At 36.0% G+C, this 72,089-nt stretch overlaps 2 pseudogenes; both read left to right on the forward strand.

Annotated features, from left to right (window-relative positions):
- Positions 1-15,132: 15,132 nt before the first annotated feature.
- Positions 15,133-16,970, forward strand: LOC112662503 (aldehyde dehydrogenase, mitochondrial-like; annotated as a pseudogene).
- A 6,222-nt stretch (positions 16,971-23,192) lies between these two features.
- Positions 23,193-24,768, forward strand: LOC112662395 (28S ribosomal protein S7, mitochondrial-like; annotated as a pseudogene).
- The last annotated feature ends 47,321 nt before the right edge of the window (positions 24,769-72,089 follow it).

The following is a 72,089-nucleotide window of genomic DNA, read 5'->3' on the forward strand; positions in this document are numbered from 1 at the left end:
CTGGTATATCCATTAACAAATTACTGTAGTTATAGTTGTTTTTACTACTTTTTTCTTTTACCCCTTATAATAGATTTATAAATGATTAACTGGCCACCATTTACAACTGTAATGTATTCTGAATTTTACTACATATGTTACCTTTATTATTGAGATGTATACTTTAATAAGTTTTCCAGTTACTAATTAGTGCTCTTTTACTTCAGCTTAAAGAGATCCCTTTACCATTTTTTTGTAAGGCTGGTTTATGATGATAAACTCTTTTAGCTTTTGCTTTTCTAGAAAAGTATCTCTCTCTCAATTCTTTTTGTTTTTTCTCCCTCAATTCTTAATGACAATTTTTATTCTTTCTTTTTATAAATACTTAGATATAAGTCTCTTTTAGTTCCATTTCTTTTAAATAGTAAATAAAACTTGGGATAGAAAATTACTTATTACATTTGTCATTCTATATGTTTTGGCATACAGTATTTTCATTACTCTAAATTATTGTTTTAGATGTTCTTTTTGTTATTATGGGTAGATAATTGATTTTTAGTTTCTGTGGTTGGGATATGTTTTGTTTCAGACTGTTTTAATGTTTAAACTTTTTACATTTTGGAGAATTATAGATTTTAAGTTTATTATTTGAAGTTAAGGAAGTGGCATCCTCTAATATGTAACTGCAGGACTCTAATTTTAGCCCAAGGACTATGTAGGAATTACTGAATAGATTTACCACTCTAAGTCATGAGGACCTGAGAATTTTGAGATGACAATCACTTTGATATATGAATCTGACCAAAGTTCCATTTGAATCTTCATAATTATCTTAAGTGATTAAATAGTATTTTCCCATTTAAAAAAATTTATTAACAAGGTTAAGGAAGTGATTGATTTCAGTTAAATGTCCCTGGACAAAATATGAAAATGTTTCTTTCCTTTGCAGTATGGGAAACTAGTCATATCTCTTCATTTAACTTTATTTAAGTAAAAACCGTATTCCTTTCTCTCTTTTGTGTGTTGACCTGTCAAAATGGAAATTATCTGTTAAAATCACCCACTATTATGTTTTCAGCAATTTTTATTTGTCCTTATGCTTGTGTATCTTTATGTGTATAAATGTCTGTCTGAACCTCAGAGAAAAAATTTTGACTGAATCACATACCTCAATACCCAGTGCAGAATTATTGATGGTCCTGCAATGCCCCTCTTTTCTTTTGATTTGCATTTATTCCTTTTCATCTTCATTCTCTGTTCCACCTAACACTCCCACTCCCCAAAACACATTCAGATAAGCTTTTCTAACTGGTTTGACAGATGTCTTACTGTTTGTATGTACATTTATGAGATATACATTGCATAATGTGCATGTGTTATTTAATTATCCTAAATGGTGCTGTACTCTATATCTTCACCTGTTTTTCACTTTTTCCCCCAAAGTTCTATGTTGGTATGACTATCAATTTTCTGTGTATGTTGTTTTTCAAATCTGCTTGGTAGTCCAAACTAGTATGTATGTATTCATCATATTTATCCATTTATTGTCTCAATAATGGGCACCCAAATTACATTCAACTGTATACAGCAAACCTGAACAAATTATCTTATATACTTGCCCTAATGCATGTCTTTGGTATACAAAGACAAGAGAGATTTTCAGAAGGAAAGGTATCGATCTAGATGGTAATCAGATGATAATTTAAATATATAGTACCAGATTACTCAGAAGGATTGCAATCTGCATTTCCACCAGCAAGGCATGAAGATCCCTATCCCTTTTTTCCAGCCAACACTTGGCATTATTCAGCTTTCTACTTTTTTTTTTTTTTTTAGATTTCATTTATTACAGAGAGAGAGAGAGAGACAGACAGACAGACAGACAGAGGGAGAAGCAGACTCCATGCAGAGAGCCCAAGGGGAACTCAATCCCAGGTCTCCAGGATCACACCATGGGCTGAAGGCGGTGCTAAACCGCTGGGCCACCGGGGCTGCCCCAGCTTTCTAATTTTTGACAGTCTGAAAGCTATAAAATTGTACCTCATTTAAATTTGCATTTCTGATTATTAGTTTGAGCATGTATTCAAATGTTGAAGTCTTTTAAATGTCATTTTCTGTATTTTGTTTGCTTTTAGTCTGCCTCTTTGGTATTGTTATTCTTCCATTGTCTTGTTTGTTTGAAAAGTTTCCTTTACAGTCTGGCCCACAGATCAGCAGAGTTTGGTCTGCAGGCCAAACTTGATATGCTGCCTGTTCTCATACAGCCAAAAGGCTAAACATGATGTTCATATTTTTTTAAATGATGGGGAGAGGGGAACTGAAGAGAAGAATATTTAATGACACAAGAATATTATATGAAATCAAATTTTGGTGTCCATAAATAAAGTTGTATTGAGCATAGCCTCATTTACTTATGTATTATGTATTGCTGGCTTTATGCTATGATGCAGTTAAATAGTTCAAACAACATATGACACACAAAGCCTAAAATATTTACCAGCTGTCCCTTTAAAGAAAAAGTTTTCGGACCTCTAATCTGAAAGAAAGTTTGATTGATTTCAGACATTGTAAATTTCTTTTTTTTTTTTTTTCAGACATTGTAAATTTCATCTGTCAATCTATACTCATTAATTTAGCCTTTATGTTCTCCAATCAATAGCCATGATTTTGTTATATTAAATTGATTTTAAAAGATTTTTTGTCTGCTACTCTGTACCCTTAAGGTTATGTTTAAAACATTCATTTCCACTTCTAGTCACAGATAGAATATTATCTACAATTAGTTTTCTCACATTATCTACAATTAGTTTTATTTTACTTTTACATATGTGTGTTTTATAAAACATGATTTCATCTTTGCTAATTAATGAATAAGCTAAATTTTAAGTTTTCTTCACAGTGAACCTTTTCCAAAGCCATCTAAAACAACTTATTCTTTTCATTTAGTGCATAAATATGTGGTACCATCTTTCTCGTACATTAAGTTTTTGTACTTTCATGGGTCTGTCTCCAAACTTTCTCTTTTGATTTATCAGCCCATTTATTTATTTACTAGTTATTGTAATACTTCAAAGAGCAAGTATTGATCTTTGCTTTTTAAAATATATTTCAATTTAGTTATTTGCACACTCCTGTTTTGTCCATGTAAATATGGAATAGCTTTTTTTATACTCTAGATTGATTTTTTTATTCAGTTTAGGTAATAGATTAAACTGGGAAGAACTGATATCTTTATAATTTTTTTCAAATTCCACTTTAGTTAACATAGTTATATTAGTTTCAGGTATACAATATAGTATTTCAACAATTCTATACATTACTCTGAACTTATCATCAGTGTGCTACTGAATCCCCTTCACCCATTTCACCCATTTCCCCTCTTTCACCTTCACAATGGTATCCATCAATTTGTTCTCTATAGTTAAGAGTTTGTCTTTTGGCTTGTCTCTTTTTTAACATGTTTGAGTGTATTGTTTCTTAAATTCCACATGTGAGTGAAATGCCTGTAGTTCTCTTGTGTGTGTATGGGTCCAGGGGGAAGGGGAGGATGCCTACCTGATTTTGGTATCAGGGTAATGCTGGCCTCATAAAATGAATTTGAAAGGTTTCCTTCCTCTTATATTTTTTTGGAAGAGTTAGAGAAGAATAGTATACTCTGAGTTAGATGTTTGGTAGAATTCACCGATGCAGCCAACTGGTCCTGGACTTTTGTTTGTTGGGAGTTTTTTTAACTGATTCAGTTTCATTGCTGGTAGTCTGTTCAATTTTCTGTTCAAATTTTCTATTTCTTCCAGCTTGAGTTTTGATAGGTATTATGTTTCTAGGAATTTATCTATTTCTTCTAAGATGTCCAGTTTGTTGGCATGTAGTTATTCATGATCTTCTCTTATAATTGTATTTCTGCGGTGTTGGTTGTTATTTCTTGTGTAAAAATTATGTGATTTTTTATTGATTTGAGTTCTTTCTCTTTTTCTTGGTAAGTCTGGCTAGAAGTTTATTTATTTTATAGACTTCAAAGAACCAGCTGCTGACTTCATTGATCTGTTCTATTGTGGGATTTTGTTGTTGTTTTTTAATTTTTATGTCATTTATATCTGCTCCAATTTTTATTATCTTCTTCCTTCTGCTGGTTTTCATTTTGCTCATTGTTTTTTTTTTTTTTTTTCTAGCTCCTTTAAAAGTAAGGTTAGGTTGCTCGAGATTTTTTTCCCCCTTCTTAGAACTGTTTTTGCTGCATTCCAAAGGTGTTTATTTTTTCTTGTGTTTTCTGGTTGAATCATTTATTGTTTAGTAATATGTTACTTAACTTCCATGTATCTACGTTGTTTCCAGATTTTGTCTTGTGGTTGATGTCTAGTTTCATAGCAATGTGGTCAGAAAAGATGCATGGTAGGACTTTGATGTTTTTGAATTTGCTGAGGCTTGTTTTGTGTCCTCATATGTGATCTAATCTGGAGAATGCTCCATGTATACTTGAAAAGAATGTATATTCTGTTTTAGGATGGGAATTTTCTTAATATATCTGTTAAATCCATGGATTCCAGTGTGCCATTCAAAGTCATTGTTTCCTTGTTCATTTTCTGTTTAGGTAATCTATCCTTTGATGTAAGTGGAGTGTTGAAGTATTTTACTATTACTGTATTATAATAGATTAGTTCCTTTATGTTTGGCATTAACTGCTTTATGTATTTGGATGCTCCCATGTTGAGTTCATGAGTATTTACAGTTGTAATATCTTCTTGTTGGATTGCCCCTTTATGAATACATAGTGTCCTTCTTTGTCTTTTGTTAGTCTTTATTTTAAAATCTATTTTGACTGATGTAAGTATTACTACTCTGGCTTTTTTTTTTTTTTTTTAGATCCCATTGGTATGATAGATGTTTTCCTATCCCCTTACTTTCAAACTGCCCTTGTCTTTAGGTCTAAAATGAATCTCTTATAGGCAGCATATATGTCTTGATTGGAGTTTTTCATTCATTTCATTCAAAGTAATTATTGATAGATATGTATTTGTGGCCATTTTGTTATTTGTTTTGTGGTTATTTCTGAAGATATTCTCTAATTCTTTCTTGTCTTTCTCTCTTTCATGGTTTGCTGATTTTCTTTCTATATTTGGATTTCTTTCCCTTTATTCTTTGCATAGGTATTAGTGGGTTTTGATATATGGTTACCATTAAGTTTATATATAACCACTTCTGCATATAGCAGCCTAAATTAAGTTGATGGTCACTTAAGTTTGAACCCATTCTTTACTCCTTTCTTCTCCACATTTTTGGTATATACTATCATTTTTTACATTCTTTTATTTTTTGGTTCCTTGATTGATTTTTTACAGACTTATTTTTACTGCCTTTATATTTCCTGTCTTCATACTATCACTTTTTGTTGCCACTCAAAGAGTCCCCTTTAATATTTCTTGCAGGGCTAGTTTAGTGGTCTTGAACTCCTTTAGTTTTTGCTTATCTAGGAAACTCTTTATTTCTCCTTCCATCCTGAATGATAGCCTTGCTAGATAGACTATTCTTGGCTACAGATTTCTCTCATTCAGCACTTTGAACTTATCATGACGTTCTCTTCTAGCTTGGGAAGTTTCTGCTGAAAATTCTCCTGCTCATTTTATGGGTGTTCCCTTGTATATTACTATCTTCTTTGGTCTTGCTGCTTTAAAATTTGTTTTTCATCACCCTAGTTTTCTAACTTAATTACAGTATATATTTTGCTGTGGATCTGCTTCTGTTTATTTTGTTTGGTGTTCTCTGTGCCTCTTGCATCTCGATATCCATTTTTCTCCAAATTAGAGAACTTTTCAGCTATTATTTTATTTTATTTTATTTTTTATTTTATTTTTTTAATATTTATTTATGATAGTCACAGAGAGAGAGAGAGAGAGGCAGAGACACAGGCAGAGGGAGAAGCAGGCTCCATGCACTGGGAGCCTGACGTGGGATTCGATCCCGGGTCTCCAGGATCACGCCCTGGGCCAAAGGCAGGCACTAAACCGCTGCGCCACCCAGGGATCCCTCAGCTATTATTTTAAATAAATTTTCTGTCCTATCTCCTTCTGGGATTCCTATAATATGAATATTATATTTTGATGGAGTCACTGAGTTCCATAAGTCTATTCCTTTTTGCATCTTTTGTTTAGCTTGATTATTTTCCACTACTCTGTCTTCTAGGTCATTCATTTGTTCTACTGCTTCTTTCAGCCTGCCATTCATTCTATTGACCATGTTTTTCATTTTACTTATTGGGCCCTTTATCTCTGCTATGTTATTCTTTATCTCTATGTTAAGGGTCTCACTCATGTCTCTCACTCTTTTCTCAAGTCTAGTGAGTATCCCAACTACCATTGCTTTAAGTACTCCATTGGGCATGTTATTTATATTTGTTTTGCTTAGAACTTTGGGCTTAGCCTTGTCCTATTTTTTCATTTGGGACAAATTTATCTGTCTTCTTATTTTGTCTAATTCTCTGGGCCTGTTTCTCTGTGTTTGGAAATTTAGCTATATCTCCTGTTCTTGACCTTATGAAGAAGAGGCTCTGTAGTGCCCTGCCCTGCTGTGTAGTGTCTCCTACTCCCTAGAGCCTGGTGCATCTGAAACTGTCTCCAATATGTGCTGCATGTGCTCTGCTGCTTTGTTCTAGCCACTTTATCCTTCAGGCCAATCTTTTATAAAGGTTCTTTTTGCCTATTGTGGGCACTGTTTGGTCCCTGGCTTGAATATGATGTTTTAACTAGGTGTACTCTTGTCTGCTTGTAAAATGGGACCTGTCACCACTGCTGCCTGAACTGGGGCTTCACAAAACTCCTGGACTGGGAGATGCTATGTGAGAAGGGGATTTGGCTGATCTCTGGGGACCGAGGCCACCTACATGGGACTAAGGCAAGCAAGATTGGGAAGGTGGTTCTTTTCCCAAGAAGTGGGTGGGGGCAAGGCAGGACTTGGTTGAGAAAGTTAGGTAGTGAATGTGGGCATTGCGCTTGCTCTCACAGGTAGCCATATGTGTAGACAGGAGCCTAGTGAGGGAAATTTGTGCCTGCCAGCTCTTTTGTTAGTGGAGAAGACTCCCAAGGATCCCTGCTCCTTCAGCACATGGTCTAAGATTAGTAAACAAATCTCCCTCTCATATGCCCCAGGCATTTTTCAAACTGCTGCTTCCTACCATATCATCCTGGGGCTGTTTTGCTATCTCTTTAAGGATGATGATTGAATTTCCTCTTGCTCTCTTGGTTCTCCTAGAGCTGAGCTACTGATTTTGAAAGTGTCAGGTGTTAAGCCCCATTGATTGTAAGATCTTGTGAAATTATGCCCCTCTGTTTTCAAAGCCAGATGTTGTAAGGATTTGTCTTTCTCATGCAGATTTCTTTTGCCTGGGGTGTCTTGGGCGAAGGTCCGTTTCTTTCCCCCCTCTGAACCCACAGCATGTCTCCCTTTTGTCCAGCATTTCCTCCCTTTCAGCCCTCTCCAATTGTGGCCTCTTCTCTACATTTAGCTGTGGAGATTCTATTCTGCCAGGCTTCAATTCATTTTCTGGGTTATTTATACTGATGTGGTTGCTACATAGTTGTATCTGTGGGATGAGAGGAGGTTAGAGCCCTTCCACTTGGCCATATTCCCTGGAAGTTCTGTATCTTTATAATGTTGAATGGACTCATCCACAGCACAGAATATATTCCACTTATTCATATAATTATCTACACATATTGGTAAAATTTAACATTTTTAAAAATTGAGTTTTATGTATTCTTCATAAAGACAATTTTCAGGTACCTTAAATTGTTATTATATTGTTAGGATGCCTTTTTAATTGTATTTTCTAGTTGATTTAGAGAGAATGACATTGGTTTTTGTATATTAATTTTGTCTCTTGCTAAACAGTTATTGCTAATTAAGCTGATTTGTCTAGGTATATGATAGTATTTTTAAACAACATTTTTGCATCTTCCCTTAGAAGCCTAATATCTTTAATTCACCATCCAGCATCACTAGTATTGTTATTATACTTTATACTATTGGCCAGGAGGTCTGAAACAATGTTAAACGATATTATTGTTGGTGAGAATCTTGTTCTTTAAAATTTAGTAGCTTGGGGCACCTGGGTGGCTCAGTTGGTTAAGCATCTGCCTCAGCTCAGGTCATGATCCCAGAGTCCTGGGATCAAGCTGTACATCAGGTGCTTTGCTCAGCAGGAGCCTGCTTCTCCTTTTCCCTCTGCCTGCTGCTCTGCCTGATTGTGCTCTCTCTCTCTCTCCCTCAGTCAAATAAATAAGAAAGCAAATAAATAAAGTATTTTAAAAAATAAAATGAAGTAACTCTTAAGATTTCCATTAGGTATACTATTTATTATATTTGTGTGTGCGTGTGTGTGTGTGTGTGTGTGTGTGTGTAGATACAAAATTTAACAAGCTAAGGAGATCTCCTTCCATTCTGGTTTATGATTGTTTTTTTCTAATAAATCTGGAAATTTTCAAAGATTTCTTTTGTTTCTATTGAGGTAACCACATTATTTTCTCTCTTTATGTGGGAAATTGTCAATTTTTCATGGTATAATTCATACACCATTATTCAGCATTTTAAATTATACAGTTGAGTGATTTTTAGCATATCCATAAGGGCATCTAGTTCCAAAACATTTTACTCACCCCCAAATAAAATCCTATACCTATTAAATGGTTATTCCTCATTGCTCTGTGACCCCAGTCCCTGTCAACCACCACACTGATTTCTCTTTCTATGCATTTGCCTATTCAGTGAGTGCATATAAATGGAATCATATGATATATTTTCTTTCATGTCTGGCTTCTTCCACTTAGCATAATGTCTCCAAAGTTCATCCATGTTGTAGCATGTATCAATACTTCATTATTTTTATAGCTCAATACTATTCCATTATATAGATATACCACATTTTATTTATTCATCATTTGAATAGGTGGGATGGTTCTACATTTTGGTTCTGATGAATAATGTTGCTATGAACATTTGGATACAAGTCTTAATATTAATACACACATACAAACATACTTTCATTTATCTTAGATACATATCTAGGAATGGAATTTCAGAATTATGAGGTAACTCTATGCTGAACTTTTTGAAGAATTGCCAAACTATTTTTGAAAGCAGCTGCATCTTTTTCATTCCCATCAGCAATATGTTAGTGTTTTCTACATCTTCACCTATACTTTTTTTATGGGGGTATTTTTTTATTATAGTTATTCTATTAGGTAGGAAATGCTATCTCATTGTGGTTTTGACTCACTTTCCCCTAATAGTTATTAATCATTTGTATATCTTCTTTTGAGAAATATCTGGTCAATTTCCTTGCAAACATTTTAATCAGGTTATATTTTTGTTATTGAATTGTAAGAATTCTTGTCAATGTGGATGTCTTTTTTCTTTTCCTTTTCCCCGTAATTGCTCTGGCTATGTCTCCAGTATAATGTTGAATGACAGTGGCAAGAACAGACATCCTTGTCTTGTTCCTAATTTTGGGAGGAAAGCATTCAGACTTTCACCCTTCAGTATAACAGTGGTGAATTTTTCCCAGATGCCTTTTTCTGGTTGAGAAAGTTTCTTTCTAGTCCTAGTTTTTTTAATGTTTCTATAATAAAGGGTGCTGGACTTTGTCAAATGCCTTTTCTTCATCTATTGAGATCATCATGTGTTTTTTATTCTTGATTAAATGGTCTATTGCATTGATTGATTTTCATATATTGAACCAACCTTGTATTCCTGGAATGAATCCCACTTGGTCATGGTGTATAATACACTTCATATGTTGCTGGATTTGGTTTGCTAGAATTTGTGATGAATTTTTGTGTCTAAATTCATAAAGCATATTGGTCTGTAGTTTTATTTTCTTGTTATGTCTGTGTGATGATTTGGGAATCAGGGTAATATTGGACTCTTAGAATGATTTGGTTAGTGTTCCAGCCCCAAACAAGAGATCTCAGACAATGCCAAGTGAAACAGAACAATCACCCAGCTGATCTAAACAATCCATAGAATCATGACAGTTAATAATTACTAACCCCCACTTCTTAAAGAAGCAAGACAGTATTTTTTTGTATTTTATCTGAGTATAGCCAAAACTCCTTTCAAGATCTGCCTTGTAATCAAGGGTGAAGAGTCTCTTAAAACTCAGGGAAGATAAAGTGTTTTGATGCTCATCAGGGGTGGGGAAGGTGATACTTATCTGAAGTTAACAAAATTCAAAGAGTCTACTTCAAAAAAAAGTTCTAATAAAATACATTTGAAAGGAGGTAAATGGGGACAACTGGGTGGCTCAGCGGTTGAGCCCCTGCCTTCGGCCCAGGGTGTGATCCTGGAGTCCCAGGATCAAGTCCCACATCGGGCTCCCTGCATGGACCCTGCTTCTCCCTCTGCCTGTGTCTCTGCCTCTGTGTGAGGGACAATAAATAAATAAATAAATAAATAAATAAATAAAATCTTTAAAAAAAAAAGAAAGGAGGTAAATGTATATATTTGAAAAGAAGGAGAATCATGGTTTTTGTGCAGAAAAATAAAAGGAAGTATTATATGGAAGACCTATAAAGGGATTGTGATGTTTGTTTTAAGAAGCAATACACTAAGGATCATTTTGTTCAGGAGCACCTGGGTGGCTCAGTTGGTTGAGCGTCTGCCTTTGGCTCAGGTCACAGTCTTGGGCTCCTGGGCCCCTGCTTAGCAGGTGAATATTCTAAAGACATATATGACTGATTGTTGGCACTGTGACTAAGACTGGTCTGGGGAACAATCATCACAGAGAAATGAAAAGATTTTGCAGTCAACATTTCTATTCCAGCTGATTCTATTTATTACCTAGGTCAAATGGGGGTAGATTTAATATTTGCAAGGTATCCAAAGCCAGACTGAATAAGACACAGAATATTTCCTATGAACAACCCATAATACTTTGACATTTGAATATACTACATTTTGTAGAATATTTGAACTTTCAATGTTTTACATCATTTAGTAAAAACATAAAGCAAAAATGTGACTTTTCTCAATAGTCATTTCATACTATGAATCTTTTATCATCTGTTTTCTCCTTTTTTTTTTTTTTTAAGATTTTATCCATTTATTCATGAGAGACATGGAGAGAGAGGCGGAGACATAGGCAGAGGGAGAAGCAGGTTCCCTGCAGGGAGCTTGACATGGGACTTATCCCAGAACTCTGGAATCACTAGCCAAGCCAAAGGCAGACACTCAACTATTGAGCCACCCAGGTACCTCCTATATCTCTGTTTTCAACTGCCTGGATGTGATGTGTCTAGGTGGGAATGTATTTGAGCTTATCCTACTTGAAGTTGTTGAGTTTTTTGGATGTGTAAATTAATATTTCCCACATCAGGGAGTTTTCAGCCATTATTTTTTCAAATATTCTTTTCCCTTTCTCTCTCTCCTTCTGTCATGTGTATGTGTTGGAACATTTGATGGTATCTCCAAGGTCTTTGGGTCTGTATTCACTATTCATTTTTTCCTCTCTGTTCCTTGGATCTACTCCTTGAACTATCTTCAAGCTCACAGATTCTTTCTTTTTCCAGCTTAAATCTGGTTTTAAGTCTCTCTGGTAAAATTTTCATTGCAGATACTATACTTTTTAATTCCAGAATTCCCCTTTAGGTTTTTGGTATTTGTGGGGTTTTTTGAAGTCTTTTTTTTTTTTTCTTTTAAGTTATTTGATCAGCTTGTTGTTTGCCCCAGCCATTATTATTGTCTCAGGCAGCTAAGATATTAAGCAGTTGCTGCTTAATGTCTTTGACAAGCCTGTTAAGAAAAAAAAAAAAAAAAAAAGCTGCTTGTATTAGGCAAACTTGAGTCAGGTCAAATAAAAACAAGCCACTTGAGTGAAGATTTCACAGGAACTTCCAGACAACTCAAATAATGACACTTATGTGGGGCTTTGGAGAAACTCCAACCCTTTCCTCCCTTCAGTGACTACTAAGCTCTTGTTTTCCTCATGATTGTAGAATTGTTGGTTTCTAAAACTACCATGGATCTGGGGAGTAAGGTATGGAAACAGGCCAAGTTCAAATGCTACAAAGGTAAGGTTGTTACAAAGATTCAGTTGTTCTTGAATAAATGCTCCCCAGATTATTTTATATTTTAGCCTTTAGTTAATTTTCAGGTTCTGAAAAAGTTGATTGGACAAGTCTTGCCAGCGTTCTTGCTGCTTTTATGGAGAAGATTTTAGGTGACCTTTAGTTCACAAGTTCCATTGGCATCACTCATTCATTGAATGACTTTTTCATGTAGAATTTTCCTTGGATAATACTAAGTGATTATAATGCATGGTTAAAAAAAAAACAGACTGTTGGATTTTTTAAAGCTAAATTTTTATTTGGGAATTTTGCATCCAGATGCATGTGGAATTGTATTACTTGTTGTTGTCTTATCATCTGATTTGGGAATTCTAATTATACTTTTCCTGAGTAATATTTAAACTCTCATTTAAAATGACAATGTTGGGATCCCTGGGTGGTGCAGCGGTTTGGCGCCTGCCTTTGGCCCAGGGCGCGATCCTGGAGACCCGGGATCGAGTCCCACATCGGGCTCCTGGTGCATGGAGCCTGCTTCTCCCTCTGCCTATGTCTCTGCCTCTCTCTCTTTCTCTCTTTGTGACTATCATAAATAAATAAAAATTTAAAAAAAATAAAAAAATTTAAAAAATTTAAAAAATTAAAAAATAAAAATTAAAAAATAAAATGACAATGTTCACTGTTTAATGATTATGGAGCACAGCCAGTCAGAATGTAAGTAACTGATACAACCATATAAGTAAGAATTAGTTGAATATTATCTCTCCCTAATAAATTAGGCTGGACAGCATTTGCCATTTTCTTGGGCAGCTTCTGTCAGTGTTAACTGTTTCTTTCTTTCTTTTTTTTTTTTTTTTTTTTTTTTTTTAGTGTTAACTGTTTCTGAAGATTGGTAGAACTCATCTGTAAAATCTAGGGTTACTGGGGATAGGTGGGGAAAAAGCTGTTGACTTAATTTGTTTCTTTAATGCCTTTTGCTCAGTGTTTCTATTCACTCTTAATTCAATTTTGAAATTTTATACTTTTACAGAAATTCACAAATTTAGGTTTTAAAGGTTATTAATATGAAGTTATTCATAGTACTCTCATTTTTGTTTTTGCCTCAGTCATGACCTTCATAGTTTTTCTGCTCCCAGCTCACAATCTAATCCAGAATCACTCATTATATTTAGCTTTTGTGTTTCTTTAACCTTCTTCAATTTGGAATAATTCCTTAGCAATTTCTTTGTCATTCATGACATTGGTATTTTGAAGAATTCAGGTCATTTATTTTGTAGACTGTCAATTTTATTCGGTCTAATGTTTGTTTATGATTAGATTCAGGCTGTATTTTTTAAAGATTTTTATCTATTTATTTTGAGAGAGAGAGAGCACATGGGTGGGGGGAAAGGCAGAAGGAGAGGGAGAAGCAGACTCCCCACTGAGCAGGGAGTCTGAGGCTGGACTCGATCCCCGGACCCTGGGATCATGACCTAAGTGGAAAGCAGACACCTAACCACCAAGTGACCCAGGCACCCCAGGTTGTATATTTTTGGAAGAAGTGATATATGATATATATATCATAATATTTAATATAAGTGCTTGGAAATAAGTCATGGCTTCCAAAAATACAAGATTTTAAAGCATTAATTTTCTTTTTTTAAAAGATATTTATTTATTTATTTAATTTATTTATTTATAGAGACACAGAGAGAGAGAGGCAGAGACACAGGCAGAGCGAGAAGCAGGCTCCATGCAGAGAGCCTGACGTGGGACTCGATCCCGGGTCTCCAGGATCACGCCCTAGGCTGCAGGTGGCGCTAAACCACTGTGCCGCCGGGGCTGCCCAAGCATTAATTTTCTTATCAATTACCAATTTATTATATAATCAGAGGGGAGATTATTTATCATATTGATTCTTTAAGATGTATTGAGGCTTGTTTTTTGTATTTTGGAAATGTTTTGTGTCTACTAAAAAGAATATACATTACAGTGAATAACAGAAATTCTCAAGTTCACTTATGTTAAATGTTTTCCTCTTTCTCACTGAAAGCTTAGCATAAGTGGAAAAAGGCATGCTTAGTTGCACTATTTCCTTGTTTGGTTCCTCATCCATTCTCATCAGTTCTTTTTCTATATTCTCTCATCTTGAATTTGATTGTGGGCAAAAGCGGGAGAGGAAGAGAAGAGAAAACTTTTATTTGCCTGCTATTATGCACATATATGTTGATCCTCAGTGCATGTTTAAAATTGAATGTTTCTCTTGAGAGCAGTCCCAAGGGGTTCCTCAAAGATTCCCACCTGGAAACATTTGGCTATGGCTCCCTGGTGCAGGTTGTGTCTCTTTGACTGGTTGCTTACTCCCTCTACACTGAACTTCTGCATCTAGTGATAAATATTCTCTTCTTTCTACTAGTAGCATTGCTATTCAAGCTGCAGCAGACTGGAATCAAGCTCTCTAATGGTTTTTTAAAGCTCCTTAACAGGCATAAGGGATATCTCTTTATTTTACTTGTGAAGGAGGGAAAAAAATTCTCTCCCTTCACCTCCTGCATGTATTTGCCTTGAATGTGGTTCTTGGGCCGAATGTTGCAAACTACTTAGCAACTACTCCAAAACAGTAGAAAAAGACTCATTTTAATATTCTATTATAGATTTGGGCAGCCCCAGTGGCTCAGCAGTTTAGTGCCTGCCTTCAGCCCGGGGTGTTATCCTGGAGAACCAGGATCGAGTCCCACGTCGGGCTCCCTGCATGGAGCCTGCTTCTCTCTCTGCCTGTATTTCTGCCTCTCTCTCTCAATCTCTCTCTCTCTCTCTCTCTGTCTATAATAAATAAATACGCTCTTTTAAAAAATTCTATTACAGATTCAATACAATACTGATTATGTTCTCTAATGACAATGCACTGTAATTAGAAAGTAAGGAAAAATTATAGTAAAAAGGTTTTTTTTTTCAGGTCAATGAAAACTTTACAACTATAATAGTTAAGACAGTGTAGCATTACCACAGAATTAGATTAAAAAAAAAAGACAAATGGAAGAGAATAAAGACCCCAGAAATAAGGCTGCATGTATATGGAAACATGAACTGTTAGTACAAGTTAACAAAAAACTGAGAATTAAAAATGGTTCTTGGAGGTCCTGCATGCCTGCTCTTACCAGGGCATGTTGCAAACTGTTGCACTCGCTGCTGCTGCCTGGGCTGCCATCTCCTGTCGGCTGCTGCCACCCAAGCCATGCTAGCCCCCAAGCAGCAGTCTAAAGTTTTCTACAGCAAGATCTTCATAAACAATGAGTGGCACGATGCTTTCAGCAAGAAAACATTCCCCACCGTCAATCCATCCACAGGAAAAGTCATCTGTCAGGTACTGAAGGAGACAAGATGTGGACGAGGCAGTAAAGGATGCCCAGGCTGCCTTCCAGCTGAGCTCACCCTGGCACCACATGGATGCATCCAACACGAGCCAACTGCAGAACAGCCTGGCTGATCTGATCGAGTGGGACCGGACCTACCTGGCAGCCTTAGAGACCCTGGATAAGAGCAAGCCCTATGTCTTCTACCTGGTAGATCTGGACATGGTCCTCAAATGCCTCCATTATTACCCTAGTTAGGCTGACAAGTACCATGGGAAAACCATTCCTACAGATAGGGACTTTTTCAGCTACACCACCATGAATCTATCAGAGTAAGCAGGAAAATCATTCTGTGACCTTCCCATTCCTGGTGTAAGCCTGGAAACTGTACCCAGCCTAGGAAACTGGAAAGAAGTTGAAAGAAGTTGAGCAGACTCTGCTCACTGCCCTCTATGTGGCCAACCTCATTAAGGAGACTGGCTTTCCCCCTCCCATGCTTAATATTATTCCTGAACTTCATCCCATGAGGGTATGGACAAAGTGGCCTTCACAGGCTCCACTGAGGTTGGCCATTTAGTCCAGGGAGCAGTAAATAACCTCAAGAGAGTGACCCTGGTGTGAGAATGGGGTTGGGGAAGGAGCCCCAATATCATGTCAGATGTAAACATGAACTGGGCCGTGGAGCAGCCCCACTTTGCCCTGTTCCTCAACAAGGGCCAGTACAGCTGTGCAGGCTCCCAGACCTTTGTGCAAGAAGATATTTACACTGAGTTTGTGGAGCAGAGCATCACCTCAGCCAGGTCTTGTGTAGCTGGCAACCCCTTTGACAAAGCCAGGGACCTCAGATGGAAGAAACTTAGTTTAAGAAGATCCTTGGTTATATCATATCTGGGAGGGAGGAAGGGGCAAACCTGCTATGTGGTGGAGGGATGGCTGCTGACCATGGCTACTTTGTCCAGCCCACCATGTTCAGAGATGTACAAGACAGCATGACTATTACCAAGGAGATCTTAGGGCCAGTGATACAGATCCTGAAATTCAAGACCATACAGGAAGTTATTGAGAGAGCCAACAATTCCAATTTTGGGCTGGCAATTTTTGGCTGCAGCAATCTTCACCAAAGACTTGGATAAGGCCAATTACCTGTCCCAAGCCCTTTGGGCTAGCACTGTGTGGGTAAACTGCTATGATGTCCTGAGGCTCTGTCACCATTCAGTGGCTACAAGATATCCAGAGCTACCAGAAGCTGGGAGAGTATGGGCTGCAGGCATATACTTAAGTGAAAACCATCATGGTCAAAATGCCTCAGAACTCCTGAAGAACTGTGCCAGCTCCCTCACTCATCCAGCAACAGAGGTCAAGGACATCAGCAAAACCAAGAAAAATGACCCTTGCACACTAAAAATTTCAAAAGGGAAATTCTCCCACAAAAACTCTTGATCATGATAGTCCCAGAATTTGAAGTGATAAATGGAGTGGATATGGGACAAAGAGTAAATGAAAGCCTTTTGCAATGCAACAGTACTACTAGCTTCTAGGCTGATTTTTCAAAACTAGATTCAAATGTCTTATCCTGTCCTTTCTGTAACTTGCTTTTATGGGGGAACAAAAGGCCATTGTTTATACTTGTACTAACAAATTGGGGCAATGGCTAGTACCTTGCTTTGTATTCTGGACTAAAATTCATTAAAAACAACACTGCTGTTCACCTCTCAGTTAAATAAATATGTAAATGGTTCTTGGAAAATTGATTTATCCAAATAGGCAAGAATTTATCATTTTTAATATTTTATACACAAAAATCAAATCCAGTCAGATTAAAGAACAAACTGTGAAAAACAAAACTTTAAATTATTAGATTAATTATAGAAGATATTAAGACTTCAGGGTAGGAATATCTTTAATCGTGATACCAAGAACCTGTTTCATAAAGAAAAGTATTTTTGAATAATTAGTATTTATGTAAAAAAAATCATCAAAGTTGGAGATAAGTCAGCTAAAAGTAGGCTGAGATTAAAAAGTTAATTCTTTGAAGAGGGAACCCAAATTAGCAATGTATATGTTCAATATCATTGGTGAAAGAAAATAAAAATTAAAAATAAGATTTTCTTTTATCTATCATATTGGCAAACATTTGAAAAGTCAGATAATACCAGGTATATTAGTTTGTTAGAGCTGGTAAATAACAAAGTACCACAAACTGGGTGGCTTGCACAAAAATATTATTTCATGGTTCTGCAGCTTAGAAGAATAAGATCCAAGGAGTTGGTTCCCTCTAGAATCTGTGACAACAGGACAACCTGTTCATGCTCTCCCTAGCTTCTGGTAGTTTATTGGAAATCTTTGGTGTTCCTTGACTTCTGCTACATCACTGCAATATCTGTCTACCTTTATCTCCACAGAGCATTCTTCCTGTGTCCAAATTTCCCATTTTACTTAGGATACTAGTCATTGGATTAAGAACCCACCCTACTCAAATATGACCTGATTTTATTAATCTTATCTGCAGTGACCCTATTTCCAAATGAGGTCACATTTGAGATATTGATGATAACTTCAATACAGAATTTTCAACGTGATGCTATGAATTTTGGAGGAGGACACAGTTTAACCAATAACACTCTTAAGTATTGCCAAGGATGTGGCAATAATCCCTATAATCTCAATTCCTATTAATGGAAATATAAATTAGTACTAGTGATTTAAAAAGAAATTTGACAGTAACTATTAAAAGTAATGATATATAACCATAATCCAGATATTTTATTTCTAGAGGTCTGTCTAGGGCCACTATTTTACATGAACGTAAGATGATATGTTTAAAGATGTGCTTAATAGCATTGTTTGAAAGGAGAAAATAGACCGGATAAATAGGCAGTTGAAAATAAAAGAACTGGTATCTCATATTTTAACAAGGATAAGGATCAGAAACAAGAGTTGAGTTAAAAAAAGTCTTAGAGTGATCCATATTCTATGATAATATATATTCAAAAATATGTATAGTTTATAGCTATCTGCATATGTAAAATTAGATGTATAAATCTGGGATGAGAAGTACATAGCACCTTCAGGATAGTGGTTTAACTAGGGAGAAAAGGGTAGGGAATGGGATTTCAGAGTTCTCAGTTGGGCTGCAACTATATTCAACATTTGGTTTGCTTAAAGCGATAATAACCTAAAGAAAATATGCTATAATGCTAATATGTATTGTATTTGGGTTTGGGCACATGAATTTTCATTATATTCATCTCGATTTCCAAATGTTTGAAATATTTTATAAGAAAATATTTTTAAAAATCTCAGCAGTGTAGAACAAAGTCCTGACAATAACAAGATGAAATTTAGGAGATGGGAAAAAAATCCTAACCTCGAATCAAATAGAAATCCCACCAATTGAATTTATACATAGTAGAGGGCTTGGGAGTTAGAGGAAAAATTTGTTTAAATATCTATGGTTTGATCTGACTATAATTTCATGTGTCAATATTTCTAAGATCTGCCAACAAATCTAGTTTGTCCGTAAAGCTGGACAGTATGAGTGAAATATCTAAAACAGAAAAATGATAGAACTAGTAGAGTTTGTTTCAGCTAAAAACTTATGTGGTTCAATTTTAAAGAAACTAGAAACTGTTTAGAGGACAATGACACACTGTAGAGAGGAATTCTTGAGTTATGTCAGTGTAGCACTAGTAGATGCTTGGCTTGAAGATGAAGTTCAAGATGGGTGATAACCATCATTACTTACTGCTGTCCTATAGAAGTGGAATTGCCTTATTCGCTGTGACCTGCTGGGTAGAACCAGAGCCAAGAACCAAGAAATTGTGGGGGGGTACGGGGGGGGATGATTACAAATATTGTGTTTTATTGCAGCATTAAGAACTTTTCAATAGGACTGGCCAAATATGACATAGTCTTCCTCAGAAAGCAGAAAATTCCTCACCAGTTGAGTTGCTTAAACAAAGACAATGACTATTTAGTTGTGAGTTGCTGGTTGTTGACCAGATTAGAACAGTGATTCCAGAATTTTGGGTTTCATGGATCAGCAAAACTTCAAATGAGTAAATGGAGACCCAGCAAAGTTTCCAACCTATATTTTGCTAAGGAAAATTGTTATAGCATCTGTATTTTTCATCTATTTCTACATTACTTTAACACCAAAATGAATGAAGTACATCATCCCAGAGTATTTTTTTCCTACTCAAGAAAACATTGGCCACTTTATACTGATATTTTAAGTATATATTTAAACGTTTTTAAATAGAGGAAAATGTAAACAATTTGGCTTTTTCCTTGATTAAATATATCAAAATGGGAATTCATACATTTAATTGTATACCATGAAGTGGAATTCAAATATCCAAGCTATTCTTGAAATTTTTTAAGATTTTATTTTAGAAGGAGAGAGTATAAATAGGGAAAAGGGTAGAGGGAGAGTGAGAGAGAGAATCTCAAGAGACTCTCCACTAAGTGTGGAGACTGATGTGGAGTTTGATCTCATAACCCTGAGATCATGACCCGAGCAAAAACTGAGAGTCAGAGGCTTAACCAACTGAGCCACCCAGGTGCCCCCAAATTTATTTTTATTTATAGTCCTTGCCAAACATACTGTTTGGCCTAGAGGTTGGAAGCAAACCCCAAACACCATTTTGCTTAACTTAGAAGATTCCTCGTAGCCTGAGAAAAACCAAAGAATAACACTTTATTTGGCTCTAACCTCCCTTTGTGTCTTTCTTTTTAGGTAAGAGCAGGTCAGAATCTGGGAGCCAGATCTGTTAGAAGAGAACAGATTTATAGCCTCCCAACTTGGAAATAAGGAGAGAAATCATGCTCCTCACCCCAAATTGATGCATACACAGAAGGGGAATTGTGGCTCCCAATGCCTGCTTACTATGAGGACCCAAAGGCCAAAAATCAGTCAGAAGACTATGCTACCTTACAGATGGACTGATCCGAGGGACACTGATCTGCAATGATATTACCCAATCTCTGCATTTGATATTTGGGGCTATAATGCTTTCTTGTCAGGAGCTGTCCTGTGCACTGCGGGATATTTTCAGGATTCCTGGCCTTTGCTCATTAGATGCCAGTAGTGTCTCCTACTCACCAGTTGTAAGGATAAAAATGTTTCTAGACATGCCAAAAGTTCCCTAGGGGCTAATTGCTCCCAGTCAAGAACGACTTATTTAGAAGCTTCTGAGCCTGGAGACCTTAGGATCAATCTTCTTGAACTGTACTAATGTGTATTTAAAAAGAGTTTCTAATGGTAACCCTAGAACCACTCATTTGTTTTTCTCATATCTTATTAAGCACAAATGAAGATCAGAAAGGAGTTGAGGGTGAGGGCAGTTTTACGGACTCTCCCCCTATGGAGTCAGAGATCTTTCTGCATTTGGACATGGATAAAAATATCTGGGAACAAGTTTCAGCTGTACTTGAGTGTAGGGAAACTGGTGAACCTTTAAATGCCAGAGTTGCCCTCTTTGCATTAATCAGTCTTGATGAAGGCTGTGGCCCTTTTATCATGCTGTTTCTTCTTCTTAAAAAATTACCTCAAAGTATTTGTAAAACATTTTTAAAGTTTGTAGTTTGACCATTACATTTTCATCATTTTCCAAAAGCCATCAAAAAGTTAACTTCATTATTTGGGAAAAATCCCTACTTATGTAGGCAACTTTCTCTCAAACACGTACATATGGCTTCTCTTATTCTAGGTTTGGCTTTCTGCCTGGATCAAAAGTAGGAACTGTATTTGCCTTTGAGAAAGGGATTTGTGACCTGATTTTTGTTTCCAGTGCTGTTTGTAGAAATCTGCAACCACACACTACCCAGATGTAAGTAGCCCTTTGTGTTCATTCTAATGGAAAAATCATACTTTGTAGAGAAGGACTAAAACTACATCTGCAATACACCATTGGGACTTGCAAAGTAAGCAAAGGAGTAAAGTACTATAGCAACTAAATGACTATTTTCAGGGATTTATTTAAACAGGGTAAGATAGTAAAAAACAGAGGTTGGAGTAAAGCATGATTTGCATGAAGATATTAATAAGTAGATCATATAAATACATTTCATGCAGGCTAACATCTATCTCAGTTTCTTAATGAACTGTATATAGTGTCCAGATTCTATGCTTTCCAGAATTTTGACTCTTGCTTGTGCTCAGAAGCCCATTCATTCTAATAGGACAAAGAAATTCCAGTCATCAATTATGGTAGATGAACATCCACTGATCTATAAAGAATTAGCTCAAAAAAAGGTGCAGCTAGTAGGCCAGTAGTTTTATGATCTTCTAATCCCATGGATTGGAAATACTTAAATGCTTAGAAAAAATGGTATAATGGGCTAGGCATAGTGGTATTTTTTTAAACTTGTGTTTTGTTTGTAAATGGGTCAAGACTTCTTGTTTCAGATATAAATACTGCCAGAGGTTAAAAACAAAAACAATTTTAAAACATCTTTAATATTTAAAATCTCCCCTGTGGTCTGATTCTGTAGTTCATTTAAACTTTGGGGTGCTTGAGAGTGAGGAATGTCCTTTCAGGAAGATCAATGCTACCACCTGAGTTTTGGGTTGACAGAGCACTACATGGTGCTACCCCCTTTTCCTTGGAAATTAAAAGAAGATCCTAACCACTTAAATATTTTTTTTAAATTTATTTACTAGAGAGAGAGACAAAGACAGAAAGAGAGAGCATGTGCAAGCAAGAACATGAGTAAGGGGAGAGGTTCAGAGGGAGAGGGAGAAGCAGTCTCCCTGCTAAGCGAGAAGCCAGAGTGCCGGGAACCCGGGACCCAGGACCCTGGGATCATGACCTAAACTGAAAGCAGACAATCGACTGAACCACCCAGGTGCCCCTAGTTATGACCTTCTGTCTTGGTTTTTGCTCACATTTTTCCATCAGTAACTATCTGAATACATATTCAGGTGTCATTTTGTTGCTTTGCTCACAGTTAGAAATTTCTCAAATATGATTCATGTAAATCTCTGTGTTTTTATTCCTCTTTTTTTTTCAGATGCTGGGAATTTAATGACCATTTTCTTTATGGTTTTTTTCTGTATTTCAGATGCATATTCTATAGGAATTTACTCTTGGTTTCAAGAAGGTTCTTTGTGTGATATATAAGCTGCCTTTTTGCTGACTGTGAGGGATTTATATTACATTCCTGTAAATATCACACATAGGCAAATTTCATTTTTATAGCAACCATACTGTTATCAGATTTTCATTGTTGTTTTTCTCTTAGGTGTTTGTTATGAGGATAGAAATTTTTTTCTTCTCTCATGCTCCTTTGGAGCAAATGTTACTTTGGAATTAATGGTTATGTACCCAGCATCAATGACTGTAGCCTCAGGACTGCTTAAGTGTCCCAGAGCTCAGTGGGCACGTAGCAGTGAGAAAGACTGAGACCCATAAACTGAGATGGGCAGATAGGAAGGGGGAGAACTACAGTCCTCATGTCTGCAAAGAGAAATTAATTATCTTTCTCATGACACTAGGGGAGGTTCAAGGGAGTGAATATAGGTGGGGAAAGTAAAGGTGTCAGGGATTAATAACATCTGATAAAGTTACAATAAAGACTTCTCGGGGGCCTGCATGGGGCCTGAGCAGAGAGAGCCCCGCTGCTGAGGGTCGTGACAGGCTCGGCGGATAACGAAATGCAGAATGTTTCCTTTCGGCTCCTGCCTTTGGACCTCGGAGGGAGAGACTTCACGCCCGCATTCATGGAGCGACGTACAGATTTAGGACCCTGTGGAGCCTTTTCCCCCTCTCCCGCCTACTCGCTCAGGCACGCCAAGGGCAGCCTTCGCGGGGTCCTCGCGGCCGCCAAGATGGCGGCCCCCACGGTGAAGGCTGAGGGAGGCTGGCCGACCCTGGCGCTGAGCCTGCGGAGTGCCGTCCTGCGGCCTCCGGGGCTAACCCACGTGAGCTGGAGCCGCCATGGTCCCGAATACAAGGATCCACGGATTGACCAGGAGTATTACCGTGAGCCACTGGCAGAGTTGGCCGAGGAAGAGAAGTATGAACCGGAACTCAGGAAGACTCAGCTTACTTACCAAAGCTGCTCCAGCAGCGAAAACAAGCTCTGTGTTTGAAGACCCCGTGGTCAGTAAACTCACCAACATGATGCTGAAAGGAGGAAACAAAGTCCTGCCCAGATCCCTCCTGATGCAGACTCTGGAAGCTGTGAAACGGAAGCAGTTTGAGGAGTACCCTGCCGCTTCCGCAGAGGAACAGGCCACCGTCGAAGGCAACCCCTATGCCGTCTCCCACCCAGCCTGCAGGGCTGTGAGCCCGTGATAGGGCTGGTGCCCATCCTCAGAGGGGGCCATTTTTATCCGGTCCCTGTGCCACTTGCCCATCGGCGTCGTTGCTTCTTGGCCATGAAGTGGATGATCAAGGAGTGCAGGGAGAAGAAGCACCGGCGGCTGCTGATGCCGGAGAAGTTGTCACACGAGCGCTGGAGGCTTTTCACACCGAGGGCCCTGTGATCAAGAAGAAGCGTGACATGCACAAGATGGCCGAGGCCAGCCGTGCCCTGGCTCTCCCATTGGTGGTAGAGGCGCTCCACTGCAAGAAATAATGGGAGCCACTATCCCACTGAAAATCACAGGCCTTTTCAAGGGCAGGCCAGCCTAAGGGTGGAACAACATATTTACGCTTGTTAGTCCTTTGTTTGGGGGGCTGGACGTGCCTTTCCTGCTCTATCTCCTCACGAAGAGGAAACAGATCAATCTGGATTTCCCCCAGCAACTTAGGGCCCATCCAGCTTCTCTCTCTCAATTCAGGGTAGAACGTTGAATGATGGGAAAGGAAAGCAGTTTTAATATTAGAAAAAGTTTATTAGAAAATTCTTGCCCTGAACTGGTGAACTGGTGTAGCATGTGATATGGAAACTGCCATTTACTAAAATCGACTGGAAGTTTAAAAAAAAAAAAAAAGACTTCTCTACAGAATCAGCTTTTGTATACTTATATATCCTAAAGAATTGGGTAATCTATCCTTTCAACCAGTTTATCATTATATCTAAATTAATATTCGATGTGAAATGTCCATGATTATGTTTCATATATTCCCAGGGGTGTTGGAAGAACAGCCTATGGCAAGTTAGAAAGATCTATGAAATAATGACCACAGAAATTCATCTAAGAGGGCACTGACTTGAGTCTGACATCAAGAATTATGGCTCAGTGCTGTCAAACCGTTCCAGGTTCCTGCATGCAGTATATGTAACCTCTTCACATATTCTTGCAGCACCCAGACATGGTGTGCATTTGTTCACCACTATATCTCTAGTGCCCTAAACAGTACTTAGCACATACCAGGACTACTCTACATATTGTTAAAGGAAACTGATATTCAGAGATCTTAAGTATCTAGTTCTTTTCTTTTTTTCTTTTTTTTTTTAAGTATCTAGTTCTTGATAATACAGCTCAAGCTCACAAGCATCAAAACAAAAAATTCAAATTCAGGTCTATCTGGCTCCAATTTATGCTTTCCTTATATTCACTCATGCATTATATGACTTATTTAATGCACCCTTCTTATTATTTTTAGCAAATTTAGGGGTATAAACAATACATAAAGGATCTGATTTAAATGTTATGTCACTTTAATACATATTGTTGATGAAAATTGAATAAACCCTTTTAGAGACTCTAGAAGTAGGAAAGTTTTATTTGAGCCCAAGTTAGGGAAGCACATTTTTTAAGGAAGAAAGTGTTCTGGCAAATGAACAGTTTTTACAGGCTTATAGACTTTTTTACATCTTGCAAAAGCTCAAAGGGTTACAGATTAGCATATAGGCAGGAATCAAGAGTTTTATCATAAAGGAATTCAGGGAATAGGAGCATTGTTTGGTGTCCCAGGAACAAGATGGTTTCCCTTTAGACTACTCATTCACAAAGCAGATGTACAATATATACTTGGTGAGCCATACATCAGGCTTTTGGTTTGAACAAAGTTGAAAGTTTATATATAGTCATGTCTTAGGAAGAAATCTAAAATTGCTTCTCTTGTAAATCAGGACTTTATAGAGTTTTTCTCTCATCATTTCCCTTTAGAAAGAAAGCAGAGATGATCATTATTTTGTCCCTTGATGCTAGGCCTAATTTAGGTTGTCTAGGAGTCCACCTGGGAAGGTCAAGAGTATGGCCTGTAGTAGGAAATATTACAATTGGGTTTTGTTTTGTTTGATTTTTAGATCAATTTGAGATCAAACTGTCATGGAAACATTGTACATGTGCTTTGTGGTAAGTTTTGCCTTTACATTTTTTAGTAACCTTTGTAGTAGACCTGCAGAATTAGTAACAAAAATCCAATTAGTAACTCCCTGTCCCTCTCCCCCCATTTGCACTCTCTCTGTCTCTCTCTCTCTCAAATAAATAAAATATATTTTTTTTAAATCCAAGTAGTAATAACTGAAGCAACCAGTGGGAATAGGTACAGAATTAGAAAATCCATGACAAGTATTTTGATAATCTTAAATTGAATATTCATTTACCTTTTTTATCTATAATTATTTGTACCTTGTGATACATTTGAGCTGATTAGTTTAAAATGGTATATTTCTGTTATTATATGTAAGAATTTCTCCGGCCAATTAGTTTTATAGATAATGTATCTTGTGGCTGTTGTAATTCTATCTCCCCAAACTTCTGGTCCTCAATATCAATATTACTATACATTTTGTTAGTATCATGCAATTCTCTTTGAATTGCACAGCCAGTATTATACTATATAACAGTAGTGTTCTGATAAAAAGTACTCTGGTTACAAAATAAGACTACTACAGAAGTGTTTTTGTTAAACCTTCCCACAAAATCTTCTATTTCCCATATACCATATGTTAGTTTATAGAGTCATAACTGTTATAGGCCAACTTGGAATGAATTCAGGGTTCCATTGTTGTTCAGGGCATAACCATATATTTTGCCTAAATTTACAGATGTCGGTGGATATTGGAATCTAACAAGAATCTTTGGATAATAAGCCCATCTTCCTCCAATAGGAAGAACTCTGGTGGTATTTAAAATAATTTTTTTGGGGGGGCTGGCTGGCACAGTTGGTAAAGTACGTATGTACATTGTGAGATTAAGAAAAAATAAAAATTTTAAGTGAAATGAAACCTTGAAAAATAAAAATAGGAACTATTTTATTTTTTGAGACGTTAAAAAAACATTGTAAGGTCAGGTTGTCCATAAATTTGGAAACCAAGGCAGTAATTGAACATTTATATAAGTTACAGAAGTCTTTAAATGATTTTCCACAAATGAGGGGAGCTGTATATTTTGGATGTATATAGTTAATAAAAAGGGCATTGACCCAAAGTTCCTCAAAATCTTCTATTGGGGGAGGGGCTGAATCCACCAAGTTACTCCTAAAGTAGTAGCTCTGTTAGATACCCATTTTCGTTTCTTATTTTGTCTTGGGCTATTCCATCCACAAAAAAAAAAAAAAAAAAAAAACCAGAGTGTGGGCACATTGGATATTTTGGCATTTTGGACAAGCTTCCACTGTTTCTCCCACTGTACCTAAGAATCTTTCTTAATAAATTACTATCTAACTTTATAGAGTCAAAATGGTCAGTCTGTTAAGTGTTATATATAATTCAGGTTAAATTTGAATTAGGTAGTACTTATTGAAAGTTTTTTTCCAATAGAGGTCCTTTATAATATATAAGCACCAATGTAGCTAAAGGAACATTAAAATGTGCCCAAAATGTCATTATATATTTTATCTAAGTTCTCATCATAATAAAGTACTAGGATAGTATTTGAAGTTATGTTAGTTAAATCAGCAGGTAATCATAATATTTTGTCAGGATACAATAAAGGGGGAGGTAAAAGCAAACACATAGGTTTACTATCTTCTAATATTGCAATTTAAAAGAAAGAAGGGTAGAAGTATAGACCTGGTCCCAAATCTTGGGAAAGCAATCTACTCTGATGTCATTTACTTCTAATTCTAGTTTGTAGTTCAAATGTCTCTGATGATCTTTGGGTGGCCCACTGAACTATAGGCACAAAGATTGTCTACACACAAGCTATTCCAGTGAGTCCTTTACATCAAGCTGCTTACGTTTTCTGTTTGCAGAGCTCCAAGAAGAAGGGCAGTTTTAGTTTTCAAATGATTGAAGTCAAAAAGGTGGAAGAAAAATCAAAATGTTAGTTGGAAGAGTTGTATCAGGCATTAGAGGATACTAGAAGAAATCAGGATTTAGTCCAGTGTATAATGAATGGTATTAAAATCAAATAATATCTACAAAGATGTGGTACTGAAACTTTTTTATAATAAAGAAAGCACAGAAGCAGAGTAAGAATGGTGATTTACCATTTAAGTTCTTGAAATCTGTTTTGCTGGCACTTTTTATAGGGAATTTCAAATTGAGTTTTTAATAACCTCTCAAGGCCAGAAGCCAAATACTTAACATCAAGATTTGCCTACAATACCTGTAGATTTGGGTGAATTTCTCTTCTTGATGAATCCAAAATATCCTGAGGTCCCTGTGAAGTGGGAGAGTGAGATTCTTGTCTCACAGAGACAAAGAATGAATCTCACAAAGAAGAGGGAGTAAAGTAATAGTGTTTTATTAAGTGAGGATATAGAAAAAGCTCTCAGGAGTGAGAAGGGTCCCAACAGGGTTGTCACTGAGGGCTTTCAGGGTTGGTCTTTTATTGAAAGCTAACAAAGGAACTTAAATCCTTTTAACATCTCTTCTGATAGCACCATTGAGTAAGGATTAGTGATAACACCTTTAATGGTTTACTTTTTAGGGTCCAGTAATTTTTTGTTGGTCACAAGTACCTGTTATAACAAGACCCCAGGGATGCCTTGGTGGCTCAGTGGTTGAGCATCAGCCTTTGGCTCCGGGCATGATCCTGGAGTTCTGAGATCCAGTCCCACCTCTGACACCTAGGGCATGGTGGTCTGGTTTGTTCCCTTATCTCTGGCTTCCTTATACCTCCACATTTTGGGGATATTTGTGAGCCTGATCCTACCTAGGGTAGGGTAGCCCCCTACCTACCTCTCCTTACCTAGCCCCTCCTGTCCTTTACTCATCTGTACCTGCCAGGGAAGTTACATTCTTTACTCATCTGGGGGGAATTTTGGAAAGCAAGGTATCAGGTCAACATTTCCAAGGTTCTCTCTTGTTCCATACAGTCAGCCTTCATTCTTTAAAGTTGTCTGGTCAGATCTGAGGCTATGCATGTCTCTCAAATATGACATTCCAGTCAAAGCTTTGGTATAATATAACTAATGTTTCCAATGGTATTCTTTTCCAAGGAGAACAGATTCTTATTGAATTTATGCAAATAGTGAAGTGCATGAAAATAAAATATTTTATTTTAAAAAAATAATAAAAAGAATATTCACTGACAGTTTTTGAGTTCTAGAGGGTTCAGGTAGGGAGAAAAGAGAATATTCCTTCATAAACAAGGTGAAACATTTATTTCTATAAAATGTAGGTATCTTAAAAGTTTCCTTAATTCTGGAAGATCAGACAGACATTAGAGGACAGGCAACATTTCAAACAAAAGTCACCAAACTATAATCATCTTTTATAATCATTATATATTATATATAATCTATATAAGATATATATTATCTTTTATAATCAGCTATATAATCATTTAGTATCATTATTAATCTTTGTTCTGTTTGAATGCAGCTTTCCCAGTAATTTTGGAAATTCTTACCCAGCTTAGTTTTAGGACTTAAAATATATTAGAAACTGGTATTTGCCAAAAGTCCTCTTCATGAATCTCCTTGAAGAAGAAACACATTTTGCAAGAGTATCAGAACTGTAAGTGAAAAAAGACAAAGAAACAGCCACAAAGATCTGATGAGGGTTCATTATTATGCAGTTGACAAGGAAATCTGGTTATTTCTGTGACATAACATCATTTGATGTGACCTTATTCCAGAATGTATGAAAACGTTAGGAATTTCATACAATTTCTAAAACGGAGTATTTACCTCTACAACTGTAACCTAATATGGTTTTTCATCATTTGACAATGCTTCCCTTGTAACTTAAACATACCAAATAAACAAGACAAATTAGTCAAAAAAACTTCATTTAGAATTTGAATACTTGGGAACTCTTTGTTAAAAACCTTAGAAGGTTTTAAACTGCATTGCTAAATAGAATTACAGATTATTATAAACTTCACATTTAACCAAGGTGGTGATAACAAAAGGTTATATACAGTTATTAGCAAAACATAAGCCCTTTTAATATTGGAAAGTTTTAATTTTAAGTAATCAGACTTGATAAAGACAAAGGATAGAAACTTTTTTTTTCTTGGCAGATAAAGAAAAACGTTTATTATTTCTTACCAAAAATAGATTAATAATCTAAGAAAATTGACTATATCAAAAAAAAAAAAACTGAATCTCAATCTTATACTAGTGTACTTTTTTGTGTGTGTACTTTTAAAATGCACTCATTCCAGTCTTAGTCATTCCTGACCAAGCACAAATGTTTTTTTCTAAAGATTCCCCTTTACAAAGTTTCTATAATTTTCTTTTTCATTCAGATTTTTGTCCTAAGCCTTCTCTCCCTCTAAATAACCAGTCTCCTTTGAGGACAAAATTACTTTCTTTCCCCCTCAAGAAAAATATATTCCCATTTCTCATGCCTTATCAAAAAATACATCCTTTCTTGCATATAGAATTGCTTTCCTTGTAATTAAGACAACCAGGAATGATACTTATTAGAATTTTTACTTTTTTACTTTTTGCTTTTAAAAACTTTAGTGTCCAGAGTGAAAACTAAGTAGTAATCAATTGTGAACTGTTACACCAGAATTCTTTAGATCAGAAACTTATGAATACGTTTCATAGTTCATAGAAACATGTTTTTTCCATAATACAATCTTTCAAGTAAGCACAAAGCTTGTCTACCAATAGATCCAAGAATCCTCAGTTTCTCTGCCAAAAGCATACAAACCTAGTAATCAAAAATTTAGAATTCTATGTTATTTTGAAAAGACTTAAATATCTAATTAATTCAACCCAATTAATCATTTAACTTAGCAAAACTTCAAAGTTTCAGGCTACTGAAGATTTTGAAAGCCATTTAAACTCTCCTATAAACATCTATCAGCCTACTTTTTCTTTTTAAAGATTTTACTTATTTATTTTCATGAGAGACAGAGAGAGGCAGAGACATAGGCAGAGAGAGAAGCAGGCTCCATGCAGGGACCCCATGTGGGACTCAATCCCAGGACCCTAGGATCACATCCTGAGCCAAAGGCGGATGCTCAACCACTGAGCCACCCAGGTGTCCCAGCCTACTTGTTTTTATTAATTACCCATGAGAACCTCATGGACAGACAAAAGCAACCATCCTTTTAAGTAAATTTTTTTTTTTTTTTTTTTTTTGCTGATAGGCTACAACAGATAAAATATTAATTTAACTAATATATTTAGGTAGAAAAAAGGCTATTATCTGTATGACATTTTATATTGATAACTCCAAAAGACATGCCTACTTTAATTAAAGCAACAAACTTAAACTAGAATGAATCTCGTGGACAAGGGAGAATGAGTAAAGCAATAAGAAGTTTGTTAAGCAAAGATACAGAGAAAGCTCTCACAAGTGAGAGTGGTCCCAACAGGGTTGCCACTGAGGGCTTGTAGGATTGGTCTTTTATTGGAAGCCAACCCGGGATCCTAAATCCTTTTAACATTCTCTACTCATATCACCATTGAATAAGGACTAGAGATAACATCTTTAATGCCTTACTTCTTCTTTGGGGTCTTTCTTTATTGGTCAAAGATGACTGTCATAAAAAGACACCCTGCCCACCTATACCTAGGGAGAGTAGTCTGGTTTGTTCCTTTATCTCTGGTTTCCTTACACCTCAGCATTTTTTTATTTTTTTGAGAGCCTGTTTCCATGGCCCCTTACCTAGCCCTGCCTAGCCCCATTTGTCCCTAACTCACTTGCAAAACATTTGGGTTAGTCTCTATCTTTATGAATTATAGAATGCTTAGTTTTTATGGCACTTATTCTTAACCAATTTTTATCCAAATTTTTAAGCAATTAAATAGCTGTTTTACAAATTAATTTTAGTGATACCCATCCAGAGGTAGAAAAAACATCTCATGTAACACACATAGACACATACACACAAGATAAAAAGAAAATCTAGCCTTTGTTTAATATTTTTGGAGAGAACATTAAAAGCTCAATTTCCAAACCTCTCCCTTTTATTAAAACAAATCTATTTGCAAGATAGCAATAATCTACAGGCCCATTAATTAGTCATTTCCCATTTTCCAATTTAATATGGCTAGTTTTGTCCAAAGATGCCCAAGCCACAGCAACAAATAAATCAAAGAATTCCTCTGTGAGCATTGGCCCCTCCTCTAAAGTTGGAGGTTTCCTAAATTGAACAAAATGACTTCCTAGTTTCTGGTTGCTTAACCTTGTCAGCTTTCTGTAATTGTGTGCATAAGAGAAATAATTTAGACATGTCAAAAGAATCCCATTTGGATCATCTAAAACTTCAATCCCTAGAGAACAGCTTAAATAAAAAGATCAACTCAAATTGAGGAGATACCGATATTAGGAGAACTCACTAGATGTACCTGTGAAGTTAGAGGGGAAACAAAGGGCCTGCGATGGTACTGAATGCCAAGTTCCGGATGACCCCCCAGGTGTTCTCAGGTAAGGTACTCTGATGCTCTGATATCCTGACAACTGCACCAAGAAAGGTCAACACAAATTGAACAAGAGTTTTATTTGAGTCCATATTAGGACATGGGCATGCCTGGGAAACATGCTATTCACAAGGAAGACAGTGTTCTGGAGAATGTACAGTTTTTATAGGGTTATATTACATTTTACATCTTGTAAAATATAGGCAGGAGTCATGAATTTTATCATAAAGGAAAGCAGGGAATGGGAGCATTGTTCAGTGTCTCAGGAGCAAGATGGTTTTCCTTTACTCATTCACAAAGCAGTTGTACAATACATGTTTGGTGGGCCAAAAATTAGGCTTTTGGTTTGAACAAAGTTTATAAACAAGTCATGTTGGCTTCGGAATAAATCTATAATGGCTTCCCTTGTATACTAGGCCATTAGAGAGTTTTTCTATTAACAACATAAATAATTAATATGACTTCATGAAGCATAACATCACCAACACTAGTGAACCCACTGTTTAAAAACTAGAATATTATTGTAGGGGCCAAGTGCAGGCCATTCCAAGATGAGCCACTTTGGTATGAACATTATTTTGAATTAAAAGCAATCTGAACTCAGGAAATTCAGAAAAAGCTCTTTACCTCCCCCTCAAATTCCTTGTACCAAGAAGAGAATTATTAACAGAGATTCCTCTTTACCTAAGATACTTTTATCTACATAATGGGGCAGTCTTTGTTTTCTGAACATCACCTTTCACCTTCATGCTAAGTCTTTCTCGTCTTTGTATCCTCAGACCCCTAACTCCTCGCCTTAGCTCATATGAGCTTCGTGTTGCATGACTGTCTTTGGAATTTCCAGGTCTGTCTGGATTCCCCATATGTACACCATTAAGTCTGATTTGCTCCGATTAATCTGTCTCATGTCAATTGATTCTAAGTTCAACTAGAAGGACTTTGAAGGGTAGAGAAAATTTTTCCTCCCCAACATTATCAACACCTTTTGAGTTATGTGTATTTCTCCAAAGTTCTATTCCTCTATCTCCCTTCCAGAAGTAACTGACATATTCCCTTCTCTTTTAAAATAAAATTTTCACATATATAGCAATCCTTAAATAAAAAGCAGCTTATGAAATTTACAGCATGTAATTTAATTATATATGTGTACATATTACATATTATGTAAGTACATGATATTTAATTTTCTCCAACTTGATCTTTTCATTCAACATTGCTTTTGACTCATGTATCTTGTTGCCAAGAGCTATAACTCATTTTCACAGCTATAATCAATTCATCCACTTTTGTCAGTAGATTTTTGTTAATGATGATTGAAATGATAGAAAAATATCAGGTGTCAATTATACAATTCTTGTACATATCTTTTAGGTTTAATATGCAAATTTCTTCAGGTTTTGTTCTAGGAGTAAAATTCCTGGGTTATAGGTAAGTTCATGTTCCAGTGTATAGAATTACTGTTTTCTAAATGTATACTCCTAGAGCTATATACATTTTTCATTATTTCCTTGCCAAAAATGGTTACCATCAATTTTTTTATTTAATGTAATATAAATAAAATGAAATCTTGTGATTTTAATTTACCCTTCTCTGATTACTAATGAGGCTGGGGCATTAGTATTTTCTCTCATTTGAAATGCCTGTTTGGGGAAAAAAAAATGAAATGCCTGTTTGGTCATCTATTATTTTTGTTTATTTTGTGGGATGAGGGTGTTTACCTTTTTCCTAAGATTCAGAAGAGTAATTTTACTTAATTGATACTTATCCTTTGTTGAATTTATATATGTTGTGAATAGTTTATGGTTTATTTCCATTTTCTTTATGGTATCTTTTGATAAATAGAAGTTCTTTCTATTAATGTAGTTGAGTTTAGCAATTTTTCACTTAAAGTTAATATTTCCCATATTCTGAAATCATAAAAATTATCTTCTATATTTTCTTGTAAAAGTTTCTGTTTGGAATTAAATTTTTAATTCACCTGGAATTTTGTAATTTTATAAAATAAATAAACTATAAATTTTATTGTTTTTTTTCCATATAATCAGCTTTTCTCCTTTCTCCAGTGAGCAGTAATATCCTCTTTGTGATTATCAAGTTCTATTATTCTGACTCTATACTATTGAGTATTCTATTTCACTGGCCAATTGGTCTCTCCTTGAGTTAATATCACACTATATTCATTGATACAGCTTTGTAATAAAGCTTGGTGTAATAAAGCTTGGTAACACAAGTTTCCTACCTTATCCTTCTTCAGTTATGCTTTACCCATTTTGGGGTCTCTTTTTTTTTTAAAGATTTATTTATATTTTCATGAGAGACACACAGAGAGAGAGAGAGAGAGAGGCAGAGACATAGGCAGAGGGAGAACTTCCTTCTGTACAGGAAGCCTGAAGTGGGGCTCGATCCTGGGACTCTGGGATCACGCTCTGAGCAAAGGCAGATGCTCAATTGCTGAGCCACCAGGTGTCCCTGGTCTTTGCTTTTTCAAATAAATTTTAGAATTAACTTCTCAAATTCCTTTAAAATCCTATTAAATTTTGATTAAGTCTATAGTGAAACTTAAGGAGAACTGACATTTTTATAATAGCTACTCCATCCATAAAAATGATATATTTCTCTTTTTATATTTATGATTTAGCTTTCAAAAAAATTTTAAACCTTTAACTTTTCACACATCTTTAAAAATATCTATTTCATTTTATTTTTAATATTATACAGATGTATTTTAAATTATACTTTCAAAATATGTAGCTGATGTATATTAACACGTTAATATTTGAGTATTGTTATATTCAGGTACCTTGACAAACACTAATTCTAATATTTTGTTGGTAGATGATTTAGGTTTCTATGTAAACAATGTAACCTGTTAGTAAACGACATTTTAGTTTCTTTCCATATTTATAGTAACTTTTCTTACAAGTAGATTGGCCTCCAGTACATGATGCTATTAAGCAGCAGAAATATTGCTAGTTTTAGCAACTGAATTTTTAACAATTTTTTTAAAGTTTAAATAGCAATTTGTGGCTAGTAGATACTATATTGGACAGTGTAGATCTAGTATTTTTGTTCTGTCTTATCTTTATTAACACAGAAGTTAGTCATCATTTTATTATTTACATTTCTTTTTAGATTAATTCACCCTTTAAAGAAATTGTTAAACCTTTCTTCTTGCATTTCATAACTTTTTTTCTAGAATCTTTCCTCTTTTAAGTCTATCATTTAGAAAATATGTTATTAAAGGTCTGTGATTTTCCTTTTTTATAAATATTATTTTGATAATGACCTTGAAAAATAATTTTTTTTAACAACACAATTATAAGTTGATGCTTTTTTCTTCACATATTGAAGACACTGCTCTGAGGACTTTCTGTTTTCACTGAAGCTATTGAGAAATCTGTTAGACTAGGTTTTTTTTTTTTATATAGGTGTTCTGATATTTTTTCTCTGGTTGCCTTTCAGATACTTAATATTTGGTGTTCTGAGGTTTTACTATATTTTTCATGTAGATCTTTGGTTATTCTGTTTGGTAAATATTGTGTATCTTACACCTATAGTTTCTATTATAAGTACTCATCCTATTTCTAAACCATCTCATTATGCCTCTTTTGCATTCTGTCTGTATTATTTTTCAGAAACTACAATTGCATGTATGTTTTACCTTCTTGTGTTTATTCTGTCTTCAATAGTTCTTATCTCTCAGTATTGCAAATTCTTTAGTTCTTGTTTCTAGTTCATGGTCTCTTTAGTTGTCTAATCTCAATAAATCTATTTTTTATTTATAAAATTTCTATTTGGTCTTTTTATAATCTGCATGCTCATTATATCTCCAGGGTTTGGCAGTTTACATTTCTTTGTTTTTGATGACTCTCACTCATAGTGGCCTATTTCATTCATTGTTAGGTGATTATTAAAAACTGTAAGTTTATTTTAGTTAAATAATTTTGAGTGAGAATTCTGAAGGTTTAATGTATGGTGGCTTTCTGCCACATAAGGTTTTCACTTTATTCACTGGATCCAAAGGCATATATATAACTGAAACTACCTTAGCTCCTATAGAGCAGCATTCTTTTTTTTTTTTTAAGAATTTTATTTATTTATTCATGAGAGACAGAAAGAGAGGGAGAGAGAGAGGCAGAGACACAGGCAGAGGGAGAAGCCAGCTCCATGCAGGGAGCCTGACGTGGGACTCCTGGTCTCCAGGATCACACCCTGGGCTAAAGGTGGCGCTAAACCGCTGAGCCACCTGGGCTGCCCTGGAGCAGCATTCTGTTCCCCATCGTTGCAGAATGGCCTACAAGTCTTCCAAGCCCAGAACTGCTATTAGCAATGAGGAGACTGGACTTTTGTATTTGTTTACTGGCACTATTCAGGGTTTAATTTACTGTCCTTTTGCTTCTATTCCCTCTTTTTCCTTCTCTTTCTTCTCATCTTGAAAGATTTCCTGTGGGTTTTTTTCTTTTTCTTTTTGATCCCAACTCTGCTTTAAAAATAAGTATGTTGTAGTTACGCAGGATCAACCTGTATTGCTATAAGAGCACCATTTGGAACATCTATCCCATGATTCTGCTAACATCAGAAGTTAGCCTGTGACTTTTATTCAATAGCATATATGCTTGTGTCATTTCTGGATTATAAAGTGCTTATCATAGAGCCTTCAACATTGGGATTAGATTGATTTACTTGTTTTTCTCATATACCAGACTTTTAGCTTCATGAAAATCTAATTATCTTAACAAAATATTGACAAAATACTAAATTGATTTTGGGGTTAGAATTTACTTAATGAAAAAAAAAAATTAGACCTAAACAAAACCTATGTTTTACATTTATGGTCTTCCTTAGGAAAATAATTTTCTAAAAGGTTGTAGATATATGTTTTTATTTTTCCAAAATTCATCCTTCTGGCCTATATTGTCTAAGTTTACAGAAGAAAACAGCATGTGGAAAGAATACTGAATTTGGGGTCAGAAAAATGACTGTAATTTCAGTTTAGACACTAAACATATGATTTTCAACAATATAATTAACTTCTATGAGTCTGTATTTCCTCATTTGTATAATGGAGGTAATTTCTATTTCACACAGTTATTATAAGAATTAAACAAAATAATACATGTGGAATTACCCATGACAATGTCTAATAATGGAGAACAGAGTATGCCACTGAAAATACGCCTTTTTGGCATAAAAATTATCTTGCGCTTCTTAGGTTTTTTTTGTAAATATTTTTATTTACAAAAAAAAAGATTTTTATTTATGAGAGAGAGAGAGAGAAAGAGAGAGAGAACATGAGCAGGGGAGAAGTAAATGGAAAAAGAGAAGCAGACTCCCCAGTCTTAATCCCAGGACCTGGAGGAGGATCATGACCTGAGCCAAAGTTATTTGCTTAACTCTCTGAACTATTCAGGTGCTGCAATGAGTTGCTTATTCTTAATAAACAGCAGACATGAGAGAAGATCTGAAAACCAAATAGAAGTTATCCCTTTTGTAAGGGACAGTTTTTATTTAGGTGTCTCCTTCTCTGTATCAGGAAGAGAAAAATGACTAAATCTCTAGAAATTTTTAGCAGAAATGGCAACAACTTAAATCCACATGTTATACCGTTGTTTGTCTGATAACCTCCCATGATGATCTTCTTTTCCCATCCCAACATCTTTTTTGTCTTTAGCTGCTGTACTGGACCATTTTGAGGGAGTTACTCATTTTTCCAGGGTATCTACCATGTATAAGGAGATATACATATAACTAAAATTCTGGGTTTTTCCCCCTATTAATCTGTATTTTATAACAGGGGTCTCTAAGTAAAAAACCTAGAAGAGTAGAGGGAAAATTATTTTTCTTCCCCTACAGTTTGACAACCTATGATGGGGACCCATTGAGATACTATACTTGCCTGCATATAAGTTCCTAGAAGTCTGGCAGAAAGTAAGACTTCTTACTAAAGTAAGCTCTCCTGGATCTATTTCTGTGTGTCTGGTTTAGAAGAGAAGTTTAAACACACACACACAATGAACTTTATTCCTTCTTTTCCAAATCTAGGCTAGCAGGAGAAAAAAATGTGTGAATTAGTTCTTGGGTATAGTGACTATGCTAAAGATTTTTATCAGTAGTACTCTTTTGTTCTATTGTTCTCTTTCCTCCCAGAAGTGGTTATTATATGGTTTTGCCTCTTTTGTAATAAAGAGGAGGTTCATACGCAAAATAAAATTTCCTTTTATCTTGTTCTGTCTTAAGAGTAGGGCTTTGTGACTGGTGAGGATGTTCTCTCTTGTCTCAGTCAGCTGAAAGGGCCGGGGATCCAAACTCAAAGTGACAAGAAGCGTTCTCTTTTTCTGACCAGGCTGGCTCTTGGGAGTTTATCTTACGGGGTTCTGGTCCATAAGAAGCCCTTGTCATCTGAACCTTTGTTGTTAATGCTGAAAAAGTTCCATTCCAGTACTATCTGCCCAGTGTCACACATTAGCAGGTTTACGACTGCAGGCATCTAATGTTTTTGTGGGAGACCAAAGATTTTTTTTTTTTTTTTTTTTTACTAAAAACATCCTTATGGTAACAATAAATTGCTTTCTTAGGCTAACTGTGGAGGTAAACTTTTTGTATCATGGGGGCCTCTTCTTCTGTGCCCTACTATGGGATGCCTTTTGCATCTATAGTGAAGCCATAAAAAGGCTGATTGGTTTGAGTTGCTATTGAAATTAATTTACCATTGAAGATCCTTGCCAATATCCAGGTAATACATCTTTTGAACTGTAAAAAAAAAATTACAAGACTTCTCATCCTAATCTATAGTTTTATTGGTACCTATGGTACTTATGGAAAGATGACATTACACAAAGCTTTTTTTTTTTTTTTTTCCTTTAACCTCCAATTTCAGAAGATGCTACCAAATTTAGAGAAGAATTAGATCAGTGGACATTCATAGCTCTACTCTAATACAGTAGTAACAGACAAGCCAGATAGGCCCCCTGGGGAAAATGCCCTCACAGAGAAAGCAGGTGAGTTTCTCCCAGACTCTTACAGAAGATCAGGATATGTCTCAGTTGGAGGTCAATGTGTACAGGCTGATAAAAGCAATAGTAAAGGTTTTTCCTCCTAAGGTAAATTGGTCTAAGGTGCAACTGTACATTCAGAAAAAAATGGTAAGCACTTATACAGACTTTATAAAAGCATATGGCATTAAATTCTGAAGCTCTAGAATGTAGGAATTTTTAAATTTCTATCTTAGTTGAAAATCTCTCTGATATAAAGATAATGTATTTGATATCAAGGGGCTAAATCACCCAATCCATTTTAGGCCACAGTCCATAGTAATCCACAGTCCACAGTCCTCATAGTAATCTTTGAGGAATTAAATACTCCTTGTCTTAAAAATATTTATAAAACCAGAAATGCACCTCTAGAGGCAATTCAAAGTTCACCTATCATAACCAATTGCCAACCCCCCCACTTCACCCTTTTCATCTAAAATGCTTGCAGGTTTTGAAAACTCCCCCTCACCACCACCCCCCCCCCCAAAAAATCAGAACATTGGAAAGAAGAATTGCCCTGCACCTATAAAAAATAAGAAACATGAAAAAGAAGGAAAAATTTAAATAGTAATTATGCTAGACCTCTGATAACAGTCAGATATAACAAAAACTCCATCTTGGAGAAAACTTGGATATCCTTTTTTCTGTGTCTTTGAGATCTACCTTTCTACCCTGTCTTCTCTGTATGCTGACAGCTATTTCTTTGTAATGCAGACTTTAAGGAAATAGTTCTCATCAATAGGGGAAAAAAGGAACTATTTAGAAATTTGGCAAATAAAAAACCTTAAGTGTTTTTTTCCCCACAAATATTAGTAAAATAGCCTTAGCCAGCTGAGCAGGTAAATTTATTTTATCTGCCAGAAACACATTTGAGATCCAATTGCTCTTTTATAAACTAGTGAATTTTATATTGTACTTGACTCATGGCTAAAATTTTAAAACAAAAGCTGTAAGATCTTTCTGTCTGTATGATTATGTATGTCTATATATGTATGTTATAGGTGTGGTATTTTTCTATCTCTACATGGCATTACCAAAATTAATTTATAAAAACTATACTTGGTTGGCATGAAAGAAAATGTTTGAATGGATTGGGTTTTCCAAAAATTTCAGAAATATAAAAACTAATATTTTTGAAGTTCATGTGATCTGGAATATCCTCTGTAAAAGCTTGTTAAACTTTGTTGATTTAATTAAGATAGATACATCTTCAGAGTTATTACTGATGTAGCAAAGTGTGGAGGCCGACATTCCACTTTAAGTTCAGTGTTAGCACAAGTACAGCCATCCCAAGCCCCTGTGAAGAAGAGCTGAACTTTACCTTACTTCAGTTACAGGAAGAAAACAGTTTACAGCTTAACATCCTAGAAAGCCCCCTATTAGAATGAGAACAGAGCCCAAGCCAGGGGCAGGAAGCCCCATATTAGAATAAGAACAGAGCTCAATGCCCTTGAAAGCCCCATATCAGAATGTAAACAGAACTTGAGAAATTCCTCCACCCCTTCTGAAAATCCCCCAGACCAGCCTATAAAAAACCCAGCTGTAACCCACTTTGGGGTCCAAGTCCCTGCTCTGCTGTGTCCGGTATACTTGGACCCAATCTCGAGCTTGCAAATAAACCTTGGTGTGTTTGCATCGGTTGGTTCCTTGGTGGTTTCTCGGATTCGCAGTCTTGGGCACAACAGAAAGAATGGTAGGGTTTGAAGCCGACGGCCAAGAAAGAATTCTTGAAACCTCTTTAGTGTAAAAAGGTGATTTTATTAAAGCCCTGGGACAGGACCCTTGGGTAGAAAGAGCTGCAATGGGGTCACGAGTGGCCCATTATATATTTTCAAGTTGAGAGGGGGTTACGGATAGCATAAGTCTCTGACAGATTTTTGGAAGCAAGATTTCCAGGACCTTGAGGAGGGTAGCTATTGTTGGGAAGAGGTCACTTATTACTGTTTAATAAAACCTGAGCCGTAAGACCCTTCAGATATATATCAGTAGACCAAATATTTGGAGTATGGTTGCCAACATGTATCTTGGGAGTTTAGAGATAAAGGACATTTCTCAAGGAATTTTTATATGTTAGAGTGAACTTACAGGATCCTGGGGTCAGGCTGAGATTGCCCTTTTCCCTTAGCAAAGTATTAACGTTGAGGCAGTTGAGTCTCTCTGATGTGGTAAACAAAGGCAGAAGAAAAATTATTAAATTTCCTTACTGCCTACAGCCCATTGACAAGTCTTTGAAACAGGCAGAGTGACATTCCTCTAGGGACTCAATTGCCTCAATTTAATAATTATTTCCCACATCATTAGAGTTAACTATAATGCAGATATGCAACTTTTATTCCACCTGGGTTTATTAGTCAAATGAGATCATAATTTTTCTGTTACCAAATTTGTCAGCAAGAGAAAATTAGATGCCTTAACTTTATCTAATGTCTCAAAATTCTCATGAGCAATGTTAATGTGATTATTAAAAACTGTAAATTAAATAGATATAGGTGGAATTAAAGTTTATAAATAAACTTTTCGACAATAATGAGATTTTATTGGATATAGCTACTTTAAAATAGCTTTTAAAATCTTTTTGGTAACTTCAAGTCTTAAAATTTTGCTAAGTGATAGAAAAATCTTTGAATATCACTATCAATACTGAACACTGGTCTATCTACTTTGGTCTCTTATTACAAAAAAATAAAGGTATTTGGGTTTGTTAGCTAATATGTCTGTGCTACATTGGGGAAAGAGGCATATGCTTTTTGAAATTATGAAGTGTATTCATAAATTTGCCAATTTAAGGAATCTAGTGTAATACAGTTCATTATTGCTTACTTCCAAGTTTTCACTAGAAGTTAAGGTTTCTAAGAGTTAGGAATTCTAATTCATATATGTAATTAAAACTACTAGCAATAGTAAGAGAAACTATTTCATGTTGGTATACAGGGAAAGTAGGATAGGTCTTTGGGTAGGAAAAAGTATAAGATATAGAGATAAATTTTTGTTAAGGAAAATGAAACTAATTTTGTCCTAAAGAACAACTGGCTATTTCAGGATGGGGAAAAAAAGAGAATAAAGAACAGTGTATACAGATAAGGCAAGTTGGGAAGAGAGTCTCACTTTGTCTGGCCAAGTTGGCTAAAATTGAATTCTCATTTTAAAGCTTTTTAAAATTCTTTTTAAAATAAGCTTTAAAATCAGTGGATATTTACATAAAACTAAAATTTAACTTTGTCCTTTTAATAGCAGAAAGAAACTTTGCTTGGACTATTGGTCTGCTCTTGATAAAAGGTGAAGAAAAATCTGTCCCAGTCTCTTAAGTAATCTTCCTCAAAAGCTAAGGTTTTATATCTTATCAAAATTATTTCCCACACTTCATGCTGATTTATCAGATCCTTGATTACTTAAGCAAACTGAATCTTCCCCATTTTAAAAGAACTAGGTTTTGCTTACGAGTATGTATGTAGCATTCTGTGTTTACTTTTAAAATCTTTTATTCTCACTTTTGTTAAATAGATAATTAAATAGTATTTCATAATGATCTGTGATACTATTTACTCATATGTCCAAAACCTTTTGATATTTTGGACAAAATGTCAACATTTTGACAAAAATCCCAAGATCCAATTCTAAATGAAGTCTTTTTGACTAACTTTGGAACATCTCAAATGATTAATTCTACTTGTGAAAAGAGAGATGCTACACTAATTAGGTTTATATGATATGTTAAATTATATAAAAAGCATTGTCAAATAAGAATACTAAACCGTCTTGACATTGCAATTGGAGGGGTATTTTTTTTTTTAATTTTTTCTTATTTATTTATGATAGTCACACAGAGAGATAGAGAGAGACAGAGAAACAGGCAGAGAGAGAAGCAGGCTCCATGCACTGGGAGCCCGACGTGGGATCCGATCCCGGGTCTCCAGGATCGCGCCCTGGGCCAAATGCAGGCGCTAAACCGCTGCGCCACCCAGGGATCCCTTGGAGGGGTATTTGTTAACTTAAGTATTCTAGAATTCTAGAAATCTGATATGTCCTGATTTTATATTAGTCATAATTCTATTATTATCATAAAATGTATGTCAGAAACAACCAAATTTCCTTTTCAATTACATTATAATAAACTCTCATTAGATCTTTAACCATGGACATTTTTAAGTCTTTTTATAATTTACAGAGAGTTACTGTTTTACTTTGATGCTCTTGCAAAAGTGTTCTCTTCTCAAGGAGAATGTCCATGGAAAGGACTGTGATAAGTAGTTTTCTAGTAACTTTCATACCATACCACTGAAGTGGGTCAGAATTTACAGAACTCTAATGGAGAAACTGATGGATTCATAATATTGCTAACGAAGATCAAGATCAACAAGAATTAATTACATAGAACTGAATGAATTCGTAACAATCCCTTTTTGTTTGAAACATTGCTGGTTCACTAATGTCTTGTATTTCCAAATTTAATGAGATTTTTCTCTCATCTATGACTTACAACAATTTGGTAAATTTTACCTTTGTAACCAGAATGGAAACAATTTCATTTTCTCCCTACTGAATTGCTTCAGAATTTAGAAACTCATGAAATTCAATAAGAGTATGTTCTCTTTGTAATAGGTCACAGTTGGGAACAATTGATTGAAATATATTTGAGAGTGATGTGAGTAAATTAGATATGATCAGAGATTTTTAAAGATCTAAGGTTGACTTTATGGAAATGATAACGCTCCTTGAAAACATCTTTTTCAACCTTGCTTTATATAGTGCTCCCATCAGTCCTACCAAGTGAGTAAAAAGTGTCAAAGGAATCTCAGATCTTGGGGACCCTGGGAAGACAGGAATTTACTCAAATCTATCAGTATCTCAGGCAAAGTCTAATAGGGAGTCCCTCCCTGAAGAGTCTTTTAAATACCCAATCTAAGATTCTTTATGAAAAGTTTCAGCAAAGAAGACAAGAATAACCTATATTATCAATCACTGTTCTTGTTGCACTAATGTAAATAATCATGTTAGGTTTAATGAGAGTAGACTTATTTTGCAAACAAGTTAGTACCTGTAATTATCTTTGGTTGAAATGAGGGTGATTGTGGAATAAAAACTTATGTTTTGACCTGGAATCGCTAAGAACAACTCTTGTTCTTTTCCCGAAACACTACACACTGAAACTGAACGACTTGATATAAACTTTAGAGAAATCACAGCATCTCACTTATGGACAATCTTTGTGCCTGGTGCTGTGTAGGCTATTCAGAAATATCACCAGAGACATTCAAGCTGCACACCAGAAAAAAATCTGTCAGATTGCCATTGCCTGTTCTTACTCCATATGAAGATGCTTCAAGCCTGACAGAAATTGTAGGGGTTAAGGGTAGGCTACCCCAAGATGGGTCACTTTGGCATGAATGTTATTTTGAGTTAAAACCAATCAAAACCCAGCAGATTCAGGAAAAGCTCTTCTCCTCAACTGCCTAATTATACCAGAAAAAGAACTATTAACAGAGATTCCTCTTTAAGAAACTAATGTGCATAGTAGAGCAACCTTCGTTTCCAAACATCTTCTCTCACTTTCCTATTAATGATCACCCTCTCCTTTGTATCCTTAGACCCTTATACCTCTCCTCAGGATGTTATATAAACCTCATCTTGCCTGTCTTTGGAAGTTCATATCTGTGTGGATTCCCTGTCCATATGTTAATCTGTCTCCTGTCAATTTGGTTCTTAGTCCAGCCAGAAGGACCTTCAACAGCAGAGAATATTCTTCCTCTCCAACAGCTGGCACAGTCTGCAGGATGCCTCAACATGCCGGACACTGCTCACTGCACACACTACTGCATCTGAGAGATTCTTAAGAAATCTGACAAGCAGCTGGAAAAAAGTGGAGATTTCAGGGGGCTGACATGGTAAGAAATCTTATCTGTGGAGTCTGATGGAGCAAGAATGGTGAGAGTCCTTTTTCTTTCCTAAATTTAGCATGGTTTTTGGGACTAGGTTTTTTGTTTTGTTTTAGCTTAGATACTCTTTGGTTAAATTTGGTATAGTAGTTCTTGGTTATTCATCCATTTCCTCCCAGGGATGGTCTTTGTTTTTGTGTCTTTTTTCTTTGTCATAAAAAGGTCAATGTTAACAGATGCTGGTATGATGAGACCTGTGTAGACAAACTTTGCTGTGGGTTAAAGGCTGCTGCTAAGGGACATCTTGGAAGCTAAAGTTGCAAAATTGGTGGGCTTGGGTCAAACACTTACAAGCTAGTAGCCTGTTTACCACCTAACTCAAAGAGTACTCTGTTAGAATAAGTTGGTCATAGGACAGGTTAGATCGACACTAGGTCCACCGACCTCAAGAAAACTTCCATGCAATGAGTTTACTGCAAAACAACACACAGTTACCATCCCTGCAGTAGATCCGTCCTAGATATTAATGTGGTTCCAAGAGTCCCATGTCTTAGCCAAAAAGGAAAACCAGATGAGATTTTTTTCTTTTATCTTGTTCTTTGTTTTAAGAGCTAGGCTTTGTGACCACTGAGGATATTTGTCTCCACCATCTGGAAGGTGCATTTACCAGGGTGCATTGTGAAGGCCAGTCAAATAGACTGGGGATCTGAGTCTCTCTGTCTCTTTTTCTGTCCAGCTGTGTATCTCTCAAGGATGTTTGTCATGAGAGGTTCTAGCCCATAGGAGACTTTGTTGCTTGTTAGTTCTGGAAAGTCCCAATCTACTAGCATCTGCCCAGTGTCATAGATTAGTCATGTGTGGCTGGAGGCATCACATGATTTGTGGGAGACCAGAGACACTGTTTTCATTACACCATTCTGACCACCTGTGCAACAAAGGCCTTTGCTTTCTAAGACTAATTTGAGAAGTAAACTCAGATCATAGAGACTCCCTCAGCTATCCCTGTTTGAGTATCTATTACATCTTTGGTTAAACCATTTAAAAGCTTATTGGCTTAAGTTGCTAATAATAGATCCTACTTGCCAATGGCCAGATGCTGGATCCTTTGAATTGATTATATTTAAAAGAAAAATATTCTTTATAGAGAGCTCACAATTGTTTTATTAGTATAATGGCTAGCCTTAGGACTCCCATGACAAGATCAAAGAACAGAAATTAGACTTAAGTGTCCTTGTCCAACATCAATTCCCCTTAAAATTCAGCCTTAACTGCTGTTTTAAATTCCCTTTCCCTATAAGATTTATAGGGAACATACCAGCCTCATCTCTAGGTTCAAGTATACAGGTTGTTCAAGTAAAGTTGAAAACCAGGAAATGAGTTAACAAAAGCACCAGGAGTAGCACAAGGCTTGCTTTGCTCCTATCTTCCAGGGTTTGATAATCAGGTTCTGCCAGCTGTAGACTTTCCCATGTGCTGTTGTTTTCAGGTGTATCCTAGACCCCCAGTTCAAAAGAGTTCATTTCTCCTGAGCAGGAGTAGGTCTTTTAAATTATAAGGCTCTTTTACCTTTATTTTTAATAGATTCTACTCAATTAAAAGGACTTAAAAAGTTTAATGACTATCTACAAACCTCCCCTTCTCAGAGGAAAGAGGACCAAAATTTCTTGTAGGCTCTTCTACAAATGATCTGTGAAAGGCCAACATTCAGGAGCTAATAAAAGCCAAGTTGAATTATTAGTTAAAAAAATGACCAGTGCCTAGATGTTAAGGCTATAATATAGTTCTTTGGGGAATTAAAAACTGTCTTTGTCTTACAAATCTCTAAAATCAGAAATGCAACTCTAGAAACAAGTCAAAGCCTATCTATATTAATCTCCAAACCTTGCCTATTCCTCTTACAATGTAGATATTATAAAAAATTTGCATATTGGAACAAAAGTGTCTGGTACTTTTTTTTTTTTTTTAAGATTTATTTATTTGAGAGAGAGAACAGGGGAGAGAATCAGGTGGCCTCCCTGATGAGCACCCATGAGATTATGACCTGAACCAAAACCAAAAATTGGACATTTAACTAACTTCACTACCCAGGTGCCCCAATGAAATGTATTTAAAAATTGCTAATGTAAAGAATACTGGTATAACAAATAGTTTACAATTATTTATGTCAGAGAGGAAAACCTTCCTTCAAGGTCCTTTTAGGTGGACTTAGAATCAAATTGACACGAGACAGGCTAATAAGAGAAAATCATATTTAATAGGTGTATATGTGGGAAATCTACACAGACATGAAATTCCAAAGACAATGAGGCAGCATGACTAAGAAGAGAGGGGTAGCGTCTGAGAATACAAAGGGAAGGTCATTATCAGGAAGATGAAAGATTTTTTTGAAAACAAAGGTTGCTATATTATGCAGATAAGTTTGTTAGGTAAAGGGAAATCTCTTTTAATAGGGTCTTCCAAGAAAAGCCCTCCTTTACAATGTAAATTTAAGCAGTTGAGGACGAGGAAGAGAGGTTTTCTTGCATCTGCTGGGTTTTGATTGCTTTTAACTCAAAATAATATTCATGCCAAATTGGCCCAAAGCAGGGTGGCCTGCTCTTGGTTCCTAGAGTTAATAAGAGAAATAGCTCTTGGTGCAAGGAAAGTATGTCTTTATGGGGGAAAAAAGTGGGGATGGGCATGAGGAACAGGAATATGTTTTGTTGAGGTAAAACTTAGGACAAAAAAAATGAATATAAGATACAAAGTTGCAGAAGGTTTATGGAAAAGGAATTTGATATGTATTCAGTACTGGCTAAGATTAAGATAAATTTAAACAAATGTGTTTTAATATAAAAAATATACTGAAGCAAGATTAAAACTGTATTTGTTGAAGTTTTCTTAAACTATTGATCTATTCTTAAGAAATTGTAAACATGTTTTTCTTTACCTTTAAAGGTACTTGCTCAGAAAAAAAACAAGGATTCTGTGTTTTGTCAGCATATTTTCCTATGTTTAAGAACTAAATTTTGCTCAAAACTATAACCTTCTGTATTTGGCTTTGATATAATGACATCTTATTTAATCAAATGTCCAAATATTTTTATGTTTGACCACATTCAGAGGTGTTCCTGAGAGCTCCTGGAACATTTCAAAAATTTTGTGAGAAATTAACATCCCAAATAAGTTTAATTAGTTTAAATTATATGGAAAACATTGCCAATAAGTGATACTAAATCCTCTTAGATTGTACTTAATGTAGATAATATTAAAATAAGTGTCCTAAAAATAGTATGAAACTCCTAGAAATCTGATGTTCTGGTATGTTATTATCTTGAAATGTTGTATGTTGTTAAAGTAACCAAATTTCCTTGTCAACTACATGATAATAAACTCCTATCAGATCTTTAACCATGGCCATTTTTAAGTCTTGTCATTTACAGTTACTGTTTTACTAATGCTATTGCAAATGTATTAAATGAACTCTGAGAGCAAGTTTCTGATAACTTTAAAGTCATAAAACCAAACTGGATATAAGAATTTCCAGAACTAGTGGAAATATTGGGTTCAAACAGAACAAGAATTAATAACATGAGACTAAATAAACTGAGGAGAATAATTGTAATTTTTATGACTTTTTAAAAAAAAAGTCAGCAGCGTTTTAATCTGGAAAACCATACCTTTAAACAAAACTTTCTCTTAAGCTAGCTTAGAGCAATTTGATTACTCACATAGGTGTATTCTAATTGAAACATTTATCTTTTATCCCTATCTGATTTCAGAATCCAGAATTTTGAAGCTGTCAGTATTATATTTTTATGGCAATAGATTTGCATGTGTTCATTAAGAGTCTATTCTTTTTTTTAACAGGAAACTATTGGAAATAGTGGTTATATTATCAAGGCTTTGAGTGGAATGGCATATTGGGAGAAAGATGCTAGACTCACATATTACCAGACAGCTTTAAAGAACTAAGGTGAGACTTTATTGCGCTAATAAAGCCCCTTGTAAATAACAGCCTGATTCTTGCTTATAGAATTCCCAGCAGCTTTACCAGGTGAGTAAAGAAGGTATAGAAACCTAGGAATATTTGGGGGAACTTAAGAAAAGAGGAATTCACCTAAATGTATAGGTATTGCAGGTAAAGTCTGATGGCAAGTATTTGGTTTGGCTCTGGCCTTTAGAGGCTATTAAAAGTTTAATTTAGTGATTCCTTATAAAAAGTTCCAGCAAAGCAGATTTTAAAGGGCCTATATAGTCAATTGCTATTCTTGTAGCATGTATGTAAATGATCAGACACAGTTTTTTTTGAAACTAGATTTATTTTGCAATCAAATTAATATGAATTTGGCTATCTTTAGTAGAAATGATTGTGATTATAGAAAGAAAATGTTTCAATAACATACCTGAGTATTAGATTCTAATTCTGTTCATTATAAACTAGACTAGATCCTGATTTCTTCTAGTTTTCTCCAATGCCTAGCTCCAACTCTCTAAATGAATATTTTCAAATTTTCTCCCACCTTTCTGAGTTGGATATATTCAAGTACTGAAACTTCCTTTTTTCCTGAAGACCTGCAAGCTAAATATGAATAGCTTGTGGTGATTTCTCTGAAGTTTACATCAACAGCTCACATACAGGCAATCTTTGTGTCTGTTGCTCTGTGGGCCACACAAAGGATCACCAGAGACATTTGAACTACAAACCAGGAAAATCTGTTAGTTTCCACTGCAGGTTCTCACTCAATCTGAAGATGCTTCAATATTGACATCTAGAAATCATCTGGATTGGCTATTCTCAGAACTCAGAAACTGATTCCTAATTTGATCCAATTATTAACTTCTGTTTTTCTTTGGTTTCCATATAAATGCCTCTTATTTAATGCCTGATTACTTGAACCAGAGGCCTAACTTTGAGAACATAATTGCATCACCACCTTCTCAAATGAGTTTAGTTGAACCAACCTATTATTAGGACTAAGACTGGTTCAACAAGATGACAAAATCTACCAATTCAACTTTTAAGGTGTGAAACTTCAGATAAATTTCAGAGGAAGGAACTATAGGGGCCAAGGTCAGGTTGCCCCAAGATGGGCCACTTTGGCATAAATGGTATTATGAGTTAAAAGCAATCAAAACCTAGCTTTTTCAAGCAAAGTTCTTTACCTCCTCCTTAACTGCCTGCCTATACCAGGAAGAGAGCTATTACTAGAGATTCCTCTTTATTTGAGAAACTTACCCTATTATGCAGGCAACCTTTGTTTTCTGAACATCTCCTCTGGCCTTCTTGTTAATGGCCAGCCTCCCCTTTGTATTCTTGTAAGCCTCATGTTGCCTCACTGTCTGGAATTTCATGACTGAAACTAAATTGGATTTTCTCCTTTCAATTTGATTCTTAGTTCAGCCAGAAGGATCTTGAACGGCAGATAAAATTCTTCCTTTCCCCAAAAATCTTCTAAACTATCTGCTCTCATGACTCAGACTGGATTTGTAGTTGGCTCTAACCATTAATTTTTCCCTCCATAGAAATGCATCTTATTAAGTACCTGATTGCTTGTACTATATAGACCTAACTTTGGAAGCCCACCTGCCTTACTACCACCTGAAATGAAAAGCAACTGTTTAACTGAACTTACCTATTCTCAAGACTAAAAGACTGGTTCAATGAGATATGGAACATTCTATCATTTCAGCTTTTGGACTATGAGGGTTATTGGGGAAGTTTCAGAGCTGGGACCAAAGCAGAACAAGGTGTACTGCCCCAAAATAAGCCTCTTTGGCATAAAGAATATTTTGAGCTATTTTTAAGACACAACAAACACAAGAGAGACATTGACATTTATAAGGGAAACTTTGTGAGACAAATTGACATTTATAAGGGAATTTTCCATCTATAAAGGTGTATCCCTTTCTGAATCAGGAGGAGAAGGCTAACTAAATCTCTAGAAACTCCTATCAACCATACTGTGTTTACTCTGCTGTGCCTGATAACCTCCCTTAACACCTTTTGTCTTTAGCTGTAGATGGTATTTAGGTGATGGTTTGAGTCATTCCAAGGAGTTACTCATGTTTCCTGGGTATCTCCCATATATACAGGAGGGGTATACGTGTTATTAAACTGTTTTTCTCTTGTTAGTCTGTACTTTATTACAGGGACTGGGTCTCAGCAAAGAACCTAGAAGGGAGAGGGAAAATTATTTTTCCTTTCCTACATAGTGGATACTCAGACAGTATTAATTTGTTTTCCTGTCTTATGGAATCTTTGAGCTAATGTGATTAAATGTATGATTTCCAAAAATATATCTCAAATTTTTATTGATATTCATTCACTTCTAGGGCAGATCTATCAGTCTTATCTCTGTATTAAGTTGAGAGTTAATTTAAAAAAATAGTTCAGGGTATAACTCCTACCTATACAAATTAAGTTACTTTCAAGATATGGGAAGTTAAGTCTGATTGTAGTTAAAAATGTGAACAATGTTTATGTAACTTTAGTTAGGCAACATCTGGAACTGATCTTCAGAACTTTGATTAACAGAATCAGCCTGATGAATCCCAGATGTTTAAACATGCCTGTGTTTCTTAGACTCACTGGATTATGAGAGTGAATACATGGAAGGAAGGGAAACATTTACAAGAACTAGGTGTCAAAGTAGCCAGGAGGGTATTTAGGTATTGGCTTAGTTGCAGGCTTGGGGGCGGGGGAGGGGGCAGTTCTAAATGAACATCTCCCTTTAGAGTTTTATATGTGTTATTTAAAAAAGGTCTAATCTTTGATAACTTCAATAGTATGTATTAATAAATTTACTCATATTTGTTCCTGCACAAGTATATTTTTGTGCATCTACTATACCTAAAGTCCTGTGGTTAGAAAGACAAATAATAAACATTCTCTGCCTTTGAGTCACTTAGTTTAGTGAAGGAAATAGGTACGTGAACAGAAATTATAACTGCCATATAAAAGGGCTGAGTACAGAAAGTAACCAAGACTACCAGGGAAGGTAGGATGGTTTCAAAGAAAGTGATATGTGGGGCTCAGGATTTCTGCACATTATTTCTACAAGCTGCATTTAGCTTTGCTAATATAACTTCTATATAATTATATGTCTGTTAGATCATGGGACAGTTTGTCATATCATAAAATATATTTAAAACAGCAATTTTTGAAATTGTAAAAACCAAAATATTTTGACAATACAATCCAGGAACATAGTGGTAAAAACATGATTAGTAATCATATGGACTTCACATCTTTTGGTAAAAGTTCTAGAAGAACATAAATTTTAGTCTTTCTTTCCCACAAATTGTGCTTTTGAGTGAAGGAATGCCTTTCCTTTTGCAGCCTTTTTCTTGCTCTCCTGCTTGACCAATGTTGTGGACAGGAAAGTAAAACCTTAAGTGTTCGGAGTTCAAAATTACTTTAGAAGCCTTGAGGGGAACACTGTGTCCTGTTTTGTGACATACTTTAGTTTTCACAAAATCTCCATTTTTTTCCCCTCAAGGAAATGAAATATCAACTCTGAGTAAACATAAACAATGGAGAGAACCCAAATGCATTATTGACAGCATTTTTGAAAAACAAACAAAAGACTAAAATGCATTAATAGCATAGTTTCAGAGGTAGAAGCGAGGGATTAAGTATAAAATAGTAACTTGATGACAAGAAAAGAAAGGCCAATACTTACGCAAGTTTTCAAGGAAAACTAATGGCACATCAGGTTCAAATGTGCTTCAACTCCGCCCTTTTTCCAGCCATGACTAGCAATTTATCACTTTTGTATTATATTCAATGTTTCAATATCTCCTTCCCTATCACCCATCAAATCTAAACTGTCAGTTTAGTCTTATAAATTATTTCCTCTGAAGTAACAAATCTACCTATCTCCACCACCAAAGAACCTTAACCAAGAGACCTGGGCTCTTCCCTTTTCTTGGACAGTCTCCTGAGCCTTTAACTCTTTTCCCAGAAAGTACCTACTGTGAAAAATTGACCTGACTGGAGCCATTTCTAAAATAGAGCCAGAGTGATCATTACAGAGAAACTGCTTTACACATCTTATTTAAGCTGGGCCAAAACCTTTGGACTAGGCAAAATGACAGTTGTTAGAGAATCTGCAGGGGAAGTCTGATCACAAGACTGATACAGGTGGTTCTTCTAAGGATAAAACCAGTACTCAATCAACACGTAAGCTATAGTAGTTTAGCTTGTTAACCTCATAGAAAAAGATTTCCATTCTTCAACTAATGTAACTAACCCCTTCCTTTCTCTCATAAAAATTCATGGCTTTCACTCAATGAACTGGACAGTATTTGGGTTTCTCCCTAAATCTGTACGTTTCTTTAATCCCAAAATAAACACTCAATTACCTCTCATTGTGGCTTTTTATTTTCAGGTTGACACTAATCTTTCAAAACCTGGTTTAAGTGTCGGTTCCTTAGAAAGAAGTCCCTCAGTCCTTCTAGGTTTGGTAAAATCCACTTGTTAGCTATTTCCATATTACTCCATCACATGGTCCTCATCACACCTATAAATATACGCTCAGTGTTTTTCTCATCTGTAAGTTCCAGGAAAACAGGAACTTTTCATATCTGTATTAATCATTGTATCTCCAGTTCATAGTAGATACTTGTTGAAAAGAATAAATTCAATATATTTATCACTGCAATAGCTTATACCCTTATATATCTTGACTGTTATATCTAGAAAGTATGCCTTATACCTTGGTGCCTTTAACACACTGTCCTCTCTCTCTGGGACAACTTCTTAACAATGATCATGGGGATGACTGGGTGGCTCAGTTTAGTCTGCCTTCAGCTGGGGTCATGATCTCAGGGTTCTGGGATCCAGCCCCACTTCGGACTCCCTGCTCATTAGGGAGTCTGCTACTCCTTCCTCTGCTCCTCTGCCCCCCGTTTGTGCTCTCTCTCTCTCTCAAGTAAATAAATAAAATTAATTAATTAATTAAAAGATAAAGATTATTTCCTCACCTTCAGGTCTCAGCTGCAATTTTTTAAAAAGATTTTATTTATTTATTCATGAGAGACACACACAGAGAGAGGCAGACATAGACATAGGGAGAAGCAGGCTCCATACAGGAAGCCCAATGTGGGACAAGATCCCAGGACTGCAGGATCACACCTGGAGCCAAGGCAGATGCTTAACCACTAAGCCACCCAGGTGTCCCTTCAGCTGCAATTTCTTATCTTCATGGAGATCTTCTCTCATCAATCTAAAGGAACGGGTTATTTTCTGTTTACCTTATATATTTTCTTCATGGTGTTCATCACAATTTATAATTACATATTGAATTTTTTTTTTTTTTTTTTTTTTTTTTTTACATATTCAATTGCTAACTTGAAGGCAGGATTGTGTTACCCCATGCCTGCCTGGGTGTTGGATAGATAGGCAGATGCTAATTTTTTTCTTCACTAAATAAATAGAAGTTGCCAGTGTGAATGGTGAACATCTCTTTAAATATATTGAATGTTTTTTTAGCCATGAGAGCTGTGGCTTTTCTTCACTGTTAGTCTAGTACCTAGAATGCTTCTTTATATATATTGAGTTAACTCTCTTTTATTAAATGACTCTAAAAATGTCTTAGAATCATCAAAAAGAAACTTTGCAATGTCTTAGTCTGTCATTTACACTGTTTAGAAAAAACAGCCAAGGAAGATGAATTGCACGTGTAAGACAGTAAAATGTCAAATACCAAAACACAACTATGTAACTTCTATTTAGTAAAAATTAATACAAAATGTACAAGATGCTGTTGCCCTCTCTGAATAAGACAGAGACCATCTATTCAAACAGTCTTATTATTGTAATTGGAGTAGCCCTAGCCTCACTATTTTAGGGGTGCTATTGCATTAGTCATTTTATCCTATGATAGAGATGGATTTCTCTCTTCATCTATTAGGAATAGCAGCAAATCCAACATAATCCTCTTCCAGAGGTCCCCTCAGGCTAAATACTCAGGGCCAGACTCTCATTGCTGCCCTTGGGAATTGAATAGGTGCCTCAGATTGTCAATTCTGATGTGCAGAGCCTGAGGTCTCCAGGGATTCTAAAGCCTATCCTCTCCTAAAGCTTCTGGGCAGGGTCACCAGGGACTTGTGAGGCCAGGAGCTGAGGTGGGTCCTTTGTTAAAAGCACCACCAGGTGCATTGGAATAATGCCTCTTTAAAACCTTCTTTCACCTCCCTGGCAGTTGTTTCCCAGGCCATATGATAGTGTAAGGAAAAAAAAAATATTTTTCTTTCTACCCTTCTAGGGTAGACCCCCCATACCACCTTTGTAATAAAAGATTAACAGGAGAAAAAGTAAGTTTTAATAACATGTATACTTTCCATATATATGAGAGATATCCAGGAAAACCAAGTAAAACTACCTGACGTGGTCTGAGCCACCAATTTAAATTTCATCTCCAGTTAAAGACAAAAGAAAGATGTTCTGGAAATGAGGCCAGTTCCAGGAGATTAGTAATAAGGGTCAGGTTTGTTAGCATATTTAAATTGTTGCCCTTCTCCACAGATCAGAGTTTTTGAAGATTTAGAGTGATTTTCTCTTCCTGATAGAGTCACCATATAAATGAAGATTTTCTTTATAAATATCCTTCATATAAAGGCAACTTCAACTCTATTTTCAGAGATTCTACTGTTTCTCAAAAATAACCAGCTCAAAATAAACCTTATGCCAAAGAGGCATATTTTGGGATGGCATATCCCATGCCCCTACCACAGTTTCAGAGAGTGGGGCAGGATTGGGATGAGCAGCTGCCAACTCCCAGGCTCAGAGCCAACTTTCCCAATCCTGGGGCTGCTCTTAGTTCAAACTAAAATATAAAAGGCTTTGTTCTACTTTCTTTCAAGGTCAATGGGGCCACTCAGTTATACCAATATTTGTCAAGTAAGGCAATTGATTACTAAACTAATCACTAAAAGTAGTGATTCCAAGTGCATTTCTCTGCTGAGGGAAGAAATGCAATGGTGTATGGAGTGTACTCCACCCTCAGCCACTCACCCTCAGCCACTCCCCTAACCCCATCCTAGAGGTGGGATTTATTTTTTTTTTCTATTCTTTCCCCCTTATTAAAACATCTTTCTTGTTGAGGCAGAAAGGGGAAATTTCCCAAGTTAAATCTATGTTAGGACAATCCAAATATGTTAGGCAAAATTAGATGTTTCCTAATGAATCAATTACTAAGGTAATTAATGACATGTGCTGAAGGGTACCAGAATATGCCACCCCAAAATACGCCCCTTTGGCATATGAATTATTTTGAGCTAAGAAGCAGGAGAAACTCTAAAAACAGCACAAGTTTTCCTTTGGTAAAGGAAATTTTCATTTGCAGAGATATTTTCCTTATACTGGAGAGGGAGATAACTCTTAACAATTCTTATCAATGGAGATGGCATCTACTTAAATCTGCATAACAAACCTAAGTAAACAACTTTCATTTACCATACTTTCCCTGGTCATCTTCCCTTAACTGTTTCCCTAGTCCAGAAGCCCCAAACCCCTTTACATTTGTTTAGCTTAAGATAAACCCCTCTTTTAATATCCCCTCTGGTTTACTTGCTGTTGGGTACTCACAGGTGTGTATTTGTGATGCAAAAGTTCATACACTTCTGTTTATTTTCTCTGTTAACTTATCTTTGGCTATCTAATTCCCTAAACTGGAAAATCTATGATGGATAGAGGAAATTTTTTCCTCCCTTTTAATAAATCAGTAAGTATGTTAGAAAACATGTGACATGAATTCGTGGGTTAGGGAAAGGACATTTGCTTGCAGGAATGAGAATGATTTTTAAAAAGGCTTTTATTTATTTAAGAGAGAGCGGGAGAGCAGGAGCACGGTGAGGGGCAGAGGGAGAAGCAGACTCCCTGCTGAACAGGGAGGCTAATGTAGGGCTTGATCTGGGGCTCTGGGATCATGACCTGAGCTGAAGGCAGATGTTTAACCAACTGAGCCACCCAGGTGCCCCAGGAATGAGTTTAATTATGGAGAAAATGGCCTTGGTATTGAGAAGAGGACAAAACTCAAACATGTGGAAAAGTGGCAGAGAACTCCAAGTGAATGTAGTAATCCAGGCAAGGCATAGTTGGGAGAAATCATGGAACATGACTGGGGAAGAAAACCGGAAAGTCATAGACATCCTTGATTAACAAATTAAGGAGACTCAAATTTAGCTGGGAAAAATAATCTTAAGTAAGGCTATGGTATGTATGTAGAAATGATGAATTTGTGAACATTGTTGCAAACTTAAAATTTTCTAGGAAAGGAGTTAAGAGCCTAATCTAAAGTGGAAGTAGTGAGAAAAGAGAGAATAAGGACAAACTACATTATAGAGTTACAGTGACTGGTGGTGTTGGATGTGAGGTGAGAGCCGAATGAGAGTGGAGGAGATTTTCCAGCACTTCCTTGTTGTCTCAGTGAGATTGTTGATCTGAAAAGTGTCAGCAACCAGATACTTAATACCATCATGGTTTAATATCTGTGCCTCTTTCCCAAATTCCTAATCTATTAAAAAATCTGCGTGGAACAACATTCTGAATTAAGTTGGACCTCAAAGTTGTATCCATAAAACCTGTGTGTCCAGAGCTCATGGCTTCCCCACATAGCATCATACTTCTGAGCCAGGTTGTACTTTTCATATGTACCTCTCCCTGACCAAGGAAACTCTTAAAGTGGCACCAGATGAAGACTGAACTTTATGGAACATAGTCATTCCTACAAGTATAGTTAAATCTACATATAAAGAGTTTATTGTAATCAAACATACATGATGCTATTTTTACAGTTTTTGAAGTAAATTTAACGAGAGGACTAGACCTGTCTATACACAGACAAGCTTGACTTACATGATAATGCTTTTGTTTCATTGACCAAGAGTTTAATTGATTTTACTCAATGGAACAGTTATTTTTGTGATGTTTTGGCTGTAGAAATCATGTTTGCAGGCTGTGGACACAATGTAAGCCATGCTGCCACAAATAAACAGAACATGGTTGCTATTCCTCATGGAGTTTATATTAGATATTTTAGTCAGTATTTAGTCAGTGTCTATATTCACAACTTTAAAAGGAGCACAAAAGTTCTCACTGTGAAGCTCTTTCACATGCTGAATTTCAATAGAGAAATGCAACTTCTTTTTAATGATTCATTTGAACAATCCAACATGGTGTTGTTACCCTTTATACAAGGGGCAATATAAAATTTTGTGCCTTTTCTCCCACCTTCCATGTGTTTTAATAACAAGTATGACTTTACTTTCTTCCAATGCTACTTCAAATAATCAGTTTGAGCTGTAGAAAATACTGGAGAGTTTCACCTCAAAAGAAAATTTTTGGCAAGTTTTGAGTAAAAACAGAGAATTATAATAGAAACCACTATGCATACCTCTACTGCTGAGAGCAGACCTCATGTTTTTACAGTCACCCAGTGCTAATGCAGCAGGAGGGCCCTGCCCTAGATTCTTTGTGGCTCCAGACTACTTTATTTCCTTTCTTCTCACCATAGGAGAATGTTTCCTTTTTCCCTGTGTCTCAGGGCCTATGAGACAACATTAGCCCTTCTGGCTCTATCTCTTGTTATTTATCTTTTCTCTTTCTTCTGTTTCAATTCCCTTATTTTCTTAAATTTTTGCTTCTGTGTGACAAGATTGGATTCACTTTTAAATTAAAAGCTGAAGGAATAATAGATCAGAGCCTCTTTTGAATACCTGTTATGTGCCTGACAATATAGGTGCTTTGCATTCTTTATTAATAATTCTAATGAAACAATCCTGTGCGCAAAGTGTTGAGACCTACATTTTGCAGTTGTGGAAACTGAAGCTTGGAAACTAAAGAAAGGCTAAAGGTCAAATAGTCAGTAAGCAGCAAAGTTGATGGAAGATCACAGGACTGTTGCCTTCCAAAGGCAATAGGCAACTCTTTATTAACCTATGAGTCCTGGTAACCACCTGGTCTAGTGGCATGGGTTGATTTCCCAGGCAAGAGATCCTAAACTTCTGGTGATGACTATGGGACTTTTGTTTTTATGTAGGGATTAAGTTTCTTCTTTAATTTCGCTACCTTTCTTTGGCTAGTGTGTCTGGAAACTATAGCTCTGTGAACCCACTAGACTGTGCACTATTGTGGGACTTCAAAAGCTCTGCTCTTTGCATCTTGCCATACTTCCTATTCAGCATGATTGATCAGTTATCATCCATTCAGCAACTGCTGGACACCAGAGTAAAGTTTGAATTTCAGTGGCCAAGGTTTTCTTGAAATGCTTTCAATCTTTTTTTTTTTTTAATTTTTTTATTTATTTATGATAGTCACACACACAGAGAGAGAGAGAGAGGCAGAGACACAGGCAGAGGGAGAAGCAGGCTCCATGCACCGGGAGCCCGACGTTGGATTCGATCCCGGGTCTCCAGGATCGCGCCCTGGGCCAAAGGCAGGCGCTGAACCGCTGCGCCACCCAGGGATCCCTGCTTTCAATCTTATAATTGGAACTTTCTGATTTACCTTAAGCATACCTCAACTTTTTTTTTTTAAAGACTTTATTTATTTAGTTGGGACAGAGAGAGAGAGAGAGAGAGAGAGAATGAGAAAGTACCAGTGAGGGGGCAAAGGGAGAGGGAGAAGCAGTCTCTTTACCAAGCAGCGATCCCAACATGGGGCTTGATCCCAGCACCCCAGGATCATGACCTGAGCTGAAGGCAGAGGCTTAACCAACTGAGGCACCCAGGCACCCCCCAAAAAACAGACTCTTAACTACAGAAGACAAACTGATGGTTACACGAATGGAGGTAGGCAGGGAGATGAGTGAAATAGGTGAAAGGGATTAAAAGTACACTTATGATGAGCACTGAGTAGCATATAGAATTGTTGAATCACTATTTTGTACACCTGAAACTAACATAATATTGTATGTTAACTGGAATTAAAAAAGAAGAAGAAGAACTTGAGTCCTGAGAGTAGGAGGACCTTGAACTCATCTTCTGTGGACACACCAAATCAATAGCTACATATAGAAGAATTTCCTTTTGGTCAAAACAACAAAATCTTGCTGGTTGATGACTCGTATAAATTGAGCAAATGAGAACAAAACCTATATCAAAGTGAACAGGAAAGGCTGAGACACAATCTTGCCATAAACTCTACCCCCAGCACAGGGGTCCACAATGGGGAGGGGTTACAAAACTCTGAGCTTCTCCCTAAGAAATAAATGGATTGAATCCCACATCAAATACCCCAACTCTAAAGATCTACATCTGAGAAATGAGCCCCCCAAAACATCTAGCTTTGAAAGCCAATGGAGTTTAGGCCCAAAATACCCACAGATTATAGTAAACTGAGAAACAGTTCTTAAAGGGCTCCCATACACAGAATCACCTGAATCAAGGTCCAACACAGGGGTAGTTGATTAAAAAGGAACCAGATATTTTGTGAAAAAGACTTATTTGCCTATCTAGCAGCCCGAGGCTTAGGCATCTAATTTAATACAAATCTAGGTGCTTGCTGAAATACTTTCCACAGATAGTGGCCAACTGGTATCTTTGCATTCTTCCCCTGCCTCACTTCAGGTCACTGGTATGTACTAGAAAGCAGTTTATACACTTGTCTGATACCTCGATTTTGGCACCTAACATCCAGGGAACACCTGTATATCACCTGGCTCTGGTGAACAATGGGGCTTATACTCACAGGTTCCACAGCACTGTAACTAATGGGAAAAGAATTCTTAACTATATACCACCTATAGGGCAAAGCAGAGAGGCAACAGATTGAAGGGCCCAGTCTTTCTGTAAAAGAGGTCTATTAGCTTATCTTCATAGCCTTATAATTAAACATACATATAGGAGTGACTATAGTCCTCTCCAGAGACTGGGGAGGATACAGGCAATGTATTTGTACTCTCCCTTTGCCCCACGCCAGGTCATTGATGTCTTCGAGAAAGGAGGTTGTATATAAATCTGGCACCCCAGCTTTTGTATCTATTGCTCAGAGGACACATCTCTTGAAATCCTCAGTCTGGTGGCCATCAGAGCTTATGTTTATGGGTTTAACAGGACAGTAGCAAAATAAGAAAAAGTTCTTCACTGGCTATCATCACAAAGTTCCTAACAGAGGGAATAGACAGAAATGCCAATATCCCAGTCTTCTTCTGAAAAAGGTATATTTTTATATTTTAAATGCTGCTGCAGAGGGCCTGGCTTCCAATCAGCCTGAATCTAAGTGGTGATTGTGATCTTCCCCTTTGGACATTGATAGCTCTTGGTAAACCCTCAAATACTGGGAACCACTAAAAGTAAATGATACTGCTTTAACAGTCAAAAAGGTTTGCGAGACAATCAAGAGCTAGGGAAGAGTTGAACAATAAATTTCATCTCCTACATGAGACCGTTTCTTCCAGACTATGAAAGTTAGCTGTTTTATCTAATGCATAGACCAACACAGAAGAATTAAGAATAATGAAGAACAGAGGAATATGTTCCAAATGGGAAGAAGCAAGATAAAACCCCAGTAAAATCCCTCAATAAAATAGATGTAAGCAATTTTTCTGATAAAAAGTTCAACATAATGGTCATACAGATTCTCACTGACCTCAGGAAAAGACTGAACAAAGTAAGAATTTCAACAAAGAGAAAAAAATATAAGAAAGTACCAAAAAGAAATCACAAAGCTGAATAACACAATGACTGAAAGATATAAAGCAGACTGAATAACGCAGGAGCAAGGATCAGTGAACTGGAAAACAGGGATGTGGCACTCACCCTATCAGAGCAACAAAAATTTAAAGAAATGAAAAAGAGTGAAGATTTACAAGGGATATATGGAGCTGTCTCTGTGAACCAAACTTGTATTGTAAGGGTCCCAATGGAGAAGAGAGAGAAAGAGTCAGAAAACTTATTTGAAGAAAAATGGTGAAACTTCCCTAACCTGGGGAAGGAAACATTTCCAGATCCGAGAAGCCCAGAGAGATCCATACCAAGACACATTATAATTCAAGTGTCAGAAGTTAAGCACAAAAAGAGAAGCTTAAAGGCATCAAGAGAAAAACAACTTATTACATTCAAGGGAACCTTCATAAAACTACTAGAAGATTTTTCAGTAGAAACATTATAGGCCAGAGGGAATGGCACAATATATACAAAGCCTGAAAGAAAAATCTGTCTACCAACAATACTCTAATCAGCAAAGTTTTCCTGCACAATTGAAGGAAAGATAGTTTTTCAGACAAATGAACAGAAGCTAAAGAAGTTCATCACCACTGGATTGGCCTTGTGAGAAATGATAAAGGAAATTTTTAAAGTTGAAACAAAAGGGCACTAATTAGTAACAAAAGAATATGAAAGCATAAATGCAGTGGATAAAGATACATATACAGCAAAATTCAGAATCATCTAATACTGTAAAAAGGTGAGTTAATTTATAAAGCTAGCATGAAGGTTAGACAAAAGTAGGAAAAACATGTATAACCACAGTAATTTGTTAATGTACACACAAGCTAAAATGATGCACATTGTGACATCAAAAACATGGGGAGGGGGACTAAATGTGTAGAACTTCAGAATGTATTCAAACTAAAGTTATCTTAGATTATTATAGATGTAAGTTATTTTATGTAAATCTAAGTTATTTTATATAACCATAATGCAAAAACCTAAAGTAGATACACAAAAAATAGAGGAAGGAATCTAAGCTTACCACTACAGAAAATTATCAAATCTCAAATGAACAGAGCTAAAACAAGAAATTATAAAACAGCTAAGTAATCAATTTTTGAAATAGCATTAAATACATACCTAACAGTATTTACTTTAAATATAAATGGATTAAATTCTCCATAAAATAGTGGCTAAAGGGTTAAAAAAGACCCATTTATATGCTGCCTACAAGACCCATTTATATGCTGCCTACAAGAGACTAGTATATATACTAGTATACACATATATATATACTAAAATGAAAGGATGGAAAAGGATATTGTATGCAAATTGAAACCAAAAGAAAGCAGGAGTCACTATATTTATGTCAAACAAAATAGATAAGACAAAGACTACAATAAACAAAGTCACTGTATAATGATATGAAGGTCAATCTAATAAAACCAAACATCCCTGAAGAACAGATGCAAAAATCCTCAACAAAATAGCACACTGAATTCAGCAATACATTAAAAGGGTCATAAACCATGATCGAATAGAATTTATCCAGGAATGCAAAAATGGCTTACATCTGAAAAACAGTCAGTTTGCTATATCACAGAAACAAAATGAATGCTAACATTCATATGATTATCTGAATAGATGCAGGAAAAACATTTGATGAAATTCAACATCTGTTTTTGACCAAAACTCTTGAAGTGGGTATAGGGGAATCTTCCTCAATGTGATAAAGGCAACATATAAAAGCTCATAGATCATCATCATCATGCAATGGTGGAAACCTGAATGTTTTTTCTGTAAGATCAGAAACAGGACAAAAATGCCCACTTTCATCTCTTTTATTCAACATAGTATTGGAAACCCTGGCTAGAGCAATTAGGCAAGAAAAAGAAATAAAAGGCATCCAAACTGGTAAGGGAGAAGTAAAACTTTCACTATTTGTAAATGACATACTACATATAAAAAACCTGAAAAAACTGCTAGAACTGATCCACAAATTCATTAAAGTCACAGGATACAAAATCAATGTACAGAAATCTGTTGCATTTCCATATCCCAATAATGAAGCAGCAGAAAGAAAAATTTATAAAAATAATCCCATTTACAATTGTACCAAATATAATAAGATACCTAGGAATAAACCTAATCAAAGAGGGAAAGGCAGCAACCCAGGGCAGGGGCTGGGGGGTGAGGCAGCTCCTGTCAGCTGAACAAGTTTCCCTGGAGAAGGAGGAAAGCTACAAGTGTTAAACAGCCAGTCACAGGAGCTGGAGGATGAATGCACTGGCTCCTAGAGATGGGCATTGGGGACCACACATACATTACACTAGTGAAGAAGAAACTGCAATTGGCATAATATACAGTTGTAATAGTTGCTTCCCTCTGGTCCAGTCTAAGGAGAACGAAGCTGTCAGCAATAGCTGCAGAAGGTTGTGAGGCTGGATAATTATCTTTGTACTACGGGGATAATCAAAACTATGGATGACCAGAGGACCAGAGCTAGGTCTTGAACAATGGATAGTCAATCCATATAGTGGCCAATAAGCTGTGATAAGACCAGATTTAAAGGATAAGCTAGGTGATCAGCCTTTCTTAGCTTGAATATTTGAAGTAAGTAGTATTGGGAGAAGTTGAAAAATCAGAGAGGCTATAATGATCAAATGTATAGGTTGAAGGAATTAGGAACTATAAGTAAGCAGTGACCATGAAGTAGAAATAGGCATATGGACAGTATAGGGTAAAGAAACCATTTGCTGGAGAAAATGTAGGATGGGATATAAAGTAGAAACATAAAGGGTGAATAAACACATTGGTAGAGCTCCAGAACAAAGAACTGCAGAATCCTGGTCCTGAGGTTATTTTTCTTTCATCAGATAGGAAAGATTTCCAAAAGCATGATCAGGAAACACAGACAAATTGCCCTCTGGAGAGGGTAAATGCTGTTTATTTGCATGATCTTTTTTGTCAAACACTAAAAAGCACCTGATATGTTTGAAAGTGGAACTTCTCTGCACACGAGAGACTAGAGAATTCTAGAGGCAAGGGTGCTGCCAGGAGAATGGTAAAGAAGACATCTTTGAAGCAGATAGATACCTAAGCAGAATTTTGAAGTTATTAATGGTAGAGTATGCAATGTAAACCAGCTTACACAGTGGGGTGTTTTGTTTTGTTTTTGGATGAAATGTGACTCAACTAGGAGGATGAGGGAAGAGTAGACATCTAGACCACCCAATATTATTTGGTAAATGCCCTGAGAAAGGATAGAGGTGTGGAAAAATTCCAAGTGAACTCCTAGAAAGAGCACTTGTCAGTCAGTGAAGAATTTCTGGAGGAGAAGCCAGAGAGAGGCTCAAATGATGAGCAGGGGCTGATCTGGTGAAGAGGAGGAGAGCTGAGGTCTTTGTTTTGAGAATGACCAATGAGAAGTGTTGGATTTGATTATGTCTATGAAGCATGCTAGTTTTGAGTCATTTGGGCATTCCGAGCTCTCAGCAGGTGGGAGAGAAGTTTGGATTGCCTGGGAAAGATTTTAGGTAAGGGAAGTAATTTCTAAAATGCTGTGAGGTTTCTGAAACAGTGATAAGGTAGGTAGGCTAGAACATGATTAGGTGATCACAACTCATCCCCTCTCCCACATGCGAATATTCTCTAAGGGGTAGTAAACATACAAATTTTAAAGTCAAACAGGATGGCACACTCTCCAGGAGTTGCTGAATCCTCTCTTTAGTATTTAAACTATGAACTATTTGACCACAAAAACAAAGTGGGTGTGTGTAAATATATTCGCAGATCCACTTTTATGAGGTCAAGAAAATCTTAGACATACTTTGTTATTTCTGCATTTGCTCTTTGCATTTAAAATTTGGTCAACTGATTTCCTGAACATGTGATTAAAACATATATTAATAATAAATAAGCTACAAAATGTATAATAAAATGAAGTAATATAACAAAAAAAGTGAAGTGAGTAGATTGAGAACATGTTCATAGCATAATGAGCCCTCATTACGTGTGGTAGTGTGTGTCAATTTCTGTGGTAGAGAACATTTAACATGAATTCAGCAGAAATATCTCAATAATCATGACTTATGTAGCTATAAATTTCTTGGGCTCCTCTTGCTTTGTCTTAGAATTCTAAAGCTACCACCTATCTTTCCTCGACCCCACTTTCTGGAGAATATCAAAGAGATAATTTCACAGCTTTTGTTTTTTGTTTTAATTTTTTTAAATTTCACAGCTTTTGATGCTAACAATGCTAATCTTAGCTACTGAGAGTCTTTAATTTTAAATGGAATATCTCCTACAGTTCCTACTGTATGTTGTCAAAAATAAAATGGAGGTGGGTGGAGGGAATGGGTTAAATAGATGATGGGGATTAAGGAGTGCACTTGCTGTAATGAGCGACTGGTGTTGTATGGAAGTGTGGACACTATCTTGTATACTTGAAATTAGCATTATACTGTATGTTAACTGGAATTTAAATAAAAATCTTAAAAATTTCATTTAAAAGAAGAGAAATACAACCACTGCAAGAAAAAAGTATTAATCAGATCAGTTTAGGGTCAGAATTTAAATGGAATTCTCTAAAAATCAAAACAGTGTTCCCTTAATGTGATAATATGTACTTATAAACAGTGCTTTGTGGTTGATGCCATCAATCACTTGGCAAAATCTTGCCAATAACATGATTGCCATAAAAATTGGAAAGTTGATTAGTGGGTTACTTAAAACTGTAATCCTAGCCTTTAGAGGATTGATTTAAATCTAATTTTAAAAGTTTCTTAATATTTATTTTAACAGAAGTTAACTTAGAAATTTAAGATGAAAAATAGTTTGAATTGAGTACTGCTGAAACTAATATGTGGATATGTGGCTTTTGTCCAAAGTGGTCATGTTTCCCTCAAGGCCAATTTGTCATTGATGAAACATCTGTCCAAAACCATTTATGTGTGTTTTGAAAACCTAGGATCAAACTCTGTTTGGAGAGGCAACTATTGCTTTCTAAGTAAAGATGGATGGCAACAGGTGAATAATTTTTTTGGTTTAACTTTAATGATATCTATTTTTCTGAAATTGGAAGAATACCAGGATGGTGTTTTGTACTTGCACCTTATCTCACAATTAAGTTCTTATTGGAAGCTAGGAAGAGGAAGCAGTCAAAGAGTATTTAGAAGTCTTATGAAACATTTTATTTTGTGCTGATGGCACTTTCTTATGGAACTGTTTGAATATACTGCCAATCATGGAACTCATTGTTTATGAAAGCAAATTACTGAAATATTTTCTATTTTGAAACACCTTTAAAAAATTTTTTTTTCAGGCACAAAATCCATGATGTCATTTTATTATTTGAGGTTCTACATAATTTTCTGTTTCTCAGATTTTTAAAAATATTTTATTTATTTATTCATGAGAGACACACAGAGAGAGAGAAAGGTAGAGACACAGGCAGAGGGAGAAGCAGTCTCCATGCAGGGAGCCTGATGTAGGACTCCATCCTGGGTCTCCAGGATCACGCCCTGGGCTGAAGGCAGTGCTAAACTGCTGAGCCACGCAGGCTGCCCTCTCAGATCTTTTCCTTTCCTATTCTAGCCACAGACATACAGGAGGTTTACTGTGCTAGTATGTAGAAGAATTGAAATTTATAGTCTTTGCTAATATAGTGTAGACAATAACTTTAAATTTAAATCTCTAGAAAGATATGTACTATAGGTTATGCTTTTAACTTAACCATTTGTTCATTTATTCACTAAGCATTAATTGAACACCTGCTCTCAGGCACATTTTGTTATTATTGCTAGTAATTTTATTTTATTTAAAGATTTTATTTATTTATTCATGAGAGATATAGAGAGGCAGGCAGAGACATAGGCAGAGGGAGAAGCAGGCTCCCTCTGGGGAGAGTGATGGGCACTTGATCCTGGGATCACCACCAGAGCCAAAGACAGATGGCTCAACCACTGAGCCACCCAGGTGCCCTACACTAGCAATTTTAAACTACTTGTTTAATGATCTCTGTCAGGAGTAGCAGAGCATTTGTTACCAGGATTGAGAATTTGTGAGAACTTCAATCTAAGTGGTGGGATTAATGAGTAACATTTAGTATGTTTTATATACATACCTGTCAAATAATTGAATATGAGGATTCAAGAATGATTTAAAAAAAGAAGGGGAGTGGGAAAGAGACACCTAAGGTTTGTTTAGCACGTAATATGTGTTCGATGTATTGTGAATCACTTCACTTACATTATATTTTGTTTATTTTATTAAACTCCTACTGTAAACCTTTGAGGAAACATTAAGATAAATAGAATCAGGGAGATTTAACCACCTGCTCAGAATCAGTGGTTGGTAAGTTAGAACAGAGAGTTGAGCTCATTTCTGCATGATGTGATTAGATTGCAATAGCTGCCCACCACACAGAAACCCTTGCCATTGTAACCAGGTTACATGAGGGAAAAATCTCTTACCACTGTATTACATTAAAAAGAAATTCAATAAGCTTCAAAACAAATTCTATTAAGAGTATTTCTTTTAATGAAGCTGCCACTACTATGTGTTCTCTCTAAAAAGGGGATATGGGTGACAGCAATGATTATTATTGTTTTAGAATATCTAGACAATAGAAAAGGATACAAAATATATATTTTAATAATATAGTTAGGAAGGTAAAATATTTTTTGTAGCTTATGTATTTGGGTACCTAAGAAGAGTCAAAAGACTCAACTAAAAATTATTCAAATTTCAGTGAATTAATGGAAGTAGCCAGATGATGTCACACATAACAATAAATATTATGTGAATTTAGTATTCTAAATACTAGGGATACCATGAGAGAACAAGAGATACAGAAATATTGCATTCACTGAGCTTACATTCTTAAGGAAAGATATAAATAATATTTATTCTAGCATTAGTGTACATGTAGTGCTTATATGCCAGATACTAATTTTTCTAAGTGTATTTTTCTCTTTCTCACAGTCTTCTCTCTCTCATACACACACAAACAGGTTTAAATTCCATGGCTTAAAAGTACTATGAGGTAGGTTCTATTCTTTTTTTCTCATTTTTAAGACATGGAAAATTCATCATAGAAAGGTAAGGAAGTTCCCCAGAGTCCTAACAGTTAAGTAGTTTCAGTGAGACAAGTTTCAAATCTAAGCAATTCATGCTCCTATTTCTAGTTGAATTAGTGATATTATATCAAGTAAAAAGAAAACTACAAAGAAAGTAAACTACAATAGGGATAGAGAGTGGTAAGGGTGCTGTTTTATTTAGGGTGTTGAACAAAAGCTTTGGGATGGGATGGCATTTAAAAGAGACCTGATTGAAGTAATAATGATAATTTAGCCAGGATGTTATCGTAGCAGGAGAAACAAAAAAGAACTCCAAAAAGTAAAAGCAATAGATGCAGAGATTCTGTGGTTGGAGCATGCTTGATATGTTCTAAGTTTAGCAAGAAATTCAGTCTAACTAGAGCAAAATAAGGGAGAGAATGAAAATAAAGTTATATAGTTACCTATGTGCTGTACAATGGGATTTTTAGACCATGTATGGACTTTGGATTATCCCGTTAGAGATGGGAAACTATTTTAAGAATAGATATGATAATATCTAAGAACTTTGTAAAGATTAGACTGTGAATTTACAAGATTGGAGTCAGAAATTATTTAAGAAGCTTTTATAGTTGTCAGGATAATAGTTCTTGGACCAGGTGGTAGGAAATGGGTAGATTTTTTAGTGTATTTTGAAAGAAGAACCAATGAGATTTATGATGGATTGGCCCTTTCAGTGTGTGACAATGAAGAGGCAGGGTGATTCCACAGTTTTTTATCTTGTGTAATTGGATGAATAGTTGCTGTTTAATAAGAAGGGAAATATATTAGGGGAAATTATATTGGGGGTAAGAAGAATAAGTTTGTTTTGAACATTTAAAATTTTAGATCCTGATTAAACCTTTAAGTGGAGATGTTGAGTAGATAATTGCATATATGAGTCTGAAGACTGAAGCTAGAGCTACACGTTTAGGAATCATCAAGTTATAAATGATTTTAAAATTGAAGGCCTGGGTGAACTCACTTAAGGATGTATATACTGAGAAGAGGCTGAGGATTGGGTTATAAGGCATTCTTACATTAAGAAGTTCATCAATAAGGATAGTCCAGCAAAGGATCTTGGGAAAAAATTGGCTAATGACAGACTTAAAGTGACTTTTGTTCCAAAGTCAAGAAGAAAGTTTTTGGTAGAGGGAGTGATCAATATTGTTAAATGCTACCAGTAGATAGGAGGGAGACTGATGATTGAATATATTGATGAGGTCACTGGTGAACGGTTTTGGTCCAGAGGTGGCAATGAAAGCCCATTTGAGATGGGTCCAGGAGGGAATAGGAAGAGAAAAGATAGAGTACGTACAATGAATTTTGCTCTAAGGCAAAATGTAAAGGAGAGGTTTTATCAATATTAGAGATATTACATGTTTGCATGTTTAAAGGACTAATCAGTAGACAGGAAAAATTGGTAATGTAAGAGAAAGAGTGCCATTTGCTGGAATGAGGTTCCTCAGTGGATGTAGAGAGTTGATTGATATGAAAGTGGGATGATGCAAATTTTGTTGTGATGATTTCCATTTCTACATGAAATAAGAAGCAGAATCATTTACTGAGGATGATGAAGGGAGATGCTGTGGATTGTGATTCCCTCAACCCCAGGAAGACAGCACTTATCAAGGATCAAACTGCCGAGCACCTTACCGTGGACTTGCCAGCCTCTAGAACTATAGAAAGTAAGTTTCTGCTTAAGCCATCAGCTGTTATTGTAATGGTAGCCTGAATATGCTAATTTGGGAGAAGAGGTGCTAGAAATTTGAGAAGTTGTAAGTAATACAGGGGAATAGTAGAGCAAATTGATGGGAAAAGTGTAATAGTTTGGAAGGCAGCAATAAGAACCAAGTTTGGATTTTTACTCAAATTCTAAATTGGTTTGTTTAGCATGTTATTGAGTTTTATTCTAGCTATAATCAACTACTTCACTGCAGAGAGAGCACTGAAGAGTAGGTTTGATTTACTGTGATGTATGATGGAGAGAAAAGAGATAAAAGCATTATGGTGTTCCTCAACCATATGGTAAACATATTGTCTAGAGATCACATCAACAGTGGCAATTATAATTGGAAGTGTCAAACATTTAATGCATTAAATAAGTTCTATTGAGAGATGTGGTGGGTTTGTAATGTGTCACTTTGGCTAGACTGAACTACATTTCTCAGAATTCCCTTCTCTGTATATTTCCAGTTATAATGGGTCACTAGAGACATTTTTACAGGCTATTTGGGAGATGGAAGTTAAACAAAAATATTGGTGATTCTCAACACAGAAACAGTGATGCTATCTCAAACCTTGGTGTGTGACACTAACTGGGTCTGCAATTTCACCATCTATCCCTGGATCCTTCTTTAACACTGCTACTCTTGGCAGGTATATTTTTAGCTCTATGATGGAGGTCACCCTTTCTATGGAGGATCACATCATCAAGATCACAAGGAGGTAAGAATTGTCATGGGTTTGTTCTTTCCTCATGGGTTCCAGTTCCTTATGAGTTCCAGCTTGCCTCACTCTTTTCTATGCTATATCTATTTTCTCTTCCCAACTTTCCACTCTGCAAACTCCAAGTTCTAGCATAAGACAAAAGATAGTAGCCTAATAGACCCTGCCTAGCCAGCTCTCGTAATTGAGTAAGTCTCAATCCTGGTAACAAATGCCTTATCTTATATACAGTGTTCTGCTTCTTTGAAAAAATTCTGATAAAATAGATTATAGAAGAAGTATTAAACAAATGGAGGAATATATTTATAAACTGGGAAGAATAACTATTATATAGGTATTGATTCTCCAATTCATTTGTGAATTTAACAGTCCTAATAAATATCCAGCTGGATATATAGGTCTTTGAACTTCAAATGTTAGTAATAATCCTTTAACAATAAATATGTGACAGAACACAAAGAGCAGCCAGGTCCTGTGCCATGCTTGGAAACATTACATAGTTAAGTTGTGTAAAATATCTAAAACAAGAAATCGTGAAGTATGAACCAAGATTTTAATTTTAGGTGGCAGGAATTAAGTAGAATAAAATTATGGCTTGTACATATATGGTGCTTTATGTGTGAGACACTCATTTTCTAAGTGCTACACACACATACCCAGGAGCTCATTTAATCATTACAACAACTCTATGGGGTATGATACTCTTTCTATTTTCCAGGCAGGAAGATTGAAGCACAGAGAGATTAAGCACCTTGCACAGGGTCACAACCAGAAAGTAACAGTAAACTCATGCCAGAGATTAACAGAGGTCAGAACTCCCATCCCACCCCAGCCTCTTGTTTTTTCTCATTGAGATGTGAACTCTGCTCTTTGAGAACTTCACCCTGGAAGAGAAAGGCAGGCAGTGAAGTAGATCAATACCTACAAGGTTTCTTGAGAGGAAGGTGGGAGTAATTTATCTTTTAACTAAC

This window comes from Canis lupus, chromosome 13 (assembly GCF_003254725.2).
Source record: "Canis lupus dingo isolate Sandy chromosome 13, ASM325472v2, whole genome shotgun sequence".
NCBI classification, from domain to species: domain Eukaryota; kingdom Metazoa; phylum Chordata; class Mammalia; order Carnivora; family Canidae; genus Canis; species Canis lupus.